The sequence below is a fragment of the Cervus canadensis genome, chromosome 20, assembly GCF_019320065.1.
Source record: "Cervus canadensis isolate Bull #8, Minnesota chromosome 20, ASM1932006v1, whole genome shotgun sequence".
NCBI classification, from domain to species: domain Eukaryota; kingdom Metazoa; phylum Chordata; class Mammalia; order Artiodactyla; family Cervidae; genus Cervus; species Cervus canadensis.
This window is the reverse complement of record NC_057405.1, coordinates 7196925-7269013: the sequence shown is the minus strand read 5'-3', so window position 1 is coordinate 7269013 and position 72089 is coordinate 7196925. Positions and strand designations below refer to the sequence as shown.

The following is a 72089-nucleotide window of genomic DNA, read 5'->3' as shown; positions in this document are numbered from 1 at the left end:
GCCAGTTTATCCACCAGACTGAAGTTTTGTTTAAATATCATGAGTTGCAAACTTGGAGAACAAAAGATAACTGACTACCAAAGTTTGGAATTCTTAAAGTGAATTTAAATTATTCCTTTTATGTTGGGAGAGAAAAAAAAATCACTTTTATCAAAGTTTGTACAGTGCATAGCCCTAATGCTGAAGTTAAGCTCTTGAGACCCTTTATAGAATATAAATCTCTAGTATTCTGAATGCTGTCACAATAGATGCCTCACCAAAGACAAACATGTTGTTAGATGCAATTGCTGCACTTTCCAAAGAGAAGCCAGAGAACCACCACATTTTGTGATGGCTCAACGTGGAACATTTAGGTCACCATATTGGATTGCTTACCTATTTATGTTATACACAGTCAGGAAATATGTTCTGACAGTTTCAAAAACAATATAATTATTTTTGAAAATTGAGGATGACATAGCTGTTTTATGATTTGATAAATATAATAAAACATAGAATCTTTATAGAGGAAGATTCTACCTTTATCCTCAATTAAATTCATGCAACAGAATAAACACAATCAGCCACAATTATTTTTGCTACCTCAACCATCATCTATCAAGCTATTTGGGGGATCATTTCTACTTCTATGGTTGGGATAAATAAACACGGCATAAAGCACAGAAGGCCTTTTTCTCCCTGTACTAGCTAAACTTGTGTATCTCCTATGCACAGTTTATTATTTTTAAGTTGTAAACATTCTTGTGCCTTCTGCATAATTTGTAAGGATGGATGATAAGTGTTTAACGAGTAAAGGAAGTGGTAGGAGAAAGTGTATGCTTATATTTAATCAAAATTTAGCAAAGTGTTCAGTTAGAAAATATCTTCTTTGTAGTGCGAATCAATGTCAAACTTTTCAGACTACTTTTCAATGTCTAAAGCTGACTGGACGTAGTCCCCAAAAGTTATCTATCAATCCATGATAATAAATAGTTCCATTCTAGGGAGACGGTATTTTCTCACATTTGTAAAACAAATTACTACTGGGTTTATTGTGTTCTTTTCCTCCCTCACTAACAAGTTTGAGCCAATCATTGTCATCATTAACTTCTGGGGAGTAATAATTAACTCAATGCTCTAACATCATCATGAGAGCCTCTTAATATCTCTCTTCCCAGTCTCACACTACACATGTTTGTATGTTTTCTTGTTTTCGTTTCTTTCACAAATTACCCATCAGTTTTGACAGCACTGCTTGTGAAACCAGTCAACTCAATTTAAGTGGTTTGAGAAATTGAATGCAAAACACACAATTTAAAATCTCATAGAGTCTATTTTAAAGAGAGTAAATATAACATTTGAGGAAGAACATATCCAACAAGGAACACAGAAAGGTTAATAAGACAGTAAGTGGTAGAAAGCTTCAGATGTAGTTCCCCAAAATTCTCTACACACCACTAAATTTTCTTCAAGCTGGTTTTTCTCTAACCAATTTTTCACTGTCATAATTACTTTAAAAATAAAACTTAGTTCATGTATCATATCAGCCTCTAAAATGAAGTCATTTAAATATTTTACCTTTAATGTTCCATTATTGTTTTGATACTACATATTACTTATCTCATTTAGAAATACACAGTCACTCAGTGGAAAGATCTCTGGGTACCCTCATCCTACTTCTGAAGAAGGTCAAAGTTGTACACAATTTCTAACTCATACCAAGTCAGGCAGGCATTCAGCCTTGTGTGTTGGAACTCAGCCTGGGTCACCTTCAGGTCAGCATTCTTATGAATATACCCATTGAAGTCTGAAAGATGCTTCACAATCTGGGAAGGTAATTTTTCTACTCATCCCAAAGTGCTTTTGTGTGAATAATGCTACAGACTGAATTATGTCTCCCCCCAAAACATATATATTAAATCCCTTACCTTCAATGTAATAATACTTAGAGATAAGACCTCTGGGGAATTAATTAGGGTTAAATGAAGTCATAGGGGTGGGGCCCTTATGATATCAGTAGCTTTATAAGAAAAGAGAGAGATCACTCTCTTTGCCACGTATAGATACAAGGAAAAGGCCATCTGCAGACCAAAGCCGTCACCAGGAATCAAATCAGCTGATTCTTTGACATTGGACTTCCCAGCCTCCAGAACTATAAAAAATTCATGTCTGTAGTTTAAGCCACACAGTGATATTCTCTTATAGCAGCTGAAGCTGACTATAGTTATGCAATTCATATTACCATGTTTATTGTATTCACAGATTCATAAGTGCATTAATTTAGAAATATATGCCCCCATTTACTTCAAATTTTCATAATACTTGAATTTTCAAACAATTTTATGAGATTAATTCATGTCAGTTTTATTAATCACTCTCTCTTTTGCTTGATTCTTTTTTGTTGTTGGGGCACTCACTTTTTCCTGTCATTCTAGTGGTTTCTCAGGAGGGCTTCATATAAATGAATAATTATTATAAGTTTTGTAGAAATAAGTAAATAGCATTGAATTTGGGATTCAAGATATTTATGAGCCATTGACTCCTCTAGGAAGAGAAAGAAATCAGATTGCGGTGCAGACCTGACAAAGTCTGGACCCATCTTGCCCGTTAGAATATCAAAGTTGACCAGCCTTGGGCCAAAACGGCCCAGCCTTGTTACCTTCACCTCACTTAGCCACTGGGTGGGGGCTGTTCTGGGAAGCTCCTGAAAGTGCTGACTGCTGGAAATGTCTGCTGATGGTCTTTCTTACAGCCAAGCAGTATGAGGTTGGCACATCTGTTTTCACCACTATAGCTAGATATTTAGATTACCCATTACCATTGCAGCATGGATAAAGGCAAGTTCTGAACACTCTGAAGGATGCCCTGTGTCAGAATATCCTGAGAAAATATAGTTGATCCTATTAAAGTCATTGAGACGACCCTGGCTATTTTGAGTCATTTCTATACCCTATCATCTGCTTACTATCATCATCACCTGGCTACTTTTGAAGACACTGATTCACTGTGGAAAACCACACTGGCCATCTGCTCATCCTCTGGTTACAATTCTTGCTCCATTAGACAAACAATATAGTTAACTAACTTTTAATACACACTTTTCTTGGATGAATAGCAAAAGGTAGGAATCTTAATACCCAAGCGTTTATCCCCTTTTTATAGTAACTATATTATGGATCAATTAATTAACACTAGCTATATAAAAAGAAATGTTAAGAATATTTTAATCCTGAAATGTTCAAAGAATCAAATGTAATCTAAATAAAGCTGTTGGCAAATACAAAATACTGTTTTTCTCTGTTTTTTTTTAACAGAACGAAAGCTTTGTTTCCAACTCACCTTGAAAAGAAAATCAAGTGTAACTCTGGTTTCTCTCTAATTCTTTGCTCATCCCATCCCTGGGAGGTGGAGTGATCTAAGGAATTTATAAATTCAGCCAAGAAACTTCCAAAAAAGAGCATGAGATTTATCCTATTCCACCAGGACAGGTCTTCCACCTGGGGCTGCCTATGAATGAAAGGTTAAGGACCAGTCTAATTCCGAAACTATAATCCATGTCCTAAACCTGACTTTTAGACACTTGGTGAAAGAAACGCTTGCTATGAATATTTATTGTTTGTGTAATTTCTTCTGATTTCAGTATCCAAATTTGAAAGCAAGTACTCTGAGAGTCTTCTTCAGAAACTCTCAATAATTATAACAAAATGGACAAAATTATCCTAATCAATCTTTTAATGATATGTCTGAATTACTTTTCATATAAGTAAAACAGAAAGGAAAATTAACAAGCAAATATGAAGAGGGAAATGTATATTTTTATCCAACAAGTGATAAGCTTCTTTAAAAGTCTGCATTGACATCAAGATAATCAAAATTCTGACAATAATACAACACAATAAATAACATAAACAACTCAAGCTTTTATCTGCTATGCCAAATATAATTCTTCTGGTTTCTTTTTATTGGTTCTTTCAAGAAAATCTTTTTAAAACCTGAATTGACCAAATGGGCTGCCTGTCCTGTTATCATATAAGAGCAGCTAGAAATATTGAATAAGTAGATGAATGTGATAGAGCTGTGTGTTACAGACAACAAGCCAGGTTGTCCTAAATGCTTGCCCTATAGCCAGGTTCATTTCAAGTCAACATGTGAAAGATTTTGTGATTAGACCTCAAAGCACAAAAATACCAATTAATTATGATGATTAGATATGTCTTCATTAGTAGTCTATAAATAAATCATGCTCAGATTATGCAGTCAGCTATCCTGGAAAAAATATTCTTCTAGAGGGCTGTGAAAACAGCTTAATTAATTATAGATGCTCTGCAATGTACCACGTATAATATTTTGAAGTGTTAAACATACATATATCCACATGTTATATATGTGTGGAGGTATTTGTCAAACTGTTTCAGTGTTTCTTTATGCTACTTAGCACTAAAATGCTTTCCAGAATCAAGACGGGAGTTTGCTAAAAATCTGCATTTATTGTTAAAAAAAAAATGTTAGAATACTTATATTTCCATTTCCTTTCATGTTTTCAGATGACAGTGTTTCTCTTTGATATTTAGCTTCTATACTTCCAGAAATGTTTTGTGAATGTGCTCTCTCCTCTTCCCACCCCTCAGTATATTTTCCCTGACCTCAGTTTACTTTTTCATTTTTTCAAGAGAATTTCTTCCTGAATATGTGGCTTTATTAAAAACATTTTCATTGCATTTGTAGTTGACCCAGTTGTGCAAGGTATCCCCCATCCCCTCCTCCAGGTCCCCTGTCCTCGTTTCTGTACCCTGCTAGACCTCCAAGAAACTGACCTCTATGACCCCTCCTTGCCCTTCAGTTTCCAGTTGATTTCTGCTAATGGAAATCTCTGGCAGGCGATCAGAGGTGGTGGGTAGGGGAATTAATTCCCTAACCCCTTCACTGCAGGTTGACTGTGTACCTCAGCTTCGAAAAGTCGAAGCTCTGGCATGTGATACTTACCAGTAGATCTCTCTATGGGTTTTAGTCCTTTCAGATCTAAGAGTGGTAACAGATCTCTCTGTGTAACTTGCCCTGGGTGAACTGCATTATCTCTCTTGGTTTCCTTACACCTTTATAGGCTAGCTTTTGTAAATAGTCATTTGATTAAATTTATCTCAAATTACCCAGTTTGAACAAGTAGTCAAAAAACAAGTAGTTTTCCACAGAACCTTGATTGATACTTGATACTTCTCATAAATTATTCAAACAATACAAAAATAAAAGAGTAAAACATGAACATCTTCATTACATCTTTTGCTTGAGAGAACTGGAAACACAATTTGAATTGGCTCAAGCACCTGGATTTTTCTAGTTTTCTGAGTCCATATATCACATACAGAAACACATGCAGAAGGTTGCTCTTGTCAGAGCTAGTTGGGGTTTAAATAGGCTACAACAGAAGTTTAAGTTCCCATCAAGCATGCTTTTGCATATGTTGCCCTGGGGGGAAATTTGTATCAGTCAGGGTCCAATCAGGAGACAAAATCAAATTAATTTAACAGAATATATAAATAATTATTAGTAGGTTTTGAAGAATGAAAAAGGCAAAAAGACAAATTAAATGATTACAGAAGACTGCAGCTACCATCCTAGGGCTTTGGAAGGAGTGCAAGTATACAAAATTGGAGTAGGCACCCAACAGAGCTGAAGCTCAGAACTCAGAGAAGGGACCACTGCTTGACCTAAACTGGAATCTCTTAGCTTAGAGAAGAAATCTCACTGGACTAGGATCCAGTCCTATGAAGAGGGATACTGAACAACATCGGAAGGTGCTAGAGTTTCTGCAGGTACACACCAAGGTTGATCCAGCACGTTTTGAAAAGCTGAAAACTCAGTTCAACATTTCACTGAAATAAACTGGTGCCTCCAAAAGGAAGAAGTGAGAAGAGGTCAAGGTGATGCTGATGGGGACAGGAAGCCAACAGCAAGCAAATAAGATGGAACAAGTCCCTCTTCCTCCAGCCTCATAGCTGCCTCCTGTGCTTCCTACTGACCAACAGAGAGAGGCAGCTGGCAAAGCTGACAGATTTCCAGCCAGCATCACAGAACAGCGCAGAAGAGACGGTTTGAACTGAAAAGCAATGGGTTAATAAAGTGGTATAAGGTAACAGGCAGAAAATAAACTACATTCCTCTAGCGAAAGCACAGTTTCAGAGTTTTTACTGTACAGAAGGCTGCATGTGAGGTGAGTCTGTCTTCAGTTCAGTTCAGCCGCTCAGTCGTGTCTGACTCTTTGAGACAACAACAAAAAATAATCTGTCTTAATTGCAGGTAAATTTTAATCTCCTTTCTAATAGGGCATTTAATATGACAAAGAAAGCCATTATAATATTATTTAAGAAGTGCCATGATAAAAGTAATAATATGGGGCTTTTGGAGTGGCATTTGTATTAGGCAAGAAAAATAAATATAGTAACCAAATTGAGAAGGAAGAAGTAAATTGCAACTGCTTGCCAGTGGCATGAGATTATATATAGGAAAATGTGAAGATTCATCAAAAATCTGTTACAACTAATAAATTCAGTAAAGTTATAGAACACAAAATTGATACACAAAAATATGTTGCATTTCCATACACTAATAACAAATTATCATAAAGAGAAATAAGCAAACAATCCCATTTATAATTGCATCTAAAAGAATGTAACGTTTTTGTTCACTCACTTAGTCATTTCTGTCTCTTTGGAACACACGGACTGCAGCACGCCAGGCTTCCCTGTCCTTCACTATCTCCTAGAGTTTGCTCAAACTCACATCCATCAAGTTGGTAATGCCATCCAACCATCTCATCCTCTGTTGCACTCTTTCTGCCCACAATCTTTCCCAGTATCAGAGTCTTTCCCAGTGAGTCAGCTCTTCACATCAGGTGGCCAACGTACTGGAGCTTCAGCTTCAGCATCAGTCCTTCCAATGAATATTCAGGGTTGATTTCCTTTAGGATGGACCGGTTTGATCTCCTTGCATTCCAAGTATTCTCAAGAGTCTTCTGCAGCACACAGTAGAAAAGCATCAATCCTTCAGTGCTTAGATTTCTTTATGGTCCAGCTCTCACATCTGTACATGACTACTGGAAAAAGCATAACTTTTGACTATACAGAGTTAGCAAAATGATGTCTCTGCTTTTTAATACAGTGTATAGGTTTGTCATAGCTTTTCTCCCAAGGAGCAAGTGTCCTTTAATTTAATTTAATACCTTAAAAATTTTAACCAAGTGATTTAAACACCTGTATGTTCAAATACTCCATGGATAAACAAACTTTTGTCAGTGTTTTTAAAATTAACTGCAGAGTGGTAATAATTGCAGTGCATAGTGCATGCCTGCTCCATACATGTGTTTATGCTGCATACATGTATGCATGCTAAGTTGTTTCAGTCGTGTTCTCATTTGGAAGGTCTTTGTTCATGGTGAGAACCAAATGAAACTCAAGGTGTTAAAAAAATAAATAAATAAATAAAGCCCTGTATACTGAGAACTACAAGGCATTAATGAAAGAAATTGAAGAATTCACAGATAAATGAAAAGATCTTCTGTGCTCATTCATCAGGAGAATTAGTTATAATTCACATATTACCCAAAGCAATGTATAGATTCAATGCAAATTCTATCAAAATTCCAGTGGTAGTTTTCAAACAAATAGAGGACACAATCTTAACTTTGTATGGAACCATATACAAATTTGTACAAATGCAAAACCAAGTAGAAGTAGCCAAAGCAATCTTGAGGGGGAGAAAAAAGGAACAAAATTGAAAGCATCATGGTCCCTAGTTTCAAACTGTATTGCAAAAGTATGCTAATCAAAACAGTATGGTATTAGCATTGAAAACTGACACATAGACCAAAGTAACAGAATAGCAAGCCTAGAAATAAATCCATACTTATATGGTCAATTAATTTATGACAAAGGAACCAAAACTACAATAAGAAAAGAACAGTCTCTTTTTGTGTTGTTGTTGGAAGAAGTAGACAGCCAGATGCAAAAGAATGAAATTGGATCACAACAAAAATTAACTCAAAATGTACTAACGACTTGGATGTAATATCTGAAACCATTAAACTCCTGGAAAAGAAACATAGGCAGTAAGCCCCTTGACAGAGGTCTCAGTAATAAGCTTTTGAATCTGATATTAAATGCAAAACCAACAAAAGCAGAAATAAACAAGTGAAACTACATCAAACTAAAAAATCTTCTGCACAACAAAGGAAACCATCAACCAAATGAAAAAGCAACATACTGAATGAGAGAAAATATTTGCAAAATGTTACCTATTATATACATATATAGCTATACTGTCCATGGAATTCTTCAGGCCAGAATACTGGAGTGGGTAGCCTATCCCTTCTCCAGTGGATCTCCCTGACCCAGGAATCAAACCGGCGTATCCTGCATTGCAGGCGGATTCTTTACCAACTGAGGTACCAGGGAAACCCTACATTTATAACCATATATTTGATAATAAGCTAATATCCAAAACTTACAAATAACTCATACAACTGAATAGGAAAAAATAAACTATTCAGTTAAAATGGGGGCAGAAAATCTGAATAGATATTTTTCTATAGAAGCATACAAATGGCAACAGGTACATGAAAAGATGCTCAAAATTATTATGAATTATGGAAATGCAAAGCAAAAGCACAAGATATCACTTCACACTTTTTAGAATGGCTATCATAAAAAATATAAGAAATCAGAAGTGTTGAGGATGTGGAGAAAAGGGAACCCTTGAGCACTGTTCATGGGATTAAGTTAGTACAGCCACTGTGGAAAACAATATGGAGGTTTCTTAAAATGAAACTACCATATGAGATGGCTGGATGGCATCACCCACTCGATGGACATGAGTTTGAGTAAACTCCGGGAGCTGGTGATGGACAGGGAGGACTGGCTTGCTGCGATTCATGGGGTTGCAAAGAGTCTGACACGACTTAGCACCTCAACTGACTGAACTGACCGTATGATCCAACAATTCTGCTTCTGGGTATTTATCCAAATAAATCAAAAGCACAAATTTAAAGATATATATGCACCCTCATGTTCATTACAGCATTATTTACAGTATCCAACATATGGAAATAACCTAAGTGTTCATCCGTGGGTGAACAGTTAAAGAATTGTGGTATATGTATACAATGGAATACTATTCAGTCATGAAAAGGAAGAACTCCATTGTTTGGGATATCATGGATGTATCTAAAGACCATTATGCTAAGTGAAGGACATAGAAAGGCAAATATCACACGGTCTCTCATACATGGAAATGAAAAATAAACAACAACAGAAAAGCTTTTATTTTTCTCTAAACTATGTATTTCCTTTGCATTGGCACTTGTTGAGCCAGTAAAGTGACCAACCCTTTGTTCCCAGGAGTTCTAAGCTCTTCTGTGTGCTGCGCTGAGTTCTTCAGACGTGTCCGACTGTTTAGGAGTCCTGTCTATACAGAGTTTCAATCTTTTACAAGTAGATATGATTGCATGAAAATTCCTCAGAGACCATTAAAACCTACCCTCCTTGATGCATCACTATTCTCTTTTCTCTTGATTTCCCGAATCTAATAACCCCATTCAAGAGAGTAACCCCTGTTTTTGCCTGCCTTCTCAGTTTCATGAGACTATGAATGGTCTAGATGATGTCGTTTACTTTCATGTAACCATTGCTGAATCTCCTGGTAGAACATTTTTCCCATGGCTATTACTAATGCCTAAACTAGTAGTTCCCAATCTCAGGGATGAGAAGTTTTCTAAAAACGTCACTGGTTGATTAGGTTTCATTGTGAGAGATACTGTAATAATTACAATTTTATTTTGTTTCGTGTTTGTGTGCTTAGTCGCTAAGTCATATCCAAATCTTTGCAACCCTTTGGGCTGTAGCCCACCAGGCTCCTCTGGCCAGGAGGTTTCCCAGGCAAGAATACTAGAGTGGGTTGCTATTTCCTTCTCCAGGGTCTCTTCCTGACCCAGGGATCAAACCTGAATCTCTGGTGTCTCCTGCATTGCAGGTGGGTTCTTTATCTGCTAAGCCAACAGATAAGCCCTATTCCTTTGTTTGGGAGCCTATATATACTTACTATGAAAGAAATAGTGCCATATATTGGCCAGTGTTTCAAATCATAGATACCATCCTATGATCTGATGCCATAATTGATTCTTTAATAATGTACATGATAAGACTAAAGTAACCTAAGGTCTTAGTTCTTTCATGAAAAATTGAGCTCCTTGTTTGGAAAAAAATATGAGCAATGTCATAATGTTGAATAAAGTATTCTGTTGGATAAAATGCTCATGAAAATACTGTCTTGAGGCATGATGAATGCAAAAATCAAATCTAAATCCACATCCAGAATAAGTATAATAGCTAATCCACATCACAGGAACTCTCCATGACAAAAGAAGTAAAATTAATAAAATCATCAACTGATGCCCAAATATATTATTGTACAATATTACAGGTTCAGACATACTACTTTTGGAAAAATGTCTTCATATACTGGTAAAGGGGATTCTGTATTGCTGTACTTGTGAATGGCATCCATATTGTTCACCATAGCCACATAATTCATTAGGTAAGTTCTGAAGATATTATAGAAAAGAGAGAACTGGCATTGAGAGGTCATGTTGTCTTGTATGCCTAATTATTATGAGTGAAGATGTCCTTTGATCATGTAGCATGGATATTCTTCATGTTCCAAGCCCATTTCAAAAAACTTCATCCCTGCTTCTCCTACCCCTCCAAAATACATATTCTTTGAGATTCTGTATTATTTAAGAAAACTAGCAGCCACTACCTATAAATTCTGACAGATCCTTGTTGGAGGCAATGTGAAACAGTTGTCAAAGTCTACATGATAGCAACCAAGAAAATTGGACTTCCTGTGGCATTTTTTTTGTACCAGGAGATTCACAAGTGGCCCTGAAAACCATAAAGAAAGAATATCCTCCAATAGGTACAAGGAGTTAATACATGCTTAAAGCTCATTTAAGCATTTCCCTTTCATCAGGGAAATTTTACCATGGTAAGTGGCTATAGGTGTCTTTAGGGAGAGGCAGGAGGATATTTGAATGTTCTTCAGTTTCAATGGACTATCAGTGGGAGTTAGTGTTTGGACTGCCAACATACTCTTTCTACCAGTTCTTTAATTTTCACATGAGAGAGAAATAAAAGCTGTGAATTCGACTGATAGTCTTAATTTTACTATCTCGAAGACCACATTTTATTTCTTACCCAGCTCAGTTCCTGCAACAACAAAAGATGAGAGATTCTTTTATCTTGATCCTAGAAACTCCCTGGATTTCAGTCAGTGCTATGAACCTAGAATTCAAGGATTTTAACTTGTCATTCTCTTTCTTTAAGCTGTCCATTGATGTTTGAAGCAGCTGCCCCTTTTCTAAGTCCATAAATTCCTCATGTACATCCTACTGTTCTGTGGTAAGAGCAACTCAATTCGCGTAAGTCATGCCTGTACTATGCACTTGATGCCAGGTGACCACAAGCAATGATTTTTTTTTCCCACAAGCAATGATTTGATTAGCTTTTTCACTGCTGAAGAATTCTCATATTGGCATTTAAGCAAGGTTTTGACGAGTTTCTGATCTAGCTATACTGGAAACAATTGGTGGTCCCCGTATTCCCTTGCAGGTATCTATCAATGCACCACATTCCTTGGTAACAATTTCTCTCTTGGTTATGGATCTTGATTGTGAACAGCAAAAACAGCTCTAGCTAATAAAAGGAGAAAATTAATTTGTTGAAAGAATGTTGGATAGCTCACACAATTAGCTGGCAGGATGGAAGACCTGCTAGGAAAATGGGCAGAAAACAACAGAAGCTTTGTGGGAGGAACTGCAGCCAAGATGATGTTGAAGAAATGCATCTGTCTGGATGCCCCTTATGTACCACTGGTGCCATAGTATGTCTGCTGCAGGATACTACCACCGCTACCCACACCAGAAAGTGACAGATGACAAATCCAAAGGGCATAAATCCAGTTTAGATCACTGGTAAGCAAGAGAAAGAATGCAGATCAAGCAGAAGAGAAACTAAAGCCTGTCTTTGATGGTGATACATAAGAATGTAATAGAGGCATTCATTATTTGATATTAAGAGGGAAGGGATATTAAGAGGCATTTGATTAATGTGCCATCTTCATTTAATATCTTCCATTATGCTCAATTATCAGTTGTATGACCTTGAGAAAGTCACTTATCCTTCCTGTAACTGGTTCATTATCTCTAAAATGAAGATAATAATATCTACCTCATGAGGATGTTGTGAGGAAAAAATGAGTAACACACACAAAACAGATATAGTGGTACCCAGAATAAAACATGCACTTTTGCATGTTAGTTAACTAGTAGTAGTAGCAGAGAGATAAAACCTCTTTAAGTTTGAAGAAAATAAATACAAATATGTAAATAAAAAGAAAAGAGAGCATGAAGACAATTGCTACTAGAATTAATTTCAAAACTGCTATCAGAACAAACTGGTCAATTAGATGTCTTTCACTTTTCATCTTATGTTGAACAATCAAGTCATAATATTTAAATGGATACTTTTTTCTGAGCTGATACTTGTCTTCAGATGGATTTTCTTTATAAAAATTGTTAACATGCTGGAAATAGAAATAAAATTTGCTTAAGCATATCTAATAGGAACAAAGCCAACAGTATACTTGATGCTAAAATATTAATGGCAGTACCATTTTAATGAGAAGTAAGATGCCACTATTACTACTTCTTGAGTTCCTAGGTAATATAGTTATACAAAGCAATACATGTAAGAGATATTACAATAGTAGGAAACATTTACTCTTGCAAAAAACACAAGGGAATTAATGGAACAAACAAATTCTTTAAATTAGGCCTAATAAAATAGTTCTAAAAGGTAATTGTGCATATCAATAAAGTAAAATTGATGGCTTCCCATTCATATGCACAAGATACAACTACTAGAAAATAGTGAAAATATATAATATAAAGATAGCATGTAAAATAAAGGACAAGTTCCACTCACAATGGTATCAAAACTCTTCAAGATTCCTATGGATTTATCTAACAAGGATGCATAAAACTTAAGTGGAGAGAAAAAGAAAATTTTCTAAAGACATGAAATATGTTCCTGAATCTGAAGTTTCTATCCTAATTCTTAATTTTTCTTGCTAATTCTCCTCTAAGTCAGTTAATATTTTTTTTAAAAGTCAACAGATCACCAGCCCAGGTGGGATGCATGAGACAAGTGCTCGGGCCTGGTACACTGGGAAGACCCAGAGGAATCGGGTGGAGAGGGAGGTGGGAGGGGGGATCGGGATGGGGAATAAGTGTAAATCTATGGCTGATTCATATCAATGTATGACAAAACCCACTGAAATGTGAAGTAATTAGCCTCCAACTAATAAAAAAATTAAAAAAAAAAAAAAGTCAAATTCATTTTGTTATTTTAACTGTCCAACTGATTCTAAATTGTTTTTCATTTGTTTGTTGTTGTTTGCTTTGCTTTATTTTTGCTTTTTTTCTTAAATTTTCTCAATTAAAGATATTGCTAACATATTCGATGAAATATTTCTTTGTAGGATAGGATTCTTTCATTTATTGAAATATGCTAACATCGCTGGCCTTCACTTAGTAACTGCTAGTGGCACACCATTAGTCATTGTGACACCATAAAATACCCTCACACCTCCCAATATTCCCTAATGATATGGAGCAACTTAATATTGAGAATTAGTGGTCTGGAAAATATCAAATCATACTATAAAGCAAAACCAGCAAAACATTGTAGTGTATACAGAGTAATAGGAAAATAGGTCGGTAAAACAAAAGTATGAAATAGATTTATGTGCATATACAAATTTTCCTTATCATGAGCATGATCTTTGAAATCATTGAGGAAAGATATATTTTATTGAGTAGGCTATAAATCTAACACACACAGATGTACACACACACAAGCAGTCTCCAGATAGATTGAAACATGAAATAAAAAGGAAAATAAATGAATTTCTGGGAGGACTGTAAGGGGAGTATTCTATATTGACAAAGTATTGATAAACAAATAGCTTCCCTAGGAAGGAAAAAATTAGAAATCAATAGCAGTTTTGCCTACAAAATATTTAAAACTTCTGTAAAATGACAGACACCAAAAAAATTAAAAAATAAGTGACAGCAGAGAAGAAAAATTAACAAACAAGTAATACTCACAAAATAAAGTATTTCTATGCAATGATAAGTTGAAAATAAATTAATTTGGTATGAATGGCATCTTTACAATGTTGAACTTTCAATCCAATGTATCATTTTAATGAAAAATGTTTTGTATAGATTTTTGTTATATCAACAAACTTGCCTCAATTAAAGACCAGTTCTGATAATTAAAAACGTCCCTTCAATATTGGACAAAAAATAAAAATGGAAAGAAAGAGACAAAGGTGAGGAAGGATGGTAGGTAGGAAAGAGAAAAGGAGGAACGGTCTAGTTAGTCATAATCTGGTGAGATGTGTGAATTTTGAGGATTAAAAAAAATACTAATTTATAAGAAATGGAAGATCCAGCAAGGAAAAAAAAAATCAGTATGGACTCAGCTGAATTCAAGGACTCCATTAATTAGCTGGATATAATTGACATCTATATACTGCTTTAACCAACAACCCCAGAATATACCTTCTTTTCATATGGAACATTCACCAAGATATACCATATTCTGGGTCATAAAACAGTTTTAAAAAATTTGAAAGACTATAATTGATACAGTATCTGGTCTCAGACCACAGTGGGGATAAACCAGAAATCAATGATAGAAAGATAACTGTAAAATCCCCAAGTAAGTGGAGATTAGACAACACATTTTTAAATAACACATATGTCAAAGAAAACATTATCAAGGGAAATTTTTAAATATCTTTAATTAAATGAAAGTAAGAGAAAATCAACGAAACTGAAATCTGGTTCTTTGGAAAGATTAATAAAAAATTAAAAAACAAAAACAAAACAAACAAAAAAAAATAAAACCTCTAGCAGGCTAAGAAAATAAGAGAGAATAAAAAGTACAGTATCCGAAATGAAAGCAGAGACATCACTAGAGATCCTATGGACATTAAAAGAAAGATTGTTTGTTCAGTTGCCTAGTCATGTCCAGTATCTGACTCTTTGCCACCCCATGGACTGCAGCCCGCCAGGCCTCCCTGTCCCTCTCCATCTCCCAAAGTTTGCCCAAATTCATGTTGATTGCATGGGCGATGCCATCCAACCATCTCATCCTCCAACACCCTCTTCTCCTTCTGCCCTCAATCTTTCCTAGCATCAGGGACTTTGCCAATGAGTCAGTTGTTCACATCAGATGACCAAAATACTGGAGTCTCAACTTCATGGATCACTGCCTGTGGTGAAGAGGCTTGCATAACTGGATGAAGTTATGAGACATATCATGTAGGGCCATCCAAAATGGACGGGGCATAGTGGAGAGTTCTGACAAAATGTGATCCACTGGAGGAGGGGATGACAAACCACCCAGTATACTTGCTGTGAGAACGTCATGAACTGTATAAAAGGACAAAAAGAGAAAGCTAAAGGAATACAATGAAAAACTCTAAGCCTACATATATTATAACCTAGATGGAATGAGCAAATTCCTTGAAAGATCCAATTTTTCATCCAAGAAGAAACAATCTGAGTTGACCTAAATCTATTACAGAAGTTGAATTAATAATTGATAACCTTCCATAAAGCATCAGACCAGTGAATTCTACCAAACATTTAAGGAAGAATTTGTACCAGTTCTCTAAAGTTGTTTTCAGATGATAGAAACAGATGTAGTACAATCTAAATCATTCTTTAAGGCCAGGATTACACTAATATCAAAATCAGACAAAGGCATGGTTAATGTAATCAATTACATCAATAAACCAAAAAAACACATGGTTTTATCATTAGATGTAGGAAAGCGTTTGGTGAAATCCAACACCCATTCATGATAAAAACTCAGCAGACTAGGGACAGAGGATAATATCCCCAACTTGATAAATACTCTCAATCAAAAACCTACAGCTAGTATCAAATCTTTCCCTGTGGTACAAGGCAAGGATAGTTCCCCTAACCAACCCTTTTTCATCATTCTACTGGAAGTACTAGCTAATGAAATAAGAAAAGGAAATAAGAGATATACATCATGGGAAGGAAGAAATAAAACTGCCTTTGTTCATAGAAGACAGTTGTTCAGAAAATCCAAATAAGTGGAATTAATATGTGATTATAACAAGGTTGTAGCATACAAGGTAACGAATGAACCTCTTTCACATAAAGCCTGGGCACCTCTCAATTGGTTGTTTCTACACAGGCCCCTGGGTGATTGGGCTTTTTATGCTAAGAACAGACCTCTGTTCTTTGGAAATTTAGAGGCAACTGATCAGTGCTTATATCTCCCTTTGTGAGGGTTGCCTGAATCTCAGGGAGGGCATCAGAAGCACAGAAGCTTCCTGATTCATGAAATTTTGCACAGATATAAATTTTGAGATTGAAAAAAATTTTGGAAGAATTGTTTTCATTAAGGGACTGAGCGAGTTTATAGTAGAGTCATGGATGAACAAATCCTAGTCCAAGAACTCCTGGGAGACTTTGGGGTTTTACCTCAGAGACCATGTGGTTTTGTTTATGAACCTTGTGAGTTTTCTAAACTGATCCTTACATTTGCAGAAACCCTTTTCTCATTTTATTCAGAGCCTTCGAACTGAGCTAGGTCCAAGTCTGGCCCCTTCTGTGATTATTTCCAACCCTCTAGTAAGCACCAGACCTCCCTATGCACAGATGGAGATTCCATGACCATGCTGGAACACTGAAGAACAGCCAAGGGCTTTATTTCAGAGTTATTTGTACGGTTTCTTCACACTGCAGGAAGGCAAGAATAAGGTTTGTTAGAGAGTACTGTGATCTCACAAATGAGGCCCAGACCAGCATTAGCTGTAAATCTGGGCGTGGAACATGGGCCTTTTGCTTCATAGTCTAATTCATTATGTAGTTTTTGAACTCTTTCCTATTTAAAGCTAATATATTATTGATATCCTCCTAGTATTCACAGAAGAGAGAGAATGAAGGAGTTGTTAAAAAATTGTAATCTGAACTTTGAAAGGTTTCTTATAATGAATGGGATATTTTCTTTCTGGGTTCAGTTTCAAAATGTAAACAAAAATGACTACTACAATTGTAAAGTATTACTAGTACAGTAAACACTGCTTAATTCTTTTTTTTCCTGAGCTTTTAGCAGAACAATTTAAATACATAGTATGATTGTTGTTCTTTTCAAGTAAATTTAATGAGCAGTCAGGTAGAACTTAGCTACCAAAACATAAAAGTACAAAGAAAAAATTATATATATATGTTTTAGAGGAAAAAGACAAGAATTTTTTTTAAAGGAATAGTAATGCCATTTATTGTTTTTTTGTCTTCCTGAACTAAAACTGCAGATGAAAGTAAGCTTTCCTAGAACAAGCTTAGATTGGGAAACAGCTATCTGTACTCAGGGACTCAATCTATTCCCAGAGGACCATCTATTGGCAGTAAGTAAGGAAACCTTGATTTCAGGTTGCTTGCCTCTTTTAACTAAATGCAAGGTCTAGTCATAATGAAGATTCAAACAATATTTTAAATTCTGTATAAGTGCATGGATTTTATCCAATATGAATTAAGAGTCTTGACTTCTTTTTAAAAAATAATAATAGGGAATATGTTAACTTGACACTTTCTGATTACAAAAAGTATGTCCTTATAAAATCTTCTAACTAATTCAACCAGCTAGGGTAGTCTTCTGCAGTAAACCTTTTGTTTTTCAAAATGCTTCTCTGCCAACCGAATCTCATGTTTCCTTCTTTACAGATAGGAAGTCCTTTACATTTCAATTGCAATTCCATTTACCTTGGAGGGGGTACAAAATTTAGCTCAATTTCTGGCCAGTTCCTACATCTCTATTTTGTGATTATATTTTCATTCGTTGACAATTCCGTATATTTACTGGTGATTTTCCCATCAAACATTTGTGATTTCCCTGCCTTCTCAGCTTCTAGTACAACAGGATAATTATAAAATTTATGCACCAGACTTCACAGTGAAGACACCAATTAGCTTCTCTACAGATGTGTCAGATAGTTCCATCATGTGCATGCCACAGTGGGGATCATTATGCCTGATACCATGAAACCTGAGGCCTGCAAGGTATTCTCGTTCACTTGCCTTTTAAAAAGTGACAGTTCCTGAGATGTTATAACTTTGTTGGTAAATTCATTCCCATCTTAAATTCCTTACTAAGTGCCCTTGTGCATGTGTGCTGAGTCGCTTCAGTAGCTCAAACAGTAAAGTGCCTTCAGGTAACCTCAAAAAACCTTCCTGCTCTTGGCAGTGCCTGCAGCTTTCATAAGGTCCTTTAAAAAAAAAAATTTGTTTTGCTCATATTTGCCTCGATGTCATCTACTTCATTTTCTTCAGAAAGTTTGAATATTTTAATTAATCCCTGGTGCTTTACACTAGATTCCTTAATCATACTTTTTCTAGCCTGGTTTAATGTTCCACTCATAAAGTAGAATCTGCTTTCCTTTCCAGCTGCTTCACAAAGCCTCACCTTCTACCTGCTTTAGCTCACTCATCCTGCAGCAGCCAGCCTGTTGTCTACAACAGTGCCCACCCGTAGCTCGTAGAACTTCCCCTCGGATCAGCTGGTGGCATCCTTCTCTGTCCATGGCCAACTGTGAGTCTGTCCTCCCACTCCACCGTGATCCAAGGCAGATCCCCTTTTCCTGCTTCGTCATGTCTGCACGGGTGCTACAGCCTCTTTCAGATTCAATGCATGATCTGTCCTGGAGAATGTTCTATGTGCTTTTGAGAAGAATGCCTATTCTGTTGCTTTTGGGTGGAATGTTTTGTATATGTCTGTTAGACATCTGGTCTAGTGTGTAGTTTAAGTCCATTGTTTCCTTATTGATATGTTTTGGTCTGGATATTGAAAGTAGAGTATCAAAGTCCTCTACTATTATTATATTGCTGTCTATTTCTCTCTTTAGATCTGTCAATACTTGCCTTATATATTTAGGAATTCCAATGTGGGTATATAAATATTTATAAATGTAATATCCTTTTATTGGGTTAACCCCATTGATACTGTATAATGACCTCCTTTACCTCTTATTACAGATTATTTTATCTGATATAAATATAGCTACCCCTACCCTCTTTTCAGTTTCATTTGCATGGTATATCTTCTTCTATCCCTTCACCTTCAGTCTTTGTATGTCCTTAAAGCTGAGGCCTCTTATAGTTATCATATAGTTGAATGTTGCATTTTTTAAAATCCATTTAGCCCTTCTGTGCCCTTTAATTTGAGAATTTAGTCCACTTACACTTAAAATAATAATTTAAAAGGTAAGGGCTTATTTTTGGCATTTTATTAGCTGTTTTGTGGCTATTTTGTAATTCCTTTGTTTCTTTCTTCTTCCCTTGCTCTCTTCTTTTGTGATATGACGATTTTCTGTAGTGGTACACTTAGATTCCCTTCGTTATATCTTTCACGTATTTACATAGGTTTTTGCTTTGTGATTATGATGAGGCTTACAAAAAATATCTCATATTTATAATGGTTTATTTTAAGCTTTAACAACTTAGCTTTAAATGCAAAATAAACCTTTACACTCTTACTATCCCACTCATGCACACATGGATTTTATCATTTTGATGCTAAAATTTGCATCTTTTATCTTGTGTATCCATTAGCAAATTATTGTAGTTATAGTTATTTTTAATACTTTATCTTTTAACTTTTATATGAAGTGGTGATTAATTTATTCCATTAACATTTTAATCAGAGTTCATTTTATTTTCACAGGAAAATAATTGACATATTAGAACATAATTAAATCATGTATTTGTCCAGCTTTTACCTGCATTTATTATATAAATCATGTAAACATTTTATTAAGTCATTTTGCAATATTAAAAAACTGTAATTACTGATCAATATTTATTGAAATTCTAAGTATTACTGTTCTATACTCAATGATATGCCCTAAACATTGACCTTATATTTAACTTGAAATCTATATAAGGTATTTCTTTAACTTAAGAAAAATTTTTATAATAAAGTATGGCTGAGATACTCAGCTATAATGTTGATATATGGACAATACCATTGAAATTTTATAATAATGGACTGAATGTGAGATTCCAAAAGAAGATGATGTTTCATCCTGAACCACCTGTAGCAACTTGTGTTTGCAGGCACTTTCCCAGGTTGGATTTACACTCTGTGACTCAGGATTCTTGACAAAGATAACTTCCCAATGTGGAAGAAATATTTTTAACAAAACAAAACATAGCAAAACATTTTTAATAATATGTTCTAACAAACTGAGTTAACTGAATTTTATGCCTCGTCTTTTTCTCTAATCAATTTTAGATTCATTCTTTGTAGAATCCTAGACTATATTTAAGTGTTTCTCAAGATCATGTATAGATCTTGGACTCCAAGGTCATAGAGAAGTTGGCCCAAGTCCTGATACTATCTTTTAGCAGGCTTATGAGTGCAGAAAAGTTATATAACTTTCAAACCTGCTTTTCCTCATGTACATATATAGAGATAATAGATAATAATACCTGCTTCATAGAACTGTGGTGATTATTTAATAAGAAATTGCATATAAATGTTTATCTCATGCCTGATAAGTAAAAAATGACTAAGTATTAGCTATTCTATTATTTATTTATTTGACAATGCTCCTTCCTCTAGCGGTTTTCAGAGACATTGCAAATAAAATCAACTGGATTCACATACTTAGAATTCAGTCCGTTCCATTGTATGCTCATGTCTACACAAAGCTACGGATAGAACTGGATCTCAAAGTTGGAATTCAAAATGGAAGATCTGCTTTGCTGTGTATATGACAAGGTACACAAATGTATTTTCACAGGCCTACCTTCCAGCTGCATTTACCTTCTGTAATACAGATACAAATTAATTTAGATTTTGTTGCAAGATAAACTGCATAGGTGGCATGATTTGAAGCAATTGCAGTGGGTGACTTTTGAGAAAGCTAAGTCAAATGAAATGTATTTCATTATGGGTTTATTCTTGAGATGTAAAATGCATTTTAGGAAGACAGTCTGAATGTATTAACTTCTGCATTTGCCCCTTTTAATTCTCACTTTCAAGGCAGGCCCAGGTGAGAATATCTAAAAGGAAGTGTCCATCTTATGAGTACACCCTGTCTCATACTCGTGGCTGTACAAGTTGTTTGTTCTTGAAAGGATAATTAAACTGGCCTTATCCAATGTCTCTTGCGCATTACATGTGTGCATTTTTACAAAGGAAAAGTAAGACCTGACTGCACAGCATAATTACAAATGGTAATAGTTACATTTTCATCATATTTATGCAATAAATAAGTCTGTCAAGCCTAGAGTTTGGAATTTGTAGTATTGCTTCCCTCCTGTACTGATATAATTTATTTTGCTCCTCTGCTAATGAGGCTGGCTTTAGATCGCCGTGAGCACCAGTCTCAAATAAAAATTAAAAGTCAGTATATTACATTTCTCCTTCTGTTCCTTCTGCATATTACATTGCTCCATAAGCTCATTGATTCTGGAATTCTATCTCTCCTTTGGCACAATTTTCCTCTGTGGTATGATGCTATGAATATTTATGGCACAATAAAAATAATATAATAATAAGCATTTTTCTAAACTTGTGCTGCATATATCTTCAGATAGGAGCTGGGAGGGCTATATCTGTTACCTCCCACTAGAGAAGATCTTTATGTCCTGTGAAATAGCTGGCTGTCCCAAAGACCTTCACTTCCACGTGAGTTAAATGGCTTCTGTACTGACAAATTCCAAGAGGAATTTTTGTTCTTCCATATATAGTTTAGGCTCTCATCATCTCTGAAACACTGCCAGATTTTCCTTACATTGAATAGGCTTCGATTGATATCCTTATTCATCCTTCCTGTGTCAACCACTACAATTCATGCTTTTATAGCCACCTTAAATCTCTAGTCTGTAAAATTCCAGGGTCCAGAATACTCTGAGCAGACTATTACCTTGCCCAGTGAAGCGGGACTGCCTTTCCGTCACTCCTCCTCCATCACCTTAACTGACGGCATTTCTTTTCATTTATATATTTAACTCAAATTGTTTTCTTTTTTCAAATATTTGCCAAACTCTCTCATTCCAGCCAATTTCCCCAGCTTGATATCTGCTGAGCTGTACGCAATGTTCCTAATTCTGTGACTTTGGATTTTGCCCCATGTCAGTCTCCCATTTATCCTCTGCAGTCATCCTTCTTATCTGTGTAATTAAGATAGTTAGAATTCATTCCATTTCCCATTAACAATTACCAGAAAAAGAGGTTTTTAAGCTTTGTCAACTGTTAAAGAAATACTGAGGCTCATATCATATGAACATTCTGATATTTTGTTGTAAAACTTATGGGAATTATTTCAAAGCTATAAGATACCTCCAAAAGCTTTCTTCAACATTTGAGATATATATGTGTGTGTTTATGTATCTGTAAGAGAAAAGAGACAGAGACAGAAACAGAAACACAGACAGAAAATGCCCTTACTATGTTTTCATATGGAAACATTTTGGGGGGACAGTTATCCATGAGTTTCTCACATTTCTGCACATCTTCTGAGCAGAGGCCTAGGCCTTTGTTCTGGATTATTATTTCAAGAATGTTAGTATAGCAAACAGCATCAGGAGATAGTTTCTCCCCCTGGAGCAAAGGGCAGTTTTATTTTTTGTTCTGGGTTTTGTTTCAGGCTTCCCAGATAACTCAGTTGGTAAAGAATCCACCTGCAATGCAGGAAACCTGGGTTTGATTCCTGGGTTGGGAAGACCCATTGGAGAAGGAATAGGCTACCCACTCCAGTATTCTTGGGCTTCCCTGATGGATCAGCTGGTAAAGACTCTGCCTGCAATATGGGAGACCTGGGTTCAATCCCTGGGTTGGGAAGATCCCCTGGAGAAGGGAAAGACTACCCACTCCAGTATTCTGGTCTGGAGAATTCCATGGGCTGTGTAGTCCGAGTTGGACACAACTGAGAGACTCAGTCACGTGTTTCATTGTTTTTGTTGTTCTTATTTGTTTATGTTGCTGTCCAGTGTAAGGAAAACATGCTTGTCTTTGGGTAAAAAGCAGGCATATTTTTTACTTATTACAGAGAGTTTGGTTTCTCTGACTCATGTTTTGTCTCATACTATAACCATGTGCAAGATGTCAACTGAGTCTCTTCGTGCTGCACTATGGGAATTGGAACTTGGGGAACCTGTGTAAATACTGACACTCTGGCTACTACTGTCAGTGGAAATTAAGTCCTTTGTCTCTTATCCCAGGGGTTGTTTTTTCACTTATTTACCTTTTGTGTTCTCTGAAAATCTATAACAGAGAGTAAGTTGCTAGTCAAGTAAAATCTCAAACCCCTCCATTGTTCTGATGGATGAGAGGCTGGCAGAGATATGGCTTTCTGCAGGAATAAAGATAAAGGTCTCATGGGCTGGTTAAAAGGAGAAGAGGAAAGTTCATGTATGATCAACTGGCTTTAAAAAAATCCTCCATTTTATTTCCTTTTAATTAACAGGAATTGTGGAGATGGTTTCAGGTCGAGCACTAGGAAGTAAATGTAAACACAACCTCAAATGATGCCCAAGGTATTGCTTATTCTCTTCTAAGAGCAAAAACTGAAGTTTCTCAGCTGGATCATCCTTAGGCAGAAATTTCTACCACCATTCGTTCCAAAGAAATGGACTGAAGAGACTTCATTACCACGGAGGGTAAAAGCAGACAAACCATTAGAATTTTGGTTAGTTTGGCTGAGGAGATGAGACATGGGGATCTAATACTTGACTTCGGGCATGTAATGGCTGTTAAGGCAGATTGGCTATAGAAGGATTGCTTATGGCTTAATCCTTTCTACAATCTAGCAGGCCAACACTAGATCCTTTCAGAGATCACAATAAATGGTCTCAGGGCTTTGTGCACTGGGCCTTTGCTACCATGAAGGGAATTCCTGGTGAGAAAGAAAACTCCTTTGGGAAACCATAGATGCAGCATTGACAAAGATTTGGGCTCTTACTGCCCTGGGTGAGCTTTACAATGCTGATGAAAGTGACTCACTAATGAATAAGAAATGGACCCAAAGAAACCTGGTAAGTTTGCTCAGCAAGGATGCCACCTTGGAAAACTCCCTTAGGCCTTACATTGAAACTGGGCAAGAACTTAAGTTGTTATTTTCACAATGCAACTTCAGATGTTCTCCATTAAGGTAGAATCCAAAAAGTTCCTCTGTGTATGTAACATCCACATCAGCCAAGTAGAATAAATCTCACAGCCTCAACCAAGCAATGTGACTATGGCAGTTGAATCAAAGTTTCCCCAAAGCTAAAATAGTTGGTGTCAGTAGTTATAATCTTGGCCTCGTTTATGACTTTGGGTGGATTGAAAACACTGAAGCTTCATTTGGTTGAGCTGTATGTAGGCACCACTCTGCTACCAACTTAAAGTAAACATGACCTGACTTTTGATTACCCCAGGCTCTCTGATTCCACCCTCTTGATTAACCTGATTTCAACCACTTTAAAGAGAAAGGTGATTTTGGATGAGTTCTAGGTGTCCCCAGTTCCGTGAAAAACCAAAGGCTATACATATCCAAGTCTACAGGGGAATTTGGAGGAAGGAAGAAATTCAAATGTGTGTAATTCTGTTGGAGAAGAGTGCATGCATGATCAGTTGCCAAGTCGTGTCTGATTCTTTACAACATCATGGACTCTTCTGTCTGTGGGATTTTCCAGGCAAGAATACTTGAACCTGAGACTCTTGCATTGGCAAACCAATTCTTCACCACTGAGCTACCTGGGAAGCCCTTGGAGAAGGGTAACCGAGTCCCAATTCCTCCTGGCTCTATAGTTACAGGGATACCCAGTTTCAGGTATTGCAATTTGGACTAAGTATGCATGGGTAAAGAGAATTAATATGTCCTTGTGGATGTGGCCTTTTTGATCAATTCAATGTACTGTTGAGATTTCTGCTCCTACATGTACAATTATATTAGTTTATATGTGTTTACTGTGAATACTTATAAAATCCAGAATATATTCTTCCAATTAGGAAGTGTCATATATAGAAAATCACTATTGGGCATGTAAATCACTTCCAAGCTCCTCTGCCTATCCACTCCAAGGTGGTCCAACAGAAACAATATATAATCCAAGGATAACAAATAGAAATCACAGTCTTAAGGTCTTAAAGACAGCAAGGATGGATCACAAAATCAACACAACAATCCTGTGTAGCCGGTGAAAAATCATAATGGGAGATGGAGTCTTATGGTGGCTTATTACCAACTGAATCTTGTTATTGCTACTATAGCCCTACAAATAAATTCATTGGTATGCTGTGTTAAACATTGGCAACACCATCTTTTCCATCCTGCTGTCACCCAAGGTTCAAGACCAATGTCCCTTCACTCAGCAAGGCCTTCAATAGACATTTACAGCCCTCCCCAAGGGGTACCTAAGCTCCCCTGTCTTTTGCCTTCAGGGCATGGCCCAGATAACACTAATATCTCTATCATATGAAGTCTGAAATTTTCATTAAATAGATGACAACCTGCAGGTCAGCAAGTTTGAGGCTTCAGTGTGAACAGCCTTAACTTCAGTGTTACCACATTTCTCCCAGCAAGAGTGGCTGATAAACTCCAAAAAAATTTAGAGGCTTGATAGCCAAGGAGTATCTTGGGATTGTGTGAGTGTATATCAAAGCTCTCAAACCCTCTGGCAATGAAGGACAAACTACTGTCTCTTTGCTACTCCTCACAGAGAGATTCAACAATTTACAGAATTCTTTGCATATTATTGGGGCTTCCCTGGTGGCTCAGATGTTAAAGAATCTACCTGCAGTGAGAGAGACCTGGGTTTGATTGCTGTGTTGGGAAGATCCCCTGGAGAAGGTAATGGCTATACCTCCAGTGTTTGTGCCTGGAGAATTCCGTGGACAGAGGAATCTGGCAGGCTACAGTCCAGGGGGTTGAAAAGAGTCCAACGCAACTGAGCGACTGACAATTTGAGTATTAAAGACTGTACACATCTCAAGTGGGCATTTTGTTTGTAACGTTATATCGGTTAGTTTAAAAACATTCATCCTTTGATGGGAAGCAGACCAAAAGGGTGGGTTGGAAGCTATCCAGGGAGCTTTGCATGGTCTCTCCCAACTGACCTCCATGACTGATGATATTGCTGAGCAGAATCCCTGGCAAAGAAGGGTACCCTCCATCTAGAGATGCCTCATGATAACAGTGACATAGTTAAGTCACAAAGATAATGACCACTTGATTAAGAACATTGCTTGCCACGATCCCCTACAGTAGACCACACTGGTCAGAGCGAGAGACACAACAGGGCTCTGTAAATTCTATTAAACTGCCTTTCTCACTTTTGCATCTATCCCTTCTGAGTGTGAGTAGGGAGTAGTTGAGAAAAGATGAAGTTGCAGCTACTGTAATGTGACATAGATATTTTATGGCAGTGGAGGAAGAGTATCATTCTGAAATCTGCAGACGGAACATCTTAGACTGTGGGAGGCATGGATGAGGAAGTGACATTAAGATTTTTTTTGTTCTTTCAGGCTCTCCCTAGAGTCTTCCTCAAGAAAAATGCATCGCTCCCAAATTAATGAGCACTTAAATTTAATTGATTTCAGGATCTGTTATTCCCCAGCAAGCAGGTCTGGTACCATCTGATTGCCAAATTTCTTAAAATGACCAAAAAGTCTACCAAAGGGGCAGATAACAGTCCTATTCTCTACAATTCTCAGTAAAATTCCTGTCGACGCCTTTAGTATCCACTTCACCCTGTGACAAGTACAGTAGTTCAGTGATGCTCCAGAGTATATAAAAGCTGCCTAGCTGATGAGGCCGATAAGCAGGAGAGAGTGGGCTCACTGTCCTTAGGCATCACTTTCAAAAACAATAACTAGACTCAGTTTTTCAAACTGAATTGAGAACCCTAAAGTCTCCTAGCTGAGTATGAGGCCACCTTGGAACAGAGTCAACTTATGTTCCTGGATGATGTAGGCCAGGGGTCTCCAACCTCCATGATCTAGTGCCTGATGATCTGAGGTGAAGCTGATGTAATTATAAGAGAAATAAAGTTCACAGTAAATGTAATGTGTTTGAATCACCCCCTCCACCCCCACGCCCCCCGCCCTTTCCACATCTGTGGAAAAGTTTTCTCCACGGAACTAGTACGGGGTGCCAGAAACACTGGGGACGGCTGAGGTAGACCCCTCTTTAGTGAGTCCAGTAGCATTTATTTTAGGCACATGTACCCTTAGGAATATATGTCGTGTGTGGAAACCCAAACATTAGCTTCTCTCCCCTAAATGTTGATTATGACGTTAGGAATGGTCATCAAAGACCTCCAAGTTTTTAAGGAAAATGTCCCTAGGATAATGTAGGCCTTGAATGACTGTACCATCTTCCCAAAATGATGACTTGGGAAGCTTCCTGGATGGGGAACTGACTTATACTTGCACCCACCGCATTGCAGTCGGCTTACCCTACCATGTGTGTTGTCCAATTAGAAAAAGTGATATAAAATTTGTCTTCAATATTAGTCGAGCTGATCAAAGGCACTGCCGCAGTCCTGGAATGTATTCAGATTAGTAGTAACTCAGTGATCAAGCTTGTGATAGATGATATTGCCCCTAAATTTGCTCCTTGAGTGCCAAGGAAAAGTCTGTGTAATCTCTAAAACTCCTGCTTATCTGGACTAAGGCCATGGGACAATTTGAAAAGTCAATGTGGAATTAAAGGAAAAAAAAAACCACCTAGATTTCTGAGGTAGATCCAGATGGTTTATGAGATTTGTTCAGCTGGTTGAGGGACAGTTGAGGGTAATAATGCATATTTCCTCATCCAGCTGCTCAGAGTCCTGTTGATATCAGCCTTAACGAGATGTGATATGAGCCAAATTGAACAGATTTAGTCCTAATCTCTATCAGCCAGATTAATCATGTGGCTGACAGAGGGTTGTACTCAGAGGAAAATTTTCCAGATATCAAGACAGTTTTGGATGGAGGGGTAGATACCATTAGAAGACTAGCCTCCATAGATCTTGAATGTTTATTGCTCAGTATGACAAAGATCGTTTTTTCCCCTGGTGGCAAAGGTCAGACAGGTTTACTGCCCATTATAAAAGATTCAGTTTTCCTAAGGTTGGAATCCCACTCCTGTCATAGAAACCACTGTGTGTGTGCAGGCACATGGCTCAGTCTGCTCTGTCTCATGGGCCACCAGCACAAATGCTGACAACTGCTATTGCTCTGAGTAGTAAACACCTTTTCTTCTGCAGCCTCCTGTCTTCTGCCAGCACCCAAGAACTGTGGCATGCAAACGTGGCACACAGATAGAGTAACATCTCAGAACCTTCTACGTTTTTGTCACATATAAAATTACTAACATATACTAATTATGATTTCACTTACATTAAAGAGAGTGAGAGAAAAAAAACCCTTAGTCTATAGATCTTGTAGCTAACATTTTCAAGGCACACTGGGCTTTCATTAAATGAGCAAATGAATGTGATTAAATAGAAAGCAATTCAGCACTCTCCTGAAAAGAAATTCTGGTTTGTACTAAGAACATTTATTTTAATATGTTGGAGAAATTGATGAAGAGCATGGAAAATGCCCAATGACACAGATTATGCTTTGACATTTGTAGATAGTTCTAAGTCTGTGGATTGTTTAATTGAGAACCTTGCTCTAAGTGAATTTACTCCCTTTCTAGGTGAGTATGCTGTTCCCAGGCCAACCTGCTGGCACCTCCTAGGAATGACATAACAGGTTATACTATCCTTTCACAGAATTCTAGGAAATGCAACATACTTGTAATCAGAACACTGGAATATTTGAAGATGATTCATTACTAGGTAGATGGGTATATACTGCTGCTGCTGCTATGTCCGACTCTGTGCGACCCCATAGGTGGCAGCCCACCAGGCTCCCCCATCCCTGGGATTCTCCAGGCAAGAACACTGGAGTGGGTGGGTATATACTAATATAACATAAATTTAGAATCCCATGAATCAGATACATTTCTAAATTAATTTTGACTTCACAGATTAGAAGTCAGGGGAAATAGCTTGTTGAAATTTTAAAAGTATATACAGTATCCAACTAATGAATTTGCTAATAGTTGTTCTCTGTCCATGGACATGAATCTAGCATTTTATGTTATTCACATGAAGTTCAAATGCCAGGTAGCCAAGAAATAGAAAATCATTATCCATTTGAAGTGAGTGATTTAGCCATTCTTCAAACACAAGTTGTGCAATGAAAAATAGCAAAGAACAGTTAAGTCAAATTTTAAGGAACCGTTTATTCTATAATGCCTTATTCTTACAACAAAATGAACCATCACTTGTAATTCTATAATTCCTTTCAGAAATGTGTAAGGGAAAATGTACTTGGGAAAAAATACTCAACATTTTCTTCCCTGCTAGTATTAGAAAAGGTACTGAAGGTAGGGAAAAGTTATTTGCTATTACTGAACCTTTGCTGCATCCAGAGCAGAAAATGGGAATAAAGAAAGGAAGTCAGCTCTCCAATCCCAGCTGCAGGCTGATGAATCACTCGGTGATTAATTGTTGCTCCTAGTAATTGAAATAATCATATTTCAGAGAGGGAGGAAAAAAAAAAAAAAAACATTTGGCCTCTGAATTTTTTTCCTAAAATTATAATTGCTGTGATATCAAAGACTTTTTTAAAGGAGGTGTAAAGATCTTAACATAAAACTAAAAGGAATATAACTCCCAAGATTGACCCAACATCTGGCATCAGGTTTTGAAAAACTTTCCCCTGGCTGTAAAAACCACTGCTCCCCTTTACACTAACTAGCTGTCTTGTTTTCCTATATAGTTTTCTTTTCAATAGAGTTTGCCATATAGAGAACACAGCATGGTAGAACATAAAGCAACAATGAAAACTCCAAAAAGCCACTGAGTTCACATTTACTGCCCCCAAGATAGTATTTAAACTTTTTAATCAATGTTAATCTGAGTCAATAGACAGGCTTTATCATGTTTGGAGTTCTAAATGTGTATGGTCCTATGCCAAGAATTTGAGGAGTCCCTACATTCTAGGAGTTTACTGTCTAATTATGGAGGTATAGTGTATACAGAAAATGTTAGCAATAAGTATGGTGCATGTGAGCATTATAGAAAAGATGTCATGAAGTTGGAAATTTTCATTTGGTGTGTGCTTAATCTATTTAGGACTTTTCAAAGTTTTTTCAAAGCTAATCCCCAACAATGACCCTGAGGTGAAATTATCATATCAATTTTAAGTGATCAATAAGTAGGATCAGAAAGACTAAGTGATATATTCATGTTCACACTGCTAGTAAGAGGTAGAGCCAGTTTTCAAATGTGGTTCTCTTTCCCTCTCATTTTAAAAGGAAGAGAGAAAGGTATAACTCCATATTTTAAATCCTTGGTAATAATAAAAGTCTGAAATAATAGCATTTATAGAATAGAATTATGAGAAAAAGCTGGCATTAGAGAAGAGATGGGTTTGTTTGTGTATATCATTTCTGAAGCAATACTAGGGAATATAAGAAGAAATATTATTCTATTATTAGATAGAGATTAAAAACCCTAGTTAAAAAATCGGTCTTGGATATGTAGGTATGGTGTTCAACATTGTTTCAATGTAGACACAATGAAAAATAATAATAAATGAGCAACTATATTCTTGATTCCACACAACAAAATGATGCCATCTGGAAATTCAAATTCTAGGAGGTGTAATGAGTAGCTGGCAAGGCGGACTGTAACGATTCCTCCTGTGCCTGTGCGTGCATGCAACACCTCATGTTAAAAATTGGAACCTATTTTTTCTCCCTTGGAATATGGGTTGGCTTTAGACTTAACTTGAGCAATGGAATGTGGGAAAAGTAACTCTGTGCTGTTCAGGTTCTAGGCTTTACGAGACGTCGCAGCTGCTGCTTTCATTATTTTGCCACCCTGAGCCTTCTGGTGAAGAAGTCCAGGCTCTCCATCTGGAGAAAGAGGCCCCATCCAGCAGCCCAGAACTAAGGCCCCCAACACGGGAGGCCGACCACCCTGATCCTCCAGCCCCGCTGCCATCTGAGTGCCGGTAACACAACACGGAGGAGGAATCTCTGAGGAGCCCACTCAATTTCTGAATCACAGAATCGTGATTATACGTGGGTTTCATTTTAGTCCACTAGGTGTAGAGTAGACTGTTACTGAGTACTGCTAAAAGACAGAAGAGACTGACAGTAAATAATTACATAAATATGTGCTTTTTCTTCCTGACAGGAATTGAATCATTCTTTTAAGAAACATAAAACAGGACTTGATACAGAGCTGCCAAGGAAGTAGGAGAGAAGTGCTTGCACCCGCTGATCAGAGAGGGCTTCCTGAGGAGGTGACATCTGAGCAGCAAAGGAAGTTAGAGAATTGAATGGGTCATGGTGATGAACCATGAACATCAGGGGAAAATAATTCCCCAGTGTCTCATAATAGGTTATAACTGGCATATTCAAAATGAAATCCCCACCTGTATATTGACACCGATATAGAAGGCTCTGCGGCATCTTTTCTTTTGTCTGTATTACTATTTGCACTTAAAAATGAATTCACATGCCATCTTCCTCTGAAAGGCCTGACTTCTCTAACCTGAGCGGGTGTCCTCCTCTACATCACCATCTCCAGCCACATTTTCTTCTGGGAGAGTTGGAACATGTTATGCAGCTTATTTCCTTTTATCCAAACCTCATGCCACTAAACTTAGAGCTTGTTTTGATCTCTGTACTCACAATATGTATACTGTAGGTGAAATGACACTACTGCCTTGCCTCTATTTACATTACATTCACGACCTTTCTTTTCTTCTTCTTCTTTTTTTTTTTAAGGCTTCCACTGGATACCAGCTTAAGCACATCATCGAAATTTTTATTGTATCACAAAAAGACTTTTTTTTTTTTTTTGTTTGGCCAATGGCTGCTTAACCTGTCACTGAAAGGTAGCGACAGAGCTTTTATTAACCAGAAAATGTGCTGTGCTTCCTTCGGGAAGGTAAACCAGACAGCAGATACAGAAGCCTCGCTCAAAGAGGGAGAAAGGAGACTGAAGGATTTTAAGAGTAACACCTGTCAAATGGAGCAGTAATGTGTACTGCTTGACAAAATAGGCTGGTGACTGTCAAAATAAATAATACGCCTTCCAGCCCTGACGAATGACAGAAGTACACCTGAAGACTTGAGGGAAGCATCCAACAAAATGCAAAATTGAAAGTAAAGTTGGAACGATCGGCGCAGCCTCCCAGCAGCTAAATTTCAAGTAATTTTGGAGAAACTCAAACCGTTCACCAGGTTTCATGGCAAAGGGAAAGGTTCCAAAAACTCTTCTGATTGAGCATTCCTCTTTTGTTAGGAAATCCCATCTCTTCTGATGGACTGCCGGGATGTTGTTTTCTGCTTTTTCAATACAGAAACAATCTTGCCATGACTGTGGCATTCTCTGTGCAGACATTCAGCTGACTGCCAATAATATCGGCAGGAGGAGCAGCCAGAGCTGTACCCCTTTGTTGTCATAGCGGGGCTCACTGCAGAAAAGGCAGACATCCAGGGAAAGGCTACTTCTAATTCCTTTCTGCGTCCATTTCTTCCCACTTGAGGTACCTAGTTTTCTTTTCCCGTAGCTCCTGAGAGGATCATCTTATTTTCTCTTTCCAGAAAGCAAGGTTTTCTAAAACAATTACAGAGCAAGCTGCCCAAGTGTCTGCAGACAATGTTATGACCCTTTCCAGGGGCAGTTTCATTTAAGCAAATTGTTTTTTGGAAGCCCTAAAAACCCTTGATAAATTTATGCTCTAAAATTTAATAATACAAGTGGAAGAATATATTGTTAGTGGAAGAATTTTAAACATCTCAAAAACATAGTTCTGCAAAAGCCCATCTTGCTTCAGAAGTTATCCACTTATGCCTCTAGTTCCAAGTGTCAGAGGTGAGAGGTGGCTTGTCCCTCTGCCTGACTCTCTTAATTGTATTTTTGTTCCCAGGCAGAGCTCTTCTCTGGGTTCCCGAAGTCAAAGTGAAAGAGAAAGGAGGAAAAACACTACAGCACCAACTCCCAAGGAGAAGCTGCTTCTAGAAATTATTTAGCCTACAGCAACATGGCTTGCTTTCTCATTTAATTTTATTTATGCTCTTCCATTATTTATTCTTCCTTTATCTGTTTCATCCATTATATTTATTGACTCTAGTTCCAAATATGTTTTTCATAAGAATCTAATTCTAAGTAAACAATTTAGAGATGTGAAAAAAGCAAAACATCGAATCTAAAAACATAAATTTAGTGCTGGTTTCTTTCCAGCCCAAAGTATTTACTAAAATCTGTAATTTAAGGAAAAAAAAAAACCTGAACATTTTGTTTATTTTAAATGTTACCTTGGAGAGTTATACTAATCTAAAAACTGCATTCTATATTATTTTGATAGCCATATTTATTAAACCAAAACATCAAGATATACTCAGATTGCAGAATGAATGTCAGAACTCAGGACCATATCAGATATGTGAGTAGCAAGTGACTGTCAAGACGTCACAAGTGAAGTGAAAGATTCAGTTCAGTTCAGTTCAGTCGCTCAGTCGTGTCTGACTCTTTGTGACCCCATGAAAGATTAGTTCCCTCAAATTACCTTGACTCACAAATTGACAGGAATCAGGATGCCTTTACTATGTATGCAGTGATTTCAACATTCTAGGATGATTTTACTCACCAGACCGTTGGTTGATCCATCCTACTCTGAGAGAGCGTGACCCAACCCAGTCACCATCATGTCCAAGGAACCCTGCACTTCCTGCAGCAATTATTCTGGTTGGCAGGACTGTCTTCTTTAAAACCTTCTCTACTCATTATTCTCGCTGCCTCTGAAGGGTCAGTAATGTGTCTGCCAGTAAAGCATTGTCTCCTTCCATTTCCTATTCCCATAACCACAAAAAGTAGAAGCAGTTCCCCAGTTGAGGAAAAAGCATGTGTTCATTAATAACCACACTAGTCTAGCAGCCAAGCCCTTGCTAATGCTCTGCTCATTTTTAACTTGGACTACTGTAACCACACTCTGTTTTGTCTCCAAGGCTTTATTCTTCTGTCCAGTTTAAAATGATATGCATTCTGCAGATCAAATCATTTTCTAGATGGATTTAAGTTATGCCCACGCGAGGAAACAGCCTGGGCTTGGCAATGTTGTGATTAGGGAGTGTGGTGTGGAATAAGGAGATGAGTGTCTAAAAAAGGCATGTAAATATACCATATGATGACAGGGACCCAGTTTTGTTCCATGTTTTATTTTTTTTTACTATTTTGTATTCCGGGAATCATGAACGCTCAAGATCTAATTGCAACTTTAATGACTACATTTGACAAATTTTAGGAATTTTCTCTGCCTGTGTCCCACCTTATTACATAGTATTAAAAAATATTTTGTGTACATCAAGATGATTTGACTTACATACTTTGTGAAATGATTACCACAATAAGTCTAGTGAATGCCCATCATCTCTTATAGATACAAAATTAAATAGAAAAATCGTTTCCCTTGAGATGAGAACACTTAGGATTTACTCTCTTAATAACTTTCATATATGACATACAGTGGTGTTAATTATAATTATTGTGTTGTATGTTACATTCCTAGTACTTATAATGGGAAGTCTGTACCCTTTGACTACCTTCATCCAATTCTCCTTCCCCCACCCCCACCTCTGGTAACCATATATCTGATCTCTTTTTCTATGAGTTTATTTGTTTTTGAAGTATAATTGACTGACAATGCTCTGCTAGTTTGTTACACAACATAGTGATTTGACATTTCTATACAAGGCAAAATAATCATCACAATAAGTCATTACCATCAATCACCTTTCAAAGATATTACATAATTATTGGCTATGTTCCCCACATCTTACATTTCACATTGGTGACTCATTTATTTTGCAACTGGAAGTTTGTACCTCTTAATCTCCCTTACCTATTACTCTCACCCATTCACCCCCCTTTCTTCTGGCAAGCACCTGTTTGTTCTCTGTATCCATAATTCTGTTTTTGTTTTGTTACTTTTGTTCATTTGTTTGTTTTTTAGATTCCACGTGTAAATGAATTCATATAATATTTGTCTTTCTCTGTCTGACTTGTTTCATGTAACATAGTACCCTCTGGGTTCATCCATGTTTTTGCAAATGGCAAAATTTTATTCTTTTTTAAGGGCAAATAGTATTTCATTGTATGTAATACCACATCTTTATCCATTCATCTAGATGGACACTTAGATTGCTTCCATATCTTGGCTGTTGTAGATAATTCTGCGTTGAACATAGGGTACATATATCTTTTCTAATTTGTGTTTTCATGTTTTTGGATAAATACCCAGGAGTGGAATTCCTGGGTCTTATGATAGCTCTATTTTTAATTTTTTGAGGAATCTCCATAATGTTTTACATAGTGACTGTACCAATTTATATTCCCATGAAAAACTCAGGAGAGTTCCCTTTTCTTCACATCTTCATCAACATTTGTTGTTTACTGTCTATTTAATAAGAGCCATTCTGACAGGTGTGAGCAGATATCTTATTGTGGTTTGACTTGCATTTCCCTGATGGTTAGTGATGTTGAACATCATTTCATGTCCTTACGACTTCTCTAGAAATACGTCTATTTGGATTCTGTGCCTATGTTTTAATTGAGCTTTTTATGTTGAATTGCATGAGTTGTTTGCTATACTTTTGATATTAACCCCTCTTCTGATTTATTGTTTTCAAATATATTCCCCCATTTAGTAGATGGACTTTTTGTTTTGTTTCCTTTGCTGTGCAAAAAGCCTTTTAGATTGATGTAGTTCCATTTGTTTATGTTTTTGTTTCTCTTGCCTGAGGAGACAGGTCTAAAAAAATACTACTAAGACTTATGTTAAAGAACATACCACCTCTGTAGACCTCAATTTTTTACAATGCTCTATGTCAATTATATCTTAATGAAACTGGAAGAAAAAATAATGATTTTTAAATTTAATAAATAATAAATAAATAATTGAGAGACCATCCATAATATAGAAAATGCTGAATGTAAGGCAAAGTTCTTATATTAAAGAGTAATTTGGGAGAAATCTGCCTTTATTTATTATCAGATTTTTTTTAAAATCACATAATTTGTGCATAATATGCAGCAGATGCTCAATAAATGTGAGTTTCCTTCATGTGTGTGCATGTGTGTGTGTGTGTGCAACTTTTGCATGCTGAAAAGCTACCGAAGAGTACTGCCATGCTATTGCTAAATAACTTCGTCTCTGATGCAGCCAAATTAGCAGAGTCAATTTTTAAGGAACTTCTTGTGCAATACGTATGTAGTCCACCAAAATCTGCAGATAGAAAAGAGTAAAAGCAAGAGGTACTTGAGACAGTGATAGAAAAAGAGTAATTGTCTGCTACCCATGGACATCATTCATCTCCTGGCATCCTAGAGGTTTTTGTGGCTCATATTTTAAAATTACTGTAGCCCTCCAAGAAAGAGTTAATTCATTACCAAACAGTGAGCCATTTCCTGTCTACTGAATTGTAGAATCAGAATAAGTACTATTTTATCAAAAGAACATTGACTGTCACCTAGCGTTAATCACTTTCAGAACAATTATGATTTATTTATTTCCAGATTCCATTTTGGCAACTTGGAGCCTTACCTCATATGTAAGATTATTGCTAAAAACAGTGCTTCTCTAACTTGTCTTCCTTCATGTTTTTTGTCTCTTAAAAAAAATTAATTACGTTCAAGCTAGTGAGCCTGTGAGCCTATGTGAGGCCTATGCTAGCTCAAATATTGTTTGTATATAATCCTACACAGATGTGGCACCAATAGGGAGCTAGATCACAGTGCGCTTTTACACATCTTTTAGTTAGATTAAAAATCCAAAAGCTAAATCTTGTATTCTGAGACAGTACGTGAATTTGACATTTCCTGGAGGCAATTAGAACCATAAACCAGTGAATAGACTACAGTCATCCATTTAAGTGGTTTGTGACCACTTATTTAGTCTTTCACTAAATATTTACAATGTCTTTTATCCTTGGATACAATATAATGATTTCATCATTTTAATAGCTCTTTACTCAAATGTAGCTGCATCCACTTAGATTTTAGAGACAAGCATTTAAAATAGTTTGGGTCTCATTAACCATTTGAGTAAAGCCCAAGAATGACAAAATATATAGCAACAGTTCCTGGTGTTGAAATTATGATTTTAGTTTTGATTTATGTCTTCCCTCCTGAATCTTGCTCTATTTACCAAACTTTCCTCTAAATGTTCAGATAAGGAGATATATTTGTTCACTCACACTAAGAAGAAGGTCACTAACAGATCCCAGGTATCTGCATATAAATACAGGGTTATGCACACAAACGGGGCCTGGTTGATGAAATGTGAATGAACCAGGACAAAAGCATGGCAGCTACAATGGAAGCAATGAAAGCAATGTTCTCAGCAAGCTGCGTGAATAGCTTTGTTGTATACAGGAAAATATGGTATTATCTCATAAAACTCATTATCTTGTCATTTGCTTTTCCTTTTAGAGTCCTTCAAATGCCTGAATGTTCTTCCTCTTATTATTTTCCCTATGTATACTCTTACAGTTTCTGAAAAGATAACTGAGTTAGTATATTTGGTTAATATTTTTCTCCCCCTCTTCCTCCCATGTAGGATGAAAACAAAATTTGGCTTATTTTCACACAGAAATGCAGAGACTACATTAACTGTTTTTATTTTTTATTTTTTGTATTTGGCTCTAGTACTCACAGGTTTTCATTCATAGTAATTCTCAGTCTTTTGCATAAAAAAGAAATAAAACAATATTGACTGACATAGACACTATCAAAATAAATTTATAGTTACCTCCCCAAGGTGTACAGAGGATATGATCTATTAGGACTTTTGTACCAAGACTTTTGGCATTCTCCATCCATAGTAGTTGATCTCAAAAATTATTTCATAAATCGCTATCCTAAGGCACTTATCTAAAATGTTTTATAATACCTTGGTTGGATCATCAGTCAAGACATAGTTTATGACATGATGAGGTAGAATCAAAATGAAAAAAATGAAAGGAGATTTTTGGTTTATAATATACTGATCCTTAATGACTGTTCAAAGAAAACCATTTATGTACAAAGGAGAAATTTTTATTTCTATCCCACAGCAGTGGGGGAAATACACTCATATATATGTGGGATTCCAGTGGTCATGTATGGATGTGAGAGTTGGACTGTGAAGAAAGCTGAGCACCGAAGAATTGATGCTTTTGAACTGTGGTGTTGGAAAAGACTCTTGAGAGCCCCTTGGTCTGCAAGGAGATCCAATCAGTCCATCCTAAAGGAGATCAGTCCTGGGTGTTCATTGGAAGGACTGATGCTGAGGCTAAAACTCCAATACTTTGGCCACCTCACACGAAGAGTTGACTCATTGGAAAAGACCCTGATGCTGGGAGGGATTGCGGGCAGGAGGAGAAGGGGACGACAGAGGATGAGATGGCTGGATGGCATCACCAACTCAATGTACATGAATAAACTCTGGGAGTTGGTGATGGACAGGGAGGCCTGGCATGCTGCGATTCATGGGGTTGCAGAGTCGGACATGACTGAGCGACTGAACTGGACTGAACTGAAACATTCTGTTTAATAATAAAAACTACAAAGAACAGGTCCTACTGTATAGCATGGAGATCTATACTTAACACCAAATTATAAATCATAGTGAAAAAGAATATTAAAAAACAATGCATATATAACTGAAGCACTTTGCTATATAGCAGAAATTAACATAATGTTATAAATCAACATTATTTAAAACAAATAAAAACTCACAGTTACTTATTGACGTTAACACTCAATTTCCTTGTATTACATGACAATGAAATCTGCTGTATAATACTTTACAAACTTACTGAAAGCATAAGGTGAAACAATGGGTTTGGAAGAACTATGAAAATCAAAAGCAACGTGCACTGAAAAGACTGCATCATTAATTCACTGGTAGCGCTGGCAAGTGAGGGTGTAAGAAGAGCATCTGCATCTGCCTTTTGCTGTTGTTGTTTAGTCTCTAAGTCATCCCAGACTCTCTGTTACCCCATGGACTGTAGCCCGCCAGGCTCTTCTGTACGTGGGATTTTCCGGGGAAGAATACTGTGGTGAGTTGTCTGACTTTAAAGGGCTGTCATACAGTGGAAGAATCAGACCCGTAGAACGTCATGGGTAAAACAGGAGGGAGTTCTCAGCTTCCTTGGAACATAGTGGAACACTACACAGAAGGGATAATATCTGGACTTGATATTGGAGGTAAAGTCAGGGTTCTTTCATGTGCAGAAGAAAGGAAATAGTATTCTGCACAGAGGGAAAAGATAAGCAAGAAAAATCATAATAAACTCATCAAACTTGTGGCTGAAATGGAAGAATGGGAAGATAGTGAGCTGTAGGTGGCTGAGGAAAAAATTGATGTATTAGGATCATTTATGTGTTAGTGTGATGAGTCAAGATTTCATTGCCTAATTGATTGGAGACTCTTGGGTTTTATTTACTTATTTATTTATTACTGACATGTGATTAATTTACCACATTATATTAGTTTCAGTGTATGATAAAATGATTCAGTATTTTTACAGATTATGCTCCATTAAAGCTTTCTCAAGATAAGGGCTATAATTCCCTGTATTGTATATCCTTGTTGCTTATCTATTTTATACATAGTAGTTTGTACCTCTTAATCATGTACCCCTGTCTTGCCTTTCCTCTCTCTACCTACTGGTAACCCCTAATTTGGAAACACTGGGTTGAGAAAGCTCTTGAATTTTTAGAATGGAAAGTGTGTAATAAAATATATATTAAAAAAAAAAGTAATCTCAAGTCAGTAGTGTGGACCTGTTATGGAAAGGATTGGCAAACAGACTAGAAAGAAAAATGGCTACAAATGTATTACAATTATCCAGGAAGAAAGGGCTAACGACCTGTGTTAATCTGGCCCTACTAAATGGTGAGGGATAAGGTGCAGAGTAACAGAGGTAGTGACATGTCACCACCTTTGACATTGTATTAAGGATTTTGATATATAACTTTTTTGATAATAAAATGGGAGTAATTCTCTAAACACGTACTTAAACTCCACCAGAATGAAAAGTATGCATTGCTCTATTGTGGTTCTCTGCAACATTTGCCAGTAAGTAGTTTATTTCTGATTTGACCCCCTCCCTCACAGGATATAAAGCATTTTCAAAACATGTAAAACAGATGCAAGCTAGCAATCCTTTCCCTTTAGTAATTTCTGAGATGAGATATGGAAGATTTAGGAAAACTTCCACTGTGCCCCTCTCCCCTTCTTACCACACTCTCATTTGGACAGCACTCAGTCAAGTCCTGGGATTTCGGCAAGGGTCCTTCCTACATGATTGGTGATACGGTCGTGAATCACCATGACATGCATCTCCCGAGTGTCTCCTTTTTCACCCAGTTCACTGATATACTTTGCTCAAGGGTGCAAATGTTCATGGTAAAGACTTACTTATCTCTTTCTCTTTGTTTAATGCATGACCTTAAAACGCCTGCATCATTGCTGTCTGGACAGTTCAAACTCTAACCTCCAATGAGGCAGGAATTGAGCTTAATTAATTCCCGTTTATAACAGTACTGCCTTCTAAAAATACAGACATTTAATAAATGTTTTGGTGATAATGGAATAATTTATCTCTTCTAAGGAGCATCCCTTTCAACTGAACCAAGAACAGCATACACTGTACTGGTTTACGGAGGATAAATGTAAGTCCGTGACAATTAAAAATGATAGGAGGAATAAAAACTCATCCATCTGCCTAATGACTAAATTTCAGTGGTGAAGATTTGATAATTCTAGTGAAGTTGTTCGTGAAAGAGCCTTTTATTTTAACACATTTAAAAAATTCAGGGAAGTCTGACTGCTCATGCTAGCTCTGTAGTGTCAAGCCAATTTAGGCATCTCAGTGAACTCAGGAAAAGGACATGGGCTGTATTTTCACTTTAAAACAAAAGAAAACTTGATTTGTTTCTGTTTAATTAGTTCAAACTTAGTTCAAATTTTTCTAATATGGTACCCAAATCACAGAATTTAAGCTCACCCTTTTATATATACACACACAGACGTACACACAGGTGTGTGTATATGTGTGTGTATATATATATATGTCTATACACATATATACTTTATACATAAATACACATATATACATGTATGTGCATACATGCATATATAAATATACACATGTATAAACTATATATGTGTATCATATATATGTATGTGTGACCTTATATAAGATATATATGTGATCTTCCCCTTGGAAAATAATCATTTTTATGTGTTATTACTTGAAAAGATCATTATTTCAACTACTTGCATCCAAAAGCTTCTTATCAACTGAAATAGATGTATAGCTGAATTAAAATAAGCTTTTATTTATAGAAATTTAATAATTAGGTGTTTTTTTTTTATTGATTTAGGTTGTGTATGGATTGATATCTGTGTGTTTGTGTTTTTAATACCTACAAAAATTGACCCATGCAGTTCCTAGAGACTGCTTGCTAAAAACTTGGCTGATTGGTTGACTTCTTTTCATAGTCACATAATCAGTACTAAGATTAAAAAAAAAAATCTTAAAATGAAGCAAAACAGATTTGTAAAAGGAAATTTCTCATCCTCACCAGAATACATTTTAGAAATCTGTTCTATTTAGGTTAACATGTATTGTCAAACAACAGGAAAATTAAAAGTATAATAAAACCTTATATCCTAGTCTGTTGAGTAATTTCTTCTTGTTCAGTCCCCAGAGCAAGAGAAGTGCATTGGTTATTTCAAAGACTTAGAAAAAGCATTACCTGAGTATTTTCAAATCAAGCTTATTAAAGTACATTGTTTCAAGCCAAGCCTATTAAAGCCACCATTGTGATTATACCGTATCCCTTACTAACATGTAATACAAATTCAGTTTACTTCTTTTGCTGCAGTTATTGTGGTAGATGGTGATTTCTAAAAAAGAAACAATATACTCAAGTCAGTAGTTTTTAGTATGCATCAGAAATAGGATAGTTAGAATTTCATTTATATAATTTTAAATCATGGAGTTGATTTTGTAGATACCACTGAAATACTTATCTAAGGGACACACTCTTATTTTAGAAAATGTAGTTCCCATTTTATCATTTATATTTATCTTCCAGTAAACTTGCTTTCTCCTTTGATTTAATTTTATCCACTGAAAAATTGCCTCTGATGTGTTTTGCATTTCCCTCCTCCCTCCAGATCTGTCCTTACATGTTTCACCACCAGCAGATTTACTCTGGTGTTGTTAGCAATTTCTGCCACCAGAGAAAGTTGTCCTTTATTTTTTTTTTGGCTGCCTTGCAAAGGCTTAAGGGAAGCTGAGCTACATTTCAGTTCAAAATGACACTTCAGTCCAGTTAAGCTGCATATTTATTTCTTTGAAAATTTAATTTTTGTGCATAAAAATAAATAACCATTGTTAGTTTATATTGACATTTTGAGACATTTGAGACAATAGTAAATAGACATTTACTATTCCTCAGAGTATTTCCCTTGAGTTAACATTTTTTATTTATATGCTTGATTTTTAAAGGTTTATTGAATTCATAATTAAATGTATTATGTCTTTGAGCCAAATGACTTTAAAAGTATGTACATCTAGTTTTATATTGCTAATCAATAGAAAAACATTCAAAACACAGTGTTGAATCTTCTCCACTGAGGGGGGTCTCTTTGGATCTAAGGGCTGCAAGCTCTGACAGAAAATTTGAATTACTTTGACACTGCTTTCCCTATTTGTGAGGGTAGGATCAAAAGATTTGCACTTTAATGCCTTAAACTCATTTAAGAGAAAGATACTGACTTCCTATTATATTTCTACACTTGCAATAAAAATATTGCTATAATAAAATTAATAATGGTGATAAGAATTCACCAAATACTTTCTGGGTGTCAGACATTATGATAAGGCTTCATCAGAAAGAATAGGATAGGCTACACTATTGTAGAACAATCCCCAAGTCACCTCTGCTGTCCAGCATGGGTCAGCATGACGATCTTAGCTGAAGGAAGCCCCTTTTCCATATGTGTTTCCATAAAGCTTCCAGCAGGCAAGAAGAGATGTGGCAAACTTAACTGGCCTTTCTGAAAGCTTCTGCATGCAACTTCCTTCTCCTCCGACTTTCAAAGCAAGTCACTAGGCCATGCCTAAATCCAAAGGTGGCAGAAAGTGTAATCCTATTATACATCAAGAAGAAACAGAATATCTGAAAGCAGCCCTAAAATTTGGAGGGTCTTCTACAATTCACAAATCAGAGTCTCTAATTAACCCTAGGACTTTTTGCTAGCTCTGTCAAGCTCTGTTTCCTTACTTTGCTTTATTTTCTTAAAAGTAATTTTAAATATATGAACTCCTATAGTTTGTTCTATAAGTGTGTATATGGATAGATATGAATAATCCATAGCTAGAATGTACTCTCAATGAGGAAAAGAACTTTTCCCACTTTTTCCTTTCCTCCTCTACCCTTTTTTTCCTATTCTTTCTTTTTTTTCCTCTTAACTTTATGGTCAATACCTTCAATAGCACCTGCCACATACTAAATATAAGAATGAATGAATTATATGCATTTTACAAATAAATAAGCTGAATCTTAGAGATCTTAAGTAACTTAAGTAAGATAATATAGCCGTGAGTTTTTTTTTTTTTTTTTCTTTTTCCTTCTTTTTTTTTTTTATTTTATTTTATTTATTTTTTTTTTCCGGTGGGTTTTTGGAGGAACAGGTGTGGGTGAGGAAGAGGAGTTTCTACATGGTCAAGTGAGCAGATGTTGACAGGACCACACCCTGCAGAAAGTCTTTGGGAGCTATTGACACCAAAGGCTGTCCCAGCTCACAATTGTGGCATTAGAAGAAACAGGGCCCTGGGTCCCGGCCGTATTTCTCCTTCCCTCTTTACTAAAGTACCCCCAATCATATTCTTCCACACTGCTTTCCAGGCAGAGTCAGATAAAAGAAAAAACACTGCATGTCATAAGACAGACTTTGGGCACAGACTCAGAAAGAAAATACTTAAATTATCAGTCTTCTGTATTTATAAGAATGTGCAATTTGACTTTTCCTAAATAAATGGACAAAATGTTGTTCTTATCAATAACTATATTGATTAACTTCTGAGTTCAGGGCATAACATTTTAGTTAGGGGGCAGTGGATGGTACAAAAATGGTACATAATAATACATTTGGACATTCTCAACTGAAAGTAAGTGGTAAAGATGCAAAGTCTACTGACATCCAGAGGAAAGAGGGACATTCATGGGATACGGTGAAGGCTGATTGTGGTCAGTACAGCGGCGCTTTCCAGACAAGGAAGGTGTTATCAAAGTGGGAGTTATCTCATTGAGGATTATTCTTGGCTACCTATAATATTTATTGTTGTTTGGCCACTTACTCGTGTTCACCTCTTTGCAACCCCATGAACTGCAGCATGCCAGGCCTCCCTGTCCTTCAGTATCTCCTGGAGTTTGCTCAAACTCGTGTCCACTGAGTCAATCATTTCATCCTCTGTCGTCCCCTTCTCCTCCTGTCCTCAATCTTTCCCAGCTTCAGAAAAATATAGAACCCTCAAATAACAGTGTCTTTCAGAAAGATAGATTTTCTTTATCTCACTAAAAAACATCAGTAAGTATGTAGTAGAATATGATGTGGTATTTCCCCAGGATTCTCTTTTTTGTTCTGTCATTTATTCTGGGAGAAAAAAAATACTGCATACTCAAAGGAGTAGTATTCCAGAGTTAAGTAAAGGAATTATTTATAGAGGTATTGAAATGGTTAAGAGCAGCAAAAGAGAATGTTGAAGATACCAAGGACTAGCAACAGGGGGACGCCGACATATCTTTAGGCTGCTCTGGGAAGTTAGAGCTGTGGCCTTAGAAAGAGGGACACAGCTGCTGCTAAAGACCAGCTCAGCAGAGAGGAAGTATAGGGAATGAATAAATAATCAATTTCCCATTGACATTTTATTGCCTCCCATTGGCCAAACACAACCAGAAGCTACAGAGCAAGGGAGCCCAGGGAGATACTTTCAGCTTCTCAGAGTGCAGAACAGGGGATAGAAAAGTAAAGAATTGAACCAGAAGAACAAACAGAAAAATCAACACAATTCCCCACTCAGTATTGTACCCCTTAGCATCTGTTCTTTTTTTTTTTTTCCATTTTGGGCAGCTGGAGTCACAAAATTACTTGGTGTCTCATCATGAGGTGTTAAGAGTTTACCAGTACCCAATTGTATGCCAGGAGCTACTTTTCAAATTGAGTTTATAACTGGTGGCAGAATAGGTTATGAATTTAGTTAAAATCCAAGAGATCTCCAGTATTATTCTCATATGTGGATTTATCAGACACCTCACGAAGTATCTCCATGTATCACAGTCCCTTTCAAGACCATTGTCCCTGCCTGGTCCTAAGCCTAGACAAGCTGTGCAGTCTTCTTGCTTTGGGCCGACTCAACATCATAACCTTAAAGATTACCTGGTAAACATAACAAAACAACATGCCCAAATAATTTGCACATGTGCTTCAAAATCTGAAGTTAATCAACTATTATGCCTATTTGGGCAGTATTGAAAAGTACAGCAACTTGTTTTTCACTTTAAGAGAGAATCCCGACATAAATCACAGCAAGATCCTCTATGACCCACCTCCCAGAATATTGGAAATAAAAGCAAAACTAAACAAATGGGATCTAATGAAACTTAAAAGCTTTTGCACTACAAAAGAAACTATAAGTAAGGTGAAAAGACAGCCGTCAGATTGGGAGAAAATAATAGCAAATGAAGAAACAGACAAAGGATTAATCTCAAAAATATACAAGCAACTCCTGCAGCTCAATTCCAGAAAAATAAATGACCCAATCAAAAAATGGGCCAAAGAACTAAACAGACATTTCTCCAAAGAAGACATACAGATGGCTAACAAACACATGAAAAGATGCTCAACATCACTCATTATTAGAGAAATGCAAATCAAAACCACAATGAGGTACCATTACACGCCAGTCAGGATGGCTGCTATCCAAAAGTCTACAAGCAATAAATGCTGGAGAGGGTGTGGAGAAAAGGGAACCCTCTTACACTGTTGGTGGGAATGCAAACTAGTACAGCCACTATGGAGAACAGTGTGGAGATTTCTTAAAAAACTGGAAATAGAAACTGCCATATGACCCAGCAATCCCACTTCTGGGCATACACACTGAGGAAACCAGATCTGAAAGAGACACGTGCACCCCAATGTTCATCACAGCACTGTTTATAATAGCCAGGACATGGAAGCAACCTAGATGCCCATCAGCAGATGAATGGATAAGGAAGCTGTGGTACATATACACCATGGAATATTACTCAGCCGTTAAAAAGAATTCATTTGAACCAGTCCTAATGAGATGGATGAAACTGGAGCCCATTATACAGAGTGAAGTAAGCCAGAAAGATAAAGAACATTACAGCATACTAACACATATATATGGAATTTAGAAAGATGGTAACGATAACCCTATATGCAAAACAGAAAAAGAGACACAGAAATACAGAACAGACTTTTGAACTCTGTGGGAGAAGGTGAGGGTGGGATGTTTCAAAAGAACAGCATGTATACTATCTATGGTGAAACAGATCACCAGCCCAGGTGGGATGCATGAGACAAGTGCTCGGGCCTGGTGCACTGGGAAGACCCAGAGGAATCGGGTGGAGAGGGAGGTGGGAGGGGGGATCAGGATGGGGAATAAGTGTAAATCTATGGCTGATTCATATCAATGTATGACAAAACCCACTGAAATGTTGTGAAGTAATTAGCCTCCAACTAATAAAAAAATTAAAAAAAAAAAAAAGAGAGAATCCCTAGATATTCCCCACCTGAGAAACCTCAATAAACTTCATAGTTTATTGCCAGCCTGAATGCCAGCCTGAATGCATCAAAATTTTGGTTGCTCGTTACTCTCTTTTTACTTGTTCAATTAGCATAATGTAATGGATCAACATGTAGTCTATAGAACACTACAAGCAAACAAAGACAGTTCCTTCATGTTAGATTATGACAGAGAGCAATAGAATTGTCAAAGAATAGAACAACAGCAACAAAAAATATGGCAAATAGTGTGACAATCTGTTTCTGATTTTTAAGCGTATTTTTAAGGTGATAGCATACCAGGGCCTCGGGCTTCTTCACTTGCTCCAGTGAAGACATCATGTCCAAAGCAAGAGACACAATTTTATTTTCTGATTGTTATAAAGACTTTTATAATACATAGTCATTTTCCAGGATCTAAGTTTGCAGTAGGCAAACAAAAAACTTAAATGGATAGAAAATAGAGATGCCCACTCCATTATCTCTAAGTACTTGGTGGTGGTAGCAATGTCTGCAATACCCACCAGGAATGCGGTATTGCTCTTGATTGGTTATCTTTTGATTTAGTATTTTAGGGGAGAACAGGAAATTATATAGACCATTTCTACAATAATAGGCCTCATTCCTTGGCACGGAAAACCAAGATGAGGACTGTGTCAGCCACTAAGTATATATATTCACTCCAAAATATTTAAGGGTTAGGGAAATAACAGGAGAAACAGTCCCAAAGGATTTGGTGTTAAAATTGGCTTTGCCAAGCTTTCCTCTCTCACCTGATCTCCATTAGCTCCTAATTGGACCAGAAGCCCACATGGTTCCACTCAGAGCCAGCATCTAATAATCACATAAGGTCTGGCTGTTTGCTTTTTCCCAGTCACATTATTAAGGGATAATGGCCTTCAGAGAGGACTTGGAGGAAGATTCACAGTAAAGGGCTGAGGCCATTTTGGAGGATTTTTCCTCCAAGAGGGCTGGTCTCCCTGCCAGTCATTCTGAGTCAGTGAGGTAGTTTACATTTTAGAATTGAATGAGAGACCGCGAACCTTCACTACAGTATTTCAAGTCTTAATTTTACTCAGCAGACCTGGAATGTTCTGCGTGTAAGTCAAACAGCACGTTAAGAGGTTGCCCCGCGATTTCAGTCACAGAGCCCTGGGAATAATTAGCCACAGCTATAGACCTCTGTGGCTGATTAGGGTAATTGTGCCCACTATAGCTAAAGGTTACATGCCAGCCCCTGACCTCAACAAGCTGGGGCCTCATTTGTGCCGGGCAGCCTAGTGCCATGGCGGCAGACTCATTTCTTCCTCTGCTCTCCTCAGAGAGAGCAGCCGCCATAGCGCTCGTCACCCTCGTCACGAGTTCTGGTGTTCCATGGACTCCTTTGTGCGTTAGTGAGGAGAAGTTCCTGCAAGCTGACAGTCGTCTTTGTATGGAAGCAGTTCCTCATGGAGGAGGCCCCGACCGTCTGTAGCGTGTTTGGATCTAATTCTCATCTGGGGAATGGCGTCAACAAGGCGTCTTGGGAGTGGAGACTGAAGGGAACCAGCATCTTCTCGTGAGATAACTGCGCCAGGTAACGTGCTTTTGTTTATGTTTGCATTGTTTTTCTGTTTTCATGTGATAGAAGACTGGTTGTCTTCAGCAGACACGAGTGCTTGGAGCGGGAGGGTGTTAGGAGGCTTCAAATTCTCACGCCCGTCGGTGTCTAATTGAACCCAAGCCACATCTCAGGGCCTTGGTTGGCCCCACTGCCGCTGTTAACGTATCACGAGAGATCTGTAGGAAGGTGCAGTGTCGTTTTATAAATCTGCGCCGACTTTCGCAATCTCTCTATCCCCACACACACAGTGTCTGAGTCTGCGGAGCTGATAAACGTTGGTCATCCAGGATGTAGTGAAAACGTGTGAGCTGTGGCTTAAGAAAGGCTTGAGTTTAGAGCCTTCCTCTATTAGAACCTCTAGGTATACATCTAGTTATCTTTGTTTGTTTTATTGTCAAAATTTGGGTGTTGTTTTTTATCTATGTTTAATGTGAGGAATAAATGAGAGAACATATATAATGTTCCTTATGGAAGCGGTGCTCACTATGAATTTGTTTCCATCATTCCCTTTCTTTCCTCTCCCTTTCTTTTACTTACTTCAGTATAATTTATAAAATAGTACTGCTGTAGTCCCCACTTCACCTCAAGAATTCAAAACTTTCTAAATTCCCTGCCTTTAACAAGATAAAAAATGCCAGCAACACCATTGTATGTCTTTGTAGTATCCCTTAACACAGAAGATATTAGAGAAAATATTAATAAAGCATTCCAAACATCTTGGGAAAATAATAACTCACATATTTATGCAAAATTTTGTAACACTAGCTATGTAAACAAAATGAAAACAAGTTTTATAAGTCATAAGTACTGCACATTTCAATTCTGATAATTTTAAGGACACTGTTTCCCAAATATAAAATAGGAGCTGGAAATCTATAAGAATTTCAATAACCGAGTCTCTGTTCTGTGCCCTTTGAGGGCTAGTGCTAAATCTGATAGGTGCTTTTTAACTTCCTATTAATATTTCCTCATTAATCATTTGTAAAGAATTAACAGTGCCAGAGGGGAAGGTTTATTTTTTTTCCTTTTTTCTTATTCTTATTTACTATACAAACAACCATTTGTTTGATTTCAGTTTTATTCGGTGATTTCAGATTGGTCAATAAAATGCTAATGATTGCCAACATACTATATTTCTCGCTGGGAGATCATCATTTAATTCTAACAAATGCCAGTTGGATACTTGTTAAAACAGCAGGAACTAATTCATATATTAGAGCTAAATAAATAAAGTTTGATTGCATATTTGTTCCACTCAGCTCTGATGACTAGCACTGTTAGAGAGGTGCTTCGTACAAATTACCCTGGAAATGCCTAATACCCACGTCTCAGTGATAAAGCTGACATGTTAATAGTGTGCGGCTAAATAGCATTTTGTTTGTGTCACTGTAAATGGGTGTTAGACCTTGAAAGTCACATTCTGAAATTCTGGGGCAGGCTTATTACACCTGGAAAAGCCCCATAATAGAGACCTGCAGAAACTTATCAATATTTTCCATAAAGTCTCTGGGTGTCAGCCTACCCACTCCCAATTCAAAAATCCTGCTAAGACTAAGGATAATCCTAGAATATTATAAGATGATTTTTAATCGCCTTAACATAAAAGTGAGTTGAGGGAAATGCTTAATGTTCACTTTAAAATAGACTTTCATTGGTCCTCTTCTTGAAGCTTCTTTTGATTTCTTGAGAAAATTTACACTCTCAAATATTCATCTTTGTATAGGTTTCTAAAAAAACGTTCTCAGGGTTTTTTTTTTTTTTAATTTCATGTAACTTTTAAAAAAAAACTTTTAATTGAAGGATAATTGCTTTATACATGTTGGTTTCTGCCATATGACAATGTGAATCAGCCATGAACATACACGTCTCCTCCCTCTTGTACATCCCTCCCATCCTATTCCATCCCAACACTATAGGTTGTCACAGAGCACCGAGTTTAACTCTCAGGACTTGCTTTTGGGAAATGTGACCACTCTCTTATTTGTGATAGCTCATGTGACACTCTAATGTGATCTTCCTTTCTGCTCTTTACAGATGGTCAAGAAAGTGTGTTTTTACCCTACTAGGGTCTTATTTTGTGGCTTAATTTCACAATAGTCAAAAAAGTATGGAAAACCAAGAGCTCAGTTGGCTTATCTTGATGTTTTGAGAACTATCACATAAGAAACAAATTATGTGTAACTTTAATTTTTAAAGTTTAACTTCTTTAAAAGTTATTAGGATCACAGCAGAGTCAAAAGTTAAAAGTGACAGCTTATGAACCTTTTATTCAGAGTTGAAAAGAAACAACTAAGCAATTAAAATTCTGTAATTTTAATAAGTCCAATAAGGACATGGAATGATTCTGACTGCTGATTTATTTTATGTCTATAATTACCGAATAACTGCCTTTTGGTAACCTTCCTTCTCAAATATCACTAATACTCAGAAGATTTTTAAGCAGATTCTGTAATATAGATTCATGTTGAGCAGTACTTTTGCCTGAAGACTTCTGTGTTTGTTAGGGATTGAAGTTTCTAATGTCAAAATGATAATTCAAACAGAGTAAGTGTACAAAACTTTACACACAGCTCTCCTTGACATAGCAGGAAGCAGATTACAAAGATTTTAAAGTTATAATACATTGAAAAAAGGCTCTAACACTTATTTACTGTGTGTATGTATTTTCTATTATTGCTAAAAGTATTTGATTAAACTATTTTTAAATTCCAAAGTGCAAATGTCAGCCAGGTTATCACATCCATGTCCTTCTATGTAGAATGATTTACCTCAACTGGTGTGACTGGCCAGATCATACTTATGACATGATGTACATTACTATGTTACTAATTAAAGATCTAAGTTATTCAAATATAAAATGGTTGTTTAACATGTATTTGAGTACATAATCATTATAAATCACTCTCATTCAAATCATTGGCATAATTTGAAGGTGGAAATATTGAGCTATACTTTTAATATGTGTCTTAACAACAGAAGTGATTCTGAAATAGAGTTGAACCAGGAATCCTGGTGGCTCAGACCGTAAAGAATCTGCTTGTGATGTGGGAGACCCAGGTTCAGTCCCTAAGTTAGGAAGATCCCCTGCAGAAAGTATTCTTAGTTGGAGAATTCCATGGACAGGAGCCTGGTGGACAATAGTCCATGGGATCACAAAGACTCAAACACAACTGAGTGACTGACAATTTCACTTTATTTCTTTCAGAAACCATTAAAGTTTCTAAATGGAAAAAAAATGAGCACAGGCAATATTAAAGTGAATAAGAGAAATTGAGAACCTCAAGAGAAAAATTAAAAGAATAAAATCTGAGAAATGTTTATTAAAAGGTGATAGCTAACAAATGTGCATTGAGCATCTGGTGTATGCAGAACACCATGTTGATCCCAGGTCAATAATGATTTGTTTACCCTGTGGACAGACGTGACCAAGAAATAATCATTTATCAATGCATTAACAGTTTAGTTGGTACTCTGTAGGGTTGAGAAGAAAAAAAAAATCACTTTTGACTTGATGTACTAGGTAGTGAAAAGTTAAAGGAAAGATATAATGCAGGTGTTTGTATAGCCCACATAGAGGCTCAGAGACTAGACTCTACCATATGCTGTGTTTATGTACCCACTGTTTGCTGAGAGCTGCTTTATACTTTAAAATAGCTGCTGTTTATTGAGTACCTACTATGTGCAGACACAGTGTTTCATATGTAATAGCAATTTTCAAAACCAGTTTTGGGTGTTCCTATTTTATAACAGATGACTGCAGAGTTCAGAGAATTAAGCAAATTACCTGAATTTACACAGCTAGTGAAGAGATGAGGCAAACAGGAAATATTTGTGACCCTAAACTTGATACATTTTTTGATAAATTTCAAAGCCACCTTCAAAGCATTATGATGTTGATGAAAAAAATTCACCATCAAGGTGCTGAGTGAATCTGTACTTTTAATCTCATATTGTTCAATAAGCCCATCCACACTTTGAGTTGACCAATTATATGCCAATACACTTAAATGAAATCTTTTTCATTTCTTCAGACACAAATCATTATGGTAATGTAACAGGATAATCGCTAACTGCTCTCCTTTTTATCTACACTTTCACTTTTTCCTGGGATTTAAGAGCACCTCTAAAACAGTAGTTTATTGGTGTTTAAAATCTCAGTGATACAAGTGAGTCAGTGATAAGCATGAAGATTGCTTCTACCTAGTTCAGTTCAGTTGCTCAGTTGTGTCCGACTCCGCGACCCCATGAACTACAGCACGCCAGGCCTCCCTGTCCATCACCAACTCCTGGAGTTCACCCAAACCCATGTCCATTGAGTCGGTGATGCCATCCAACCATCTCATCCTCTGTCATCCCCTTCTCCTCCCGCCTACAATCTTTCCCAGCATCAGGGTCTTTTCAAATGAGTCAGCTCTTCGCATCAGGCCACCAAAGTATTGGAGTTTCAGCTTCAACATCAGTCCTTCCAATGAACACCCAGGACTGATCTCCTTTAGGATGGACTGGTTGGATCTCCTTGCAGTCCAAGGGACTCTCAAGAGTCTTCTCCAATATCACAGTTCAAAAGCAGCTTCCACCTAATCGTAGCTCATAATTTCATTTTCATTTTACGCTCATTCCAAAGAAAACTTTATACAAATTTTAAAATCTAGTTTACTTAAGACACTTTATTAGAAATTAAAATCACCTGATCTCAAACTGACCAGACTAGATTTGTGGTGCTAAAGGATATAAATAGCTAAAAAATGTTGATGCTATAATTAAAGGGAGAATAGAGCAAATATCAAAGGTGCCTTAAAAACAGGTAATATCTAGTTTGCATGAGAAAAAAAAATGTGCCAGTCCCTAGTAGATAGTGGTGAATAAAGTGGATACATTTCCCAAACATGTGGCGCTTACAGATATGAAACAGATAACACAAATCAAAGAGTATACTGCAGCATATCATGGGACTTCCCAAGTGGCGCTAGTGGCAAAGAACCCACTTACCAATGCAGGAGACAGAAAAGACATGGGTTCAATCTCTGGGTCAGGAAGTTCCTCTGGAGAAAGAAATGGTAATCCACTCCAGTATTTTTCCCTGAGAATCCCATGGACAGAGGAACCTGGTGGGCTACAAGTCCATGCATGGGGTTGCAAGAATTGGACACGACTTAGCAACTAAACCACCACCATCACAGCATATTATAGTGCTAGGAAGATAAGAAAAGAATGCTAAGAAAAATGAGGTAAGATTGAGATATTAAAGAAAAACTCATAGAAAATATTATTTCAGGTAAGCACTGGAGGGTAAGTTAGACTATGCAGGTGAAAGATGGGAAGGGAAGTGCTCTAGACAGACTCTCTAGTGCAAAGCGTTTTGTCACATTTAAGGAACTTAATTATCTGTTGGAATATTGTAACCCAGGCAGAAACGAGAGCATGATATTTAAATAAGCAATGGCCAGACTCTAGACTTTAGGACTATCATATGAAGAAGACTACATTATGGTAAGGGAAAGACGTTAAGGGTTTTAATCATGGGATTGAGATCATTCGATTTAGTTATAGTGGGATCACAATTTAATTAAAACAACATTACAAATGTGCATAAAAACATATAGATTCTGTTGCTTATTTATAGGCTCTTATATTTATCTTTAATTTCCCCCTATCTTTTACCAATGAATCAGCAGGGGGTAGAAATAGCCATAGTCTTCATTCTGCATAAGTATAATCAGACATGATAGTTCCTTTGTTTAATCTTTCTTGAATAAAAACACTCTGTCTCTCATCAGACTTCCCTCCCCACTCCCTGACTCTCTCCCAAGGTGTCTTCTGGGTGTTTCCAAGGTGTTGGAGAGCTAGGTTGGTATCGTGCAGGTGGGAATTGGTAAAGAAAGTGATGTGATTTTCAGATTCTCCTGTTTCTGTGGCTTCCCCTTCCCTCCCTCTCCCCCACACTCTGCTCCTGATCCCCCATATCAGAAAAGGGAAGTTTTCAGGTTCCTTCCCCTCTGTCGAATCCTCCTAGCACCAGGAAGCAGCACTCATCGCTGCACATGGAAGGAGAGCTTTTTCACAATAGGAGAGACAGGAAAGAGTCCTTGCCCCTTATAAAGGTGAAGATGAAGGAATTAAGATGCTTCTTTCTCAACAAAATTCACTACCAAGCAACTATTTTGCTGCAAAATCCCCTCATGAAGTTGAGACAAAGAAAATGGTTTCTGTATTTCTCAGTCTTCATTCTGCATCAAATCCTAATCTGCACAGACCGCTCCATAGATCCTTATGCAGATATTGACATGAAGTTTGTATAATGTGTAAAAATTTTCTAGAAGAAAGATGAAATAGTTCACCCTATAATAGTGACAGAGGAGACAGGAATAAATGAAAGAGGAGAATGGATGAAGATACACAGTGATAGATAAGGGGAGACAGAGGGAGGAAATGTCTACATTTTGCTATAAATCTTAACTAAAAAAATTAATATTCACCCCAATTCTTCAAGATTTACCTATATTTTATGTGCTTAAATACATTTAAATTAATATCTGCCATAGTCGGAAGGAAAAAAGCATTCTCTTATCATTAACTCATTTCTTAAAAGCTTTGGAAAGGCTGTCCTCAATACTGTTCTATTTTTATTTTTTAGAAACTTATAATATTTGAATAATCCATTCTTCCATGGCTGACAAGAATAAAATATTATCAACCTTCATGGCTCAATAAGTCCCAACATTTTCAATTTTACACACTTATTCATAATCATGTTTCCCCATTCCCTGTTTACATGGAGCATGGCTTCAAAAATATACTGTTGATTTGCATGTATACTTTATCTAAACTTGAAGAATTAAATGTCATTTTCTACCACCTAATGATGCAAGTTCTAAGAAAGAAATTATGTCATTGGTATATACATTCAGATGTATTCTATAGGATGCCCAAAACAGATAATAGATTAAAAACCTTCATATTAGGTTAGTCTAAAAGAGTTCATTGAGCACTTATGTTTTAGGTACTGGCTAGATGCTAGAACTGTATAGCATGAGCAAAACCAACCAAAGCCCTGATGTCATGGAGGCTGTAATCCAGCTTGGGGATACATGTAATAAAATAAGTAAATGATTTTTTCATATTAAAAAGTAGTAAGTGCTTTGGAAACAAAAAACTAGGGAAGGTGAGGAAGTACTCTGGGTAAGGACAAAGTTCCAGTTTTAAGCAAGCCAGTCCAAGGAAGTTCTCATTAGCATTTGCCACTTATGCAAAGACTGAAGAAGGATAGATGGCAAGCCTGTGAGTTTCTAACAGGAGAAAATTCCAGTAACATATGAACAAGTTCAAAAGTCCTGTTGAGGGGACTTCCCTAGTGGTCCAGTGGCTAAGACTCTGTGCCCCAAATGCAGGGGGCCCAGGTTCAATCCCTGGTCAGGGAATAAGATCCCACATGCCACAACTAAGACAGCATAACCAAATTAATTACTTTTAAAAAAAGTCCTGTGGGGAGTGAGCCTCGGGTATGAGTAGGGAGGCCTGAGGAGCTGGGGTAGAGCCGAAAGAGAGGAGGCTAGCATAAAAAAGAGAAACTCGATCAGTCAGCAACATGTGCCCTGGACAGGAGCCCCCCTGAAAAGCCCATCCGTTCTGCCACTGCCTGGAACACACAGACATGCTAAGAGTGAACCAAAACCTAGGTGTACAATCTGCGGTGACTTTGCTAAAAATGTCTTTCAGAAAAGACAGATTTACATTTGTCTCATCTAGCTTTTCATTCAAATATTTTTGAGTGGTATCCATGTATTATTAGTCTCCTGGTGGTTGAAAAATATATAATCCTGGACTTTTAATGTAGTACCTGTCAAATTCTGGGTCATGAAAAGCACCTGGGAAGCTTGCTAAGCCTTTATATGGCCTATCCCCAGAGATTCTGATTCAGAGGTTCTAGAATGGAAGCAAGAGTCTTTATTTTATTAGACACTCTCCTTCAAGTTGATGAAGTTACTCCAGAGACCATAATTTAAGAATCGGTTATCCAGGTGATGTGTTGTACCTTCAAAATAGTACAGGGTATACATACTCAGAATTGTGCTTCTGCTTCAGTTCAGTTCAGTCGCTCAGTTGTGTCCGACTCTTTGCAACCTCAAGGACTGAAGCAACCAGGCTTCCTGTCCATCACCAACTCCTGGAGCTTACTCAAAGACATGTCCATCCAGTCAATGATGCCATCCAATCATCTCATCCTCTGTCGCTCCCTGCTCCACTTGCCTTCAATCTTTCCCAGCATCAGGGTCTTTTCTTTGCATCAGGAGGCCAAAATATTGGAGCTTCAGTTTCAGCATCAGTCCTTTAAATAAATATTCAGGACCGATCTCCTTTAGGATGGACTGGTTGGATCTCCTTGCAGTCCAAGGGACTCTCAAGAGTCTTCTCTAACACCACAGTTCAAAAGCATCAGTTCTTCGGTGCTCAACTTTCTTTATAGTCCAACTCGCACATCCATATGACTACTGGAAAAACCATAGCTTTGACTAGATGGACTTTTTTCGGTAAAGTAGTGTCCTTGCTTTTTAATATGCTGTCTAGGTTGTTCATAGCTTTTATTCCAAGGCGCAAGCATCTTTTAATTTCATGGCTGGAGTCACCATCTGCAGTGATTTTGGAGCCCAAGAAGATAAAGTCTGTCACTGTGTCTATTGTTTCCCGACCTATCTGCCATGAAGTGATGGGACTGGATGCCATGATCTTTGTTTACTAAATGTTGAGTTTTAAGCCAACTTTTTCACTGTCCTCTTTCACTTTCATCAAGAGGCTCTTTAGCTCTTTTTTGCTTTCTGCCATAAGGGTGGTATCATCTGCATATCTGACGTTGTTGATATTTCTCCCAGTAATCTTGATTCCAGGTTGTGCTTCATCCAACCCAGTATTTTGCATGATGTACTCTGCATATAATTTAAATAAGGAGGGCGACAACATACAGCCTTGACGTACTCCTTTTCCAATTTGGAACCAGTCTGTTTTTCCATGTCAGGTTCTAACTGTTGCTTCCTGACCTGCATACAGGTTTCTCATGAGGCAGATCAGGTAGTCTGGTATTCCCATCTCTTGAAAAGTTTTCCACAGTTTGTTGTGAACTATGCAGTCAAAGGCTTTGGTGTAGTCAATAAAGCAGAAGTAGATATTTTTCTGGAACTCTCTCACTTTCCCGATGATCCAGCGGATGTTGGCATATTGATCTCTGGTTCCTCTGCCTTTTCTAAATCCAGCTTCAACTTCTTGAAGTTCAGGGTTCACATACTGTTGAAGTCTGGCTTGGAGAATTTTGAGCATTAGTTTGCTAGCGTGCAAGATGAGTGGAATTGTGTGGTAGTTTGAGCATTTTTTGGCTTTTCCTTTCTTTGGGATTGAAATGAAAACTGACCTTTTCCAGTCCTGTGGCCACTGCTGAGTTTTCCACATTTGCTGGCATATTGAGTGCAGCACTTTTCACAGCATCATCTTTTAGGATTTGAGATAGTTTGGCTGGCATTCCATCATCTCCACTATCTTTGTTCCTAGTGATGCTTCCTAAGGCCCACTTGACTTCACATTCCAGGATGTCTTCTCTAGGAGAGTGATCACACCATTGTGGTTATCTGAGTCATGAAGATCTTTTTTCATAGTTCTTCTGTGTATTCTTGCCACCTCTTCTCAATATCTTCTGCTTTTGTTAGGTCCATATCATTTCTGTCCTTTATTGTGCCCATCTTTACATGAAAAGTTCCCTTGGTAACTCTAATTTTCTTGAAGAAATTTCTAGTCTTTCCCATTCTGTTGCTTTCCTCTATTTCTTTGCATTGATCACTGAGAAAGGCTTTCTTATCTCTCCTGGCTATTCTTTGGAATTTTGCATTCAAATGGGTATATCTTTCCTTTTTTCTTGCCTGTAGCTTCTCTTCTTTTCTCAGCTATCTGTAAGACCTCCTCAGAAAACCATTTTGCCTTTTTGCATTTCTTTTTCTTGGGGATGGTCTTGATCATTGCCTCCTGTACAATATCATGAAACTCCATTCAAAGTTCTTCAGGGACTCTCTCTATGAGATCGAATCCCTTGGATCTCTTGTCACTTCCACTGTAATCATAAGGGATTTGATCTAGGTCATACCTGAATGGTCTAGTGGTTTTCCCTACTGTCTTCAATTTAAGTCTGAATTTGGCAATAAGGAGTTTATTATCTGAGCCACAGTCAGCTCCCAGTCTTGTTTTTGGTGATTGTGTATAGCTTTTCCATCTTTGTCTGCAAAGAATATAATCAGTCTGATTTCAGTGTTGACCATCTGGTGATGTCCATGTGTAGTCTCCTCTTGTGTTGTTGGAAGAGGTGTTTTCCATGACCAGTGCGTTCTCTTGGCAAAACTCTGTTAGCCTTTGACCTGCTTCATTTTGCACTCCAAGGCCAAATTTGCCTGTTACTCCAGGTATCTCTTGACTTCCTACTTTTGCATTCCAGTCCCCTATCATGAAAAGTACATTTTTTTCATTATGAAACTGTAAAATGAAGACAGAAATGGTAGTAACATATATATATAATGTATATAGTGCATATCTATATCACATATGTGTGTATGTATATGCATGTAAAGTGTACAAAATTGTATATAAATATATATATACACATACACATATAGTCCTTAAAATTGTATACAATAAATGCTAAGTATGAGAGGTCAAGTATATTTCATAGCTATCATTATCATCACCATAATCATGTGGTTTACAGTTCTGTTTTACTGACTCCTTAACATTTGGGTTCCTTCTTGTTTTGCAAATTACATTGCTTTAAGAGTTTATCTCTTCCCTAATTAAAAAAATACAAAATTAAACCCTACTTATACAACATTCATACTCTTACAGAAGAAAGTCAGTTCGCATTAACCTTACCTTGAAATAAAAATGTTTCTACATATCTAATATAATATGTAAAATTAATATTATTAGTATTACCATGTTTTATAATCATTTCTTTCTAGAGTATAAAGTTTAAGCCCAAAGAACTGAGTAGGCGTCCTGACTCATTTACTTTTTTGATTCTTTACAGTGAAGCTTTATAATTTGCCTTCGAGATTTTTCTAAAGGTGATATTTTACATTTAAACCATAATGGAGCATATGGAGCATAAAGACTCCTCTCCCAGGAAGTGCAGAGGAAAAGACTCCCCAGCCCTGTGGAGCATCCCAAAGTGATAACCTTTACCACTTGGCCAAACAATCCTAAGGATGCATCCCAGCCCAGACTGATAAACGAGGATTGCCCTTCTCTTAGTCAGGTGACTAACCAAGTGACCTATAGGACAAAGAATAGCTAGAATTTACTCCAGTTAGAAGAGGCTATTTGAAAAGGTAATTTCTTCAAGAGCAGGATGGATTTGTAACAGCTTTGTATAATAATTTTATATAAACTTTAAAGCACAAACACATGAGATATTTCAGTGATTCAGTAGAGAAAATTACATCTTAATTTAATCTGAGATAACTATTTCTAGACTGACACTGATGCTGAACTTCCAGAATGCACCCTATACATTCAAGTAATTTTTGGATCTTGTTAAATGCTTTTTAATGATGATGAGCACTTTGAATTCTTTGTATTGTTTCTTTCTGTGTGTAGATGGTGATGATATAACTATGAAAGATAGGAAATCATTTTACTTTTGGCTATTGCATTCAAAAGAATTCAGTTGTCTGAAAGTAATGAATTAAAATGAATATTTTCATAAATTATAGGGAGCAAAAGTGAGCTGCATTAAATTGCTTCTCTTCTAAAAAAATTAATTTTCACATTTTAGTTAGTATATATCAACATATATTGCCTTCAAGTGAGTGGACCTTGTGTTGGGGGGGGGGGATTACTGTATTTAAAGAAAAACAGAAGAGAACAAGCTATAAAATTATTTTATTTTTATTGGTATGCAAAAATATTTTTCATTAATATTGATCAGTCCCCTTTTAAGTTTTCCTTTTTCCAGTAAAGGTTTTCCTGCATATGGATTTCTCAGGAGGCAGGTAAGGTGGTCTGATATTCCATCACTTTAAGAGTTTTTCACAGTTGGTTATAATCCTTAGTAAAGCAGAAGTAGATGTTTTTGTGGAATTCTCTTGCTTTTCCAATGATGCGACGGATGTTGGCAATTTGATCTCTGGTTCCTCTGCCTTTTCTAAATCCAGCTTGTACATCTGGAAATTCTTGGTTTATGTACAGCTGAAGCCTAGGTTGGAGGATTTTGAGCATGACCTTGTTAGCATATGAAATGAGTGCAGTTGTGTGATAGTCTGAACACTCTTTGGCATTGCCCTTCTTTGGGATTGGGATGAGAACTGACATTTTCCAGTCCTGTGGCCACTGCTGAGTTTTCCAAATTTGCTGGCATATTGAGTGCAGCACTTTAACAGCTTCATCTTTTAGGATTTGAAATAGCTCAGCTGGAATTGTAGTGATGCTCCTTAAAGATGTCTGGTTCTAGGTGGATGATCACATCTTGGTTATCCGGGCCATTAAGATATTTTTTGTATAGTTCTGTATATTCTTGCTGCTACTTCATAATCTTGTCTGCTTCTGATAGGTTCTTACCATTTCTGTCCTTTATTGTTCCCATCTTTGCATGAAATGTTCCCTTGGTATCTCTAATTTTCTTGAAGAGATCTCTAATCTTTCCCATTTTATTGTTTTCCTCTATTTCTTCGCATTGTTCACTTAAGAAGGCTTTCTTCTCTCTCCTTGTTATTCCTTGGAACTCTGCATTCAGATGCGTGTATCTTTCCTTTCCCCCTTTGCCTTTTGCTTCTTTTCTCAGCTATTTGTGAGGCCTCCTCAGTCATTTTGCCTTTCTGCATTTCTTTTTCTTGGGGATGGTTTTGATCACTGCCTCCTGTATGGTGTTATGAACCTCCATCCACAGTTCTTCAGGCACTCCGTCTATCAGATCCAATTTCTTGGATCTGTCACTTCCACTGTATAATTGTAAGCAATTTGATGTAGGTCGTATCTGAATGGCCAGGTGGTTTTCCCTCCTTTCTTTGATTTAAGTCTGAATTTTGCAGTAAAAAGCTGATGCTCTGAGCCACAGTCAGCTCCAGGTCTTGCTTTTGCTGATGGTATAGAATGTCTCCACCTTTGGCTATAAAGAATATAATCAATCTGATTTCAGCATTGACCACTGGTGGCATCCATGTTTAGAGTTGTCCTTGTGTTATTGGAAGAGGGTGTTTGCTATGACCAGTGCCTCCTCTTGGCAAAGCTCTGTGAGCCTTTGCCCTGCTTTTTTTGCCGAGGCCAAACTTGCCTATTACTCCAGGTATCTCTTGACTTCCTCCTTTTGCATTCCAGTTCACTATGTTGCAAAGGACATCGTTTTTTAGTCTTAGTTCTAGAAGGTCTTGTATGTCTTCATAGAGCCATTCAACTTCAGCATCTTTGAAATTAGTGGTTGAGATATATAGACTTGGATTACTGTGATATTGAATGGTTTGTCTTGGAAACAAACAGATTATTCTGTCTTTTTTGAAATTGCACCCAAGTACTGCATTTCAGACTCTTTCATTAACTATGAGAGCTACTCTCTTTCTTCTAAGGGATTGTTGCCCACAATAGTAGATATAATGGTCATCTGAATTAAATTTTCCTGGCTACTATTAAGAAATGCCAATGTTATGAATGGCAAAAGATAAGGAACCATTCCTGATTGAATGAGACTAAAGTGATAAGATGACTGGATTAGAAGAAATTCTAGTAGAACTTTAAGACACTTGGCAAAATTTGAATATAGGTGGTATATTAAATAGCAGTACTCTAAGATAGTAAATTCCTATATCTTATTATTGCATTGTATATAAAATAATGTCCTATTGTTTTAGAAGATAAACATACTGAAACAATTAGAGGTAGACATTCATGATGCCTTTGATTTACTCTAAAATTATTCAGCAAAAAGATATATACACACACTCATACACACTTACACAAAGTAAATGTGACAAAAGCTAACACTGGTGAATGCGAGTGAAGAGAATAAGCTTATTAATCATTCTTGCAGCTTTTCTATTTATTTGTAATTTTTTAAATTAAAAGATCAAAGAAAGACTGAAAGAGCAACAGGATAGGGTACTTTTCATTCATCCTGAACTTTACTACTGTGTATTGTTCAAGGGTGGGAGTGGAGTTGTTCAATTAAAAATTCGACGTTTTTAGTCCAAGCACATAAATATTGATACTTCCTGTCCATCTCCCTAAAAATGTGTTTTCAGTAAAATATTATTCATGCATGATAATTGTTAAAATTTGCAAACCTTTTATCATTTTGAAGAATTCTATTTTACTATTAAAATAGTAAATAATTACTTTAAAATGGAAGACATGACTTCCCCTGAAAATTTGAAAAAATCCCTAGCCACATTCCCCACCAAACTTTGACTCAGTAAATACGTTGTGGGTACAACCATCTGTATCCTTAACAAGCACTCCAGGTGATTCTGAAGCAGATCATTACAACCTATCTGGTGAGCTACACTGAAGTGCTTTCAAGCTTCCTCCCACAGAAAGGCAGCTGAGTCTGGCTTTTGCCTAGGAGCAACTATAGGCAGCCAGCCAAGAAGCTGAGGAGTCTTTCCTAAAACCCAGAGAGCAACCATTCTGGAGCAGAAAGGGAGAATCGATACAATTTTGGTTTTATGCTATCTAGGACTGAGCATTTAATTTTTCCCACCCTTGACAAAACATTTTGAACATTTTCCTTACTAACTCCTTAACTCCCTTTCATGATTAGATACATATTAAAGTTTAAGTGTGTATTATTACACATTAGAATTTACAGACATTTCCTTTTTAGCATTTAACAGTATAGAAAATTACAAACAGTAAATACCTGTGAGCCTGCCGTTTAACTTTGACATTTTTATGCCTTTTTTTTTTCTTTCTTATAAAAAATTTTTTTTCTGCTAAAGTTGAAATTTCTGTTGTTTGAGACTCCAGGTCGCATTCCCATACTCTATTCCTATCCCCAAGAGCTAAGCATTATTTCGGATGCATGGTAAAATTTTCTAATTCATTTTCCTTACCTTTATATATACATATTTGGTCATAGAATATATATAGCAATTTGAGTCTTTATTAACATAAAGATACCATATTTTGTGCATCTCTTTGGTATTTTGTCAGTGAAAGTATTTTCCAGTCTATTCATGTTGGTAAAGATATAACTCTAGTTCAATCAACACACACTTAAGAGAAATGTGGCTTAAAATGATGCAAATGTAGCTTAGAATGTACTCTTAAAAAGAGTTCCAAAATGTAGCTTAAAATGAAGTCTAGTGTAAAACAATATGTATTATCTTGTAATTTCCATGGCTTAATTTGAGTGCTTTATTCGGAGTCTATAGGCTTAAATCAAAGTGCCAGTGAGAGCTACGGCCTCATCTGAAAACCCGGGACTCTCTTTCATGCCAGTGTAGCTGTTAGCAGCACCCGGCTCCTTGCAGCTGTAAGGTTGAGGTTGGCAGTTCCCTTCCATGTGGTCATCTCCACTGACGGTTCACAACATGGCACCTTACTTCTTTAAGGCCAGTGTGAACATCTTCTATGTATGTGCTAGGAAGGCTGAGACTTTGTACAGGCTGTCCTTTCTTTGCGGGTTACGGTGGGGTTATACAAATGACGGTGCAAGCTGAAACCATGCAGAGCAATCTTAACAAGCCATGAGAAATTACAGTTTTCGTTACTATTTTTCCGTGACCTTAAATTTGGTCAAAACATTTTAAAATTCTTATTATAGGTTGAAAATATGTATTAGAAAAAATTTTAAATAGTAAAACTAAAATATATCTAGAACTACAATTTCAAACAATGGAAATATTCAGAATTAGTATTTGATTTCTTTGTATAAAACACTTCTTAAGAGTAGCTTGAACAGTGCTGACTTTTTGCTCATCCCACAATCTATTCTGTGGAATGGGCATCTTTTCTACGCCTGGGTGAAATGTCTTAGGCCTTTCTAAGTTTGAGTTAACTTCCAACATTTTAACTTTTGCACCTTCATTAACATAAGATGGTCTCCAAGAGTTCCTTTTATGTAAAGTGTTCTACTAGCCTCTTCTTCTGGATATCTCCATCCTTTCTGTCCCAACCACATCATCACCGAGTTCTTTAGGGTGCATCTCCTTTATGGTCACTTGCAAACCCGTATCATTATTCATCTGCATTCTTAATAGGATTACCTTTCAAAGTTGACTTGTCTGAACACCATTAAATACTTCACAATTATTATAACCACTTTAACCAATACTTGGAATTTGAGTGTAAATTTTAGAGCTGCATTCTTATCAGCTCTCGTAGCTTCACCAAATAGTGTAATCTTAATTTATGCTACTTCTGAAACAATGAAACCAGACTTTACTGGCTGTAAAAATGATTCCTTCAGCCTGAGTAATTATCTTCTTTATTTTCAATTAAGCAACCAAAGTCAATACTTTGACCTGAATCTAGATAAACTGACTGGATTTCTTTTTTTTATTACAGCCTTCAATCCAAACTGGAAATGAAAGCCCCACTCCTTAATACAATCTAAACTGAAGTTATTGAAGTGACTTTGCCCTTTTTTTCCCCTAGTAGATTTCATTGACCTCTTTCAGTGTCATTGAAATACTATGGAAAAAGTGCCTTCATGCTGAAATACATCTAGTCCTATTTTCACTTTGCTGTCTCCATATTACTACTCTTAACCACATCAAATTTTACTCCCGGTGTTTTCATTTTTCTTTTCTCTGCTCTACATTTCTTGGTCACCCAGGTCCCTCTCTCAAGTATCCATTTATGTAAAATGCTACATGTTTTATGGCAAGAAGACAAGGAGGTAATACAACCGCATGCTTTGCTGTAACTGCATGAAGAAACTGATGTGTGTAGTAAACAACTATAAACAGACTTTGAAAGAAAATCAGCGATCATGATGTACACCTGTTATTTACATAGTAATGAGTAAACTAAGGAATTCAAGCAAAATTTGTGTATTTATAATTACAATTAATATGCAGTGATGGCTGAAATCTGGACCATATACTTGGGGGACTGATGATAGTTACCTAAACTATGTCAAATGAAATTTGCATAGCACAACCATGCTAAGCAATGACTCTATATTGTAAGCTAATCACAATAGTGACATTCTTTCATCTTTATTTTATTGGTTAGAAACAAGTGACAGGTCCCACTCATACTCAAAGGGAGGGGATTATATGGAGCATAATATCAGGGGGGATGGGTGGTGATCATAAGGACCATCTTAGAATTTTGCCTACCATAGCATTTGTAATATTATTAGATTCTGATTAATCCTGTGGCATTATATGTTCCCAACAGGAGTATATGAGGATTCCTGCCTCTCCACAATTTCACTGAAACAATTATCAGATATTTATTTTTGCCAGCTCAATAGATGCAAAGCCCTATATAATTGAAATTACATTATCTTAATTTTCATTGAAATTAAATATTTTTCATGTTTTTATCCAATCTGTTTTCTCTTTAATTATTTATATTCATTTCTTATTTTGCTATTGAGTTGTTGATATTTTTCCTTTTACTTCTTAGGAGTAGTTTATATATTTTGGATAGTAATTCTTAATGAAAACTTTCTTCACAGTCTAGTCTATTCCTAGCTTTAATTAAGTCATGTCTGTTATTGTATAGAGGTTTTTGTTTAAATGTATTCAAATTGATCAATCTTCCTCTTTATGCTATTTCAAAAATGCTCCCAAGCTCTAAACCAAGGTCATTAACATTTTTACTTCACAAAAATATAGTTCCAAAGAATGGAATTAGCAATCAATTGCTCAACCATGAAAATTACTTTAAGTGTGCTAAAATGATTAGCTTAAATTCCAAATAGAGAAAGTTAAAATTTAATATCACAAGCAAACATAAATATAGGGACAATTAAAAATAAATCATAATTGCTGTATCTGTGGTATTTTCCAAAAGGATAAATGGTACATTCTGACAGCAGTCCCTTCCAGTAGGATGTAGGTAGAAGATATCAAAGACAATTTCAGATTTGGCAAAAAAAGGAATATGACTAAGATATCTTGGCAAATTTACACCCAAAGTTAAATGAAAAGTGCTATTATTCATTTAAAAATATGTCAAATGCATTAGAATAGCAACATTATTATACAAAGTTTCTACACTACAAATTCAAAGCATCATTCTGAAGCTTGGCCTGAACAATTTATTTTCTAGAATATAAGGTCTGTTTTCTTCTTCTTCTTTCCAAGTAGGTTAATACAAAAGCACTTCAGTTAATAGGAAAGCCAAAGGATTGAGTCTTTTCATCAAAATATGAAATAGAAATGCTGTGAAATTAAAGATAGAGATCCTTTATTTGTGTAAAGATAAATTAAAATTGCATCTGTAAAACAACAGTCAGCTTTTTTGTAGTTGGCTTTCATCTGCAATAATCTAACGCAAATATGAACACACACGTATACTACATGTTTGTTAATTAGAAATCGCTTTTTAAAATAGCATCCCAAATACCCATTATTTAATTTTTGACAACTCCTCCAAGTTTCTGTTAAAACTGTCATTATATCACTGAGTTGTGATTCTTTTCTGTTTCTACTAAATGGTCTGGAAAAAAAAGTGTCTTTTCTTTTTAAAAAAATAACTTTAACTTATGTAGTACGTATTGTTTCACATCAAAGATATGCATACCTTTTAAAAGTCCAATTCTGTTACCTACGTGCCCTGTATCAGTATGCAAACAGACCCCTTCAGTTCAGCAAGAAACCTCTTAAGGACCCTCTTAACCAATCCAAAGTCAGGATATCTGGTCATATAAAGCGATTCTGCAGAGTTTTGAAGTCCAGCCTATTGCCTTGTGGGTTGCAGTTTATTCCCTGTAGACAATGCATCTGAAAACCTGAATTGAAGCTTAAAAAAAAAAAAAATTGAGACATAGAGTTACACATCAATCTCCAGATGGCTTCAGTGCGTTCTAAAATTTCAGTCTCAGAAATTCTCTGTACAATTTTCTGTCTTTTTAATTCTAGGATCTAAGAAATGTTCAGCTGAGTATTTATTTGCCCTCTTTGAATTCTCCTTACATTTTCATAACATTTATGACAAACTTAATTTAAAAATCTCATGAAATGGCAAAACCACAGGTGGAAGATCTCTTTTCTAAGGTCTCTCACAATCATCCATGGCCCTGAGAGATGTGAATGTCTGAGGAACGTATAAATATTCATTTTATACATCTGTACATTCAAATAGCATATTTCAATAGTGTAGAGAATTAAGACAAACCTGTTGTTGTTGCTCCTCAGTCACCAAGTCGTGTCCAACTCTTTGCAACCCCGTGAGCTACAGCATCCCAGGCTCTCCTGTCCCTCACCATCTCCTGGAGTTGGCCCAAGTTCATGTCCATTGAATTGGAGATGCCATCCAACCATCTCATTCTCTGTTGCCCCCTTCTCCTCCTGCCCTCAATCTTTCCCAGCATCAGGGTCTCTTCCAATGAGTCTACTCTTTGCATCACGTGGCCAAAGCTTTGAAATTTTAGCATCAGCCCTTCTAATGTGTATTGAGGGTTAATTTCCTTTAGGATTGGTTGACTGGCTTGATCTCCTTGCTGTCCAAGGGATTTTCAAAAGTCTTCTTTAGCACCACAGTTTAAGCATCAATTCTTCAGTGCTCTGCCTTTTTTATGGTCCAACTCTTACATATGCAAGTGACTATTGGAAAGATCATAGCTTTGACCATATGGGCCTTTGTCAGCAAAGTGATATCTTTGCTTTTTGATACACTGTCCAGGTTTGTCATAGTTTTTCTTCCAAGGAGCAAGCATCTTTTAATTTTATGGCTGCATGCACCACCCAGTGATTTTAGAGTCCAAGAAGAGGAAATCTGTCACTGCTTCCACCTTTTCCCCTTCTATTTGCCATGAAGTGATGGGACCAGATGCCATGATCTTAGCTTTTTTTTTTAATATTGAGTTTTAAGCCTGACTTTCATTCTCCTCTTTCACCCTTAAGAGGCTCTTTAGTTCCTCTTCGCTTTCTGCCATTAGAATGCTATCATCTGCATATCTGAGGTTGTTGGTATGTCTCCTGGCAGTGTCAATTCCAGCTTGTAACTCATAAGTTTTCATGATAAACTCTGCATAAAAGTTAAATAAACAGGGTGACGACATACACCCTTGTCGTACTCCTTGCTCGGGTTAGAACCAGTCAGTTTTTCCATATCAAGTTCTAACTGCTGCTTCTTGACCTGCATACAGGTTTCTCAGGAGGCAGGTAAGATGGTCTGGTATTCCCATCTCTTTAAGAGTTTTCCACAGTTTGTTATAATCTACACAAAGGCTTTAGCATAGTCAACGAAACAGAAGTAGATGTTTTTCTGGAATTCCCTTGTTTTCTCTGTGATCTAGTGAATGCTGGCAATGATCTCTGGTTCCTCTGCCTTTTCTAAACTCAGCTTGTACATCTGGAAGTTCTCAACTCAAGTACTGTTGAAGTCTAGCTTGAAGGATTTTGAGCATAACCTTACTAGCATGGTAAGTGAGCACAATTATCCAGTAGTTTGAACATTTTTTAACACTGCCCTTCTTGGGAATTGGAATGACAATTGACCTTTCCAATACTGTGAAAAATCCACTGCTGGGTTTTCCAAATTTGCTGACATATTGAGTGCAGCATTTTAACAGCATCGTCTTTTAGAATTTTCAGTAGCTCCGCTGAAATTCCATTTTACTTCCCTTCCATTGTACTTCTGTCCCAAATCCACCCTTCTCTTTTTCTGGTTTGAGGTGGAGCATGACTTGAAATGACTAAATAGAAAGACTTCTATCTATGACCTCTGTTGTCCAGTTGTGAAGGACCAATGAAAATCTAAGCAGAAGACGTGAAAGAGAAGAAAACATGTTGAAGATATTTACTTCCTTGCTCCCTTACACCCCAAATAGAAGTGACTCCTCCTGCCCACACAGCTCATCTACATGCTTTCCATGTTCCTGAAACCCTCCCCACCCCACTTCAGGTTGGCAGTTACTAAACTAGCTCTGAGTTGTTCCACAATTCTTTGGGTTCCCCTACAATCACACTTTTGAAGTAAATCACTATTTTGTAAATAAACTTGTCTCAAATTATTTGAAGTATACCACGTTTTTATTGGAACTTCTGATATACTCACAATAACAAATTAATCATTAAATAAATCAGTGAGTCTGTAGACCAAATTATAAATATATTTTACATACAGAATTTTTCTAAGTCATCCAGAATGACAGCTGTTTGGAGAAATTCTTGATGTATTTATTTATTCATTCATTCATTCATTTATTTACTTATTCTTAGTGTCTAAAAGGAATCTTGAGAGAATGTAATGTCTATCCAGGTTGTACCTGGAACAGTTACATGAACTGCAGGGCCTAATGTTCTCACACAGATTGTGGAATAGAGAAAGACCGTGTGTGTATTGGGTGTGAAATACCAAGGACCAGAAGAAATATTTGATTTGTGTTTAAGTCATTCGCTAGAGGAGTCACAGGGATGACCAGTCCTAAAAGAGCAACAGAGATTACATGAGCAGAAGAGAAAGGATGGCTGTGAGACAGGATACTTCTGTAGAGGACTACAGGAGTCCTGCTGGTGTAACGTGCCAATGAGAGCTCCTTGAAGAATCTGGCCCGAGGGGTTTAGACCACTGTGTGAGAAATGTATATAGACTATGGATATACTGCTGAAAAAGTGTCACCAAGCACTTCCTAAGCTCTCATAGTTCTGAGAGAACAGAAAGGGCACGATAAGGAGGTAACACACGCTTTCTAGAAGAAGTAAGATTGGCCAGCTGAGCCGTGGTGGTGCACACTTGGGGAACAGAAAGTGATATGCACCCTTAAAGTTGGGTGCTCCACAGGCACGGGTCTAGGGGAGAGTAGGATAAGCAGATGCCCTCCCATCATTTGATTATGGGCCTCATAACAGAATCAGGTCTTGTACTAAAATGTGTTGGACCCAGCTAGAAAGAAAGCACCATCTCCCAGTCTCCATTTTTAAAAATCCTATTTCTAGTATGTTCCTCACAACAGAGTTGACTGAGAAGGTCAAGATCAGACCTAGCCTGACTTCTGGATCGTACCTACAAGGAGCAGGGGACATGAACCTTTGCCAGATAGAAATCACTAGCCCAAGGGAAGAACTTTCCCCCCAAAATGGCCTCACATTTGGGTTGGCCAGCCCTCCTAAGAAAAGAAATTTGGGGTCAGATTAAAGGAAGAACCTTTGAGTCTTGAGTTGGTAGAGGCCTGAATACTACCACTAAATATCTTTTCAATCTTCCCACTGACTTCTTTAAGAGGGAATGTATTATGAACCCACTCAATGAACAAATATTGAAATATCATGTAAAATGAGCAAAGAAATGTTCTAGGCAGTAGGAGTACAACGTTGTACAAAACAGGCAAAAACCCTGTCTCATAGCCCGTAGAGTCCAAAAGGCAAAGACAACAAGGTCAGTGAGGTTGTAGATGTTGGTGGTGGTAAGTGCTAAAGAGAAAAACAAATTGAGGAGTCTAAGGAAAACGTGAAGGAGGGGAATTGGGAGTTAAGACCTGGGAGAAGAGGGTGCTGTGCATGGGGAGCAAGTAGACTGAACAGAAGCCTCTGGTTCCAGGAGCAGCACAGGGGCCAGCACTGCTGGGGTGGAGGCAGCCAGAGGAGAGCAGGAGAAAAGGTCGGAAAGTCTGGGCATCTAGATCCCGTGAGGCCACTGAGGGACCTTGACTTGTGCATGGAGTGAGATGGAGGGTGATGACGGAGGGGTATGATCTGACTTCAGTTTGGACACAGCCATTAGCTCCTGCTGTCTTTCAGCCACCTCTCAACCCAGCAGCCGGGAAGCTGAAGGCCAGGAGGGAGGCCCCTGACCAAGGACAGTCGGAGACTTGGAGGCATGCGGGAAGGTGCCAGCAGGGAAGGCGGGCGGATCCAGTCCGCTTCCGCCTGTGCTGTGGGTGGGGAAGCTGACGGCTGTGATGGCCTGGCCCCGCCACACTCCCTTCTGTGCCACAGGGAGTCTCCCCACAGTGTCTGCCCCGCATCTTGTGGAGAAACAGCTGGAGTAGATCTGCCAAGGGCCAAGAATATTCACCTCTTCACCAGCTGAGGAGGAGGTAAATTTTTTCTTAGAGATAGCTTCCTCCCAAGTGAAAGATTTGCATTTATCAAATTTGTATTTCCTTATGATGTTGAGGCTGCCAAAGTGGCTAGGGATGGCTAAAGATCAAACTTCCATTTTCTTGAGTGCATTATGCTAGTTCAGGGCCAGAACTAAAAGGATGGGAATCCTGAAGGGATTTTGCCTAGCAGTTTAGACATCTTCTGCACTAGCATGCAGAGGCATGATGTTGAGGCTCTGCAGGGTCCTCTGAAACTACG

At 37.1% G+C, this 72089-nt stretch overlaps 1 long non-coding RNA gene and 1 pseudogene across 1 annotated transcript; one reads left to right on the top strand and one right to left on the bottom strand.

Moving 5' to 3' along the window:
* Positions 1–17957: 17957 nt before the first annotated feature.
* On the bottom strand, positions 17958–21322 carry LOC122422533 (annotated as a pseudogene).
* A 1790-nt stretch (positions 21323–23112) lies between these two features.
* LOC122422890 lies at positions 23113–25958 on the top strand. Its single transcript, XR_006264001.1, has 3 exons — positions 23113–23797; positions 24815–24951; positions 25841–25958. It is a non-coding gene; the product is annotated as an uncharacterized LOC122422890 (long non-coding RNA).
* The last annotated feature ends 46131 nt before the right edge of the window (positions 25959–72089 follow it).